The 67,120-nt window shown below is 58.9% G+C and overlaps 6 protein-coding genes across 7 annotated transcripts; 2 read left to right on the top strand and 4 right to left on the bottom strand.

The window, feature by feature from the left end:
* Positions 1-6,575: 6,575 nt before the first annotated feature.
* VENTX (VENT homeobox) lies at positions 6,576-9,432 on the top strand (the record flags this gene model as incomplete). Its single annotated transcript, XM_081104538.1, has 3 exons — positions 6,576-6,810; positions 8,803-8,963; positions 9,058-9,432. The coding sequence occupies 3 exons, from the start codon at positions 6,576-6,578 to the stop codon at positions 9,430-9,432; spliced, it is 771 nt and encodes a 256-aa protein (XP_080960664.1).
* Positions 9,433-21,923: 12,491 nt separating this feature from the next.
* On the bottom strand, positions 21,924-27,858 carry LOC308529359 (sperm flagellar protein 1-like; the record flags this gene model as incomplete). Its single annotated transcript, XM_081105425.1, has 7 exons — positions 21,924-22,270; positions 24,666-24,768; positions 24,860-24,944; positions 25,357-25,423; positions 25,688-25,856; positions 27,101-27,212; positions 27,720-27,858. 7 exons carry the CDS (start codon positions 27,856-27,858, stop codon positions 22,175-22,177), a joined length of 771 nt encoding a protein of 256 aa, XP_080961551.1. The 3' UTR covers positions 21,924-22,174.
* A 1,176-nt stretch (positions 27,859-29,034) lies between these two features.
* Positions 29,035-39,866, bottom strand: ADAM8 (ADAM metallopeptidase domain 8; the record flags this gene model as incomplete). Its single annotated transcript, XM_081104537.1, is given in 24 exon segments — positions 29,035-29,061; positions 29,063-29,167; positions 30,593-30,643; positions 30,838-30,903; positions 31,358-31,553; positions 32,057-32,171; positions 32,506-32,590; positions 32,941-33,018; positions 33,477-33,636; positions 33,941-34,022; positions 34,106-34,295; positions 34,431-34,520; positions 34,781-34,958; positions 35,065-35,213; positions 35,692-35,773; positions 35,886-36,055; positions 36,273-36,341; positions 36,415-36,477; positions 36,759-36,942; positions 37,256-37,332; positions 37,414-37,492; positions 37,591-37,667; positions 38,872-38,975; positions 39,821-39,866. Coding segments are annotated over 24 exon segments (2,523 nt in total).
* Positions 39,867-42,262: 2,396 nt separating this feature from the next.
* TUBGCP2 (tubulin gamma complex component 2) lies at positions 42,263-59,348 on the bottom strand. Its single transcript, XM_081104698.1, has 18 exons — positions 59,299-59,348; positions 55,788-55,970; positions 54,656-54,784; positions 53,768-53,944; positions 52,496-52,655; positions 51,425-51,632; positions 51,024-51,223; positions 50,484-50,673; positions 49,433-49,578; positions 47,828-48,008; positions 47,181-47,361; positions 46,454-46,626; positions 46,113-46,241; positions 45,570-45,690; positions 44,827-44,970; positions 44,092-44,220; positions 43,071-43,234; positions 42,263-42,556 (listed from the first exon to the last, which is right to left on the bottom strand). Exons 2-18 carry the CDS (start codon positions 55,935-55,937, stop codon positions 42,421-42,423), a joined length of 2,718 nt encoding a protein of 905 aa, XP_080960824.1. The 5' UTR covers positions 55,938-55,970; positions 59,299-59,348; the 3' UTR covers positions 42,263-42,420.
* On the top strand, positions 59,166-62,432 carry ZNF511 (zinc finger protein 511). 2 transcript variants are annotated; one of them, XM_081104699.1, is made up of 6 exons: positions 59,166-59,596; positions 59,812-59,885; positions 60,404-60,605; positions 60,752-60,876; positions 61,294-61,428; positions 62,172-62,432. In XM_081104699.1, exons 1-6 carry the CDS (start codon positions 59,444-59,446, stop codon positions 62,245-62,247), a joined length of 765 nt encoding a protein of 254 aa, XP_080960825.1. In that variant the 5' UTR covers positions 59,166-59,443; the 3' UTR covers positions 62,248-62,432. The 2 variants fall into 2 exon arrangements, with proteins under 2 accessions (XP_080960825.1, XP_080960826.1); XM_081104700.1 differs by having other exon boundaries at positions 59,419-59,563.
* A 2,121-nt stretch (positions 62,433-64,553) lies between these two features.
* Positions 64,554-66,458, bottom strand: LOC308529100 (homeobox protein MSX-3-like). Its single transcript, XM_081105129.1, has 2 exons — positions 66,149-66,458; positions 64,554-65,545 (listed from the first exon to the last, which is right to left on the bottom strand). The coding sequence occupies exons 1-2, from the start codon at positions 66,360-66,362 to the stop codon at positions 65,133-65,135; spliced, it is 627 nt and encodes a 208-aa protein (XP_080961255.1). The 5' UTR covers positions 66,363-66,458; the 3' UTR covers positions 64,554-65,132.
* Between the last annotated feature and the right edge of the window lie 662 nt (positions 66,459-67,120).

Here is a 67,120-nt window from a genome sequence, read left to right as displayed (position 1 = left end):
ATATTCCATCAATGAGTCTGGCTGGAAGGAGACTGGGTGGAGCCAGACCCAGGAGCCCCCTGCCCAGGCAGATAGGAAGTAGCCTGAGGCGCCTCACCAGCATAACAATACCGGCGCTGGAATAGAATGTGGGGTGGGGAGCTTTTCGCCAACTAGGGACTCATTCACAGAGACTAAAGCGATTTGCTTGGGCCCGAAAAGCTAGGGACTCCCGCTGGCCTTATGGCGGGGCGGGGTGTGGGGGGTTCCCAGTAGTGGGGTTGCAGCCCCTCCCCAGCCCCTTTCAGGAGACACTGCCAGAGAGGCCACAGTTGGACCCTCAGCCAGCAGGGTGCCCTGGTGAGCCAAGCTGAGCTGTGTGTTGATAGCAGGCCCTGGGGATTCTGCGAGCGACCAGACCCACAGGACTGACTGTGGGTCACCTCGTTTATAAGCTGCCTCAGCTCCAGGATGCCCCTGCTGCGGTCCCCAAGGATGGCCAAGTTGCTTGGAAGCCTGTTGGGTGAAGAGTCTGGCTTGCAAACATACCCCCAACCCCCACCTGGGGGACGACAGAATCCCAGCAAAACTGCCCACCCCCGTGGGTGGGGAACTTGTTGTTTGGTGTGTTCATCAGTCTAGTCACTAGGGACCCTCTGCCCTGGAGAAGAACTGTTCTGGGGCAGGAGAAAACCTCTGAGTTGGAGATAGTTGACACCAGGAAACCCATGGGCCTTAGTGCCACGTGGACTACGGGTCAGGTCTGCAGCCTCCTGGGCGCTATGCTGGAGTAATCTGCGCGCTCCTGCCTGGACAGCAGTATGTTCCTCCAACCTGGAGGGGAGAGATGCTGGCTGTGGGTGGTGCCCTTGGCTAGTTTCTCTACCATCTTTGCCCTGGTGATGCCCAAATGTCTTTCTTTTTTTTTTGAGAGAGAGAGAGAGAGAGGAAGGGAGAGGGAGAGTTAGAAACATCAAAGATGAGAATCATCAATTGGCTGCGCCTGCACGTCCCCTACTGGGGATTGAGCCCACACCCCTGGCATGTGCCCTTGACTGAATCAAACCCAGGACCCTTCAGTCGCAGGCTGATGCTCTATCCACTGAGCCAAACCGGCTAGGGCCCAAGTGTCTTCTTATCAGCAGGCCTGTGATCCCCTTCGGCCGGGGCTCCTGGGGGGCTGTGAGGTGAGGCAGGTACCCATGTTGCTTTGTGTCTTAGGCTGGGCATCCTGGGTTTGGCTCTGGGAATGTGAAGTGAGGTGGGACCAGCATCCCCAGCCCTTGGCACATCTCTCCCTATGCCTGACGCCCGGTGCTGGGCAGTGTCTCCAGCAGCCTCCCAGGGCCTCTCTTCAGATTAGTCCCCATTCCGTCTCACGAAGGGGCTTCTGGTCGCACTTTTTCTTTTATTGTAAATACACGTACAAGTCACATGACCTGTTTTCGAGTGGGCAGTTCAGTGGCAGCAAGGACATGACACTGTTGTGCAGCAGCACCATCCATCCCCAGAACTCTTCGTCTTCCCAAACGGAAACCATGTCCCCCTTAGACACACACACACTCCCCATCCCCTCGCCTGGCCCCTGGCCCCCAGCATTCCCCTCTGTGAACGCGGCTCCTCGTGGAAGCGGAATCTCACAGTACTTGTCCTTTGTGACTGGCTTATTGCACCGAGCATGATGTCCCCCGGGTCCATCTCCGTGGTGGCCTGTGTCAGAATGTCCTTTCTCTTTAAGGCTGAATAATACTCCAGTGTGTGGATGGACCACGTTTTCTCCATCCATGTGTGGACCGTCGGGTTGCTTCTGTCTCTTGGCAGTTGTGAATGAGGCTGCGATGGACATGGCGGCTGTCCCAGTGGGTGCGGTTGGCACCTTTCAGTGACGTGCAGGTACAGCAGCACCACACCTGAGGAGGACGCCCACTGTCCAGTGGCAGGGTGGGCCATCTAGCTAGTGTTTCTAGCAGATGGTGCCGATTCCTAGCGAGCACCCTGCATTCTCTGTGGTGTGCTGAGGCCCTTCAGTGTGCACATCACCTGTGTCCCTCGCCAGGTCGGATGACCTGCAGTGACCACGGGAGGGTACGGCTTCAGGGACCCGGGGCTGGCTTGGCTTTTCCCTGTATCCCTGTCCTCTTAGTGCCACCCACTGTGTGTTCGGACTGAGTCAGGCCCACGCCAGAACTCACCTGGATCCTCGTCACCATCCGTCCATCGTGCAGGACTGACAAGGGCGTACGTACGCTCAGAGGCCAGTCTGCTTCTGGGTGGGCAGCCAGTGGGCTTTGCAAACAGGCGAAGGTCCTGTGCCCAACCCAACGGCTTCGCTTCTGCAGCCTCCTGTGCTGGCAGCTCTGCCTTCCCACCGCCGGGGCCACCCAGGCCGTCAGAGCGCCATGTGATTCCGTCCTGTGCTCACTCCCACATGGGCCTGAGCCTGTCCCGCCTCCCGGTCACCACGGAGCTCTTCCCATGGCTGTTGCCATCTGCACTAGCTGTCATGTTTGTCACAAGAGTCTCGGAGGAGGGGGTCCCTTCCTGAAGACCCCGGGGTCACTGTCCCCACCTTATTTATCCAGACGCAACACTGCTCCTCCTATTGCAGTGATGGCGAACCTTTTGAGCTCGGCGTGTCAGCATTTTGAAAAACCCTAACTTAAGTCTGGTGCCGTGGCACATACAGAAATTTTTTGATATTTGCAACCATAGTAAAACAAAGACATATTTTTGATATTTATTTTATATATTTAAATGCTATTTAACAAAGAAAAATCAACCAAAAATATGAGTTTGCGTGTCACCTCTGACATGCGTGTCGTAGGTTCGCCATCACTGTCCTATTGTCAGAGTTGTCTGGTTCCACGGCTGTTCCCTGTGTGCCGAGAGCAACACTGTGTGGCTGGACTCCTGGGTGGGAAAGTTCTAGAACTGCACTGTCCATGACGACAACCACCAGCCACGTGTCACTGAGCCCTCGAAATGTGGCCGGTGAGACTGACACTAAATGTTTTCATCTAAATTAATTTAAATGCACACCTATGCCTCCGATTCCAGTCAGTCCTTACGTAAAATTCTGTTGTGTTTTAGTGTTACCTGTTCTTGGTTTAAGGTCATACCTTCAGAACGTTGCCTTTAAATTTACATTTAGTTCAATTCTCTTTCACCAAAGTCAAAGACCTAGAGCCTAAGGTTCTCTCCACGGCGACCGCTCCCGCACCGCGGCCGGCCACCATTGGACAGGACACGGGTCCTCATCCCTCTATCTCCTCACCCTGTTTTAAAAGCCCACATTCCACTATGGTGTCTTTAACCCGCGTCACGCAGACCACTACCTGGCCCTCAATGACGTGTGTTCACCGTCCACGCTTCTTACCTTTACAGCGGGGCATGCCCTCGGGTGCCCACTGTGCTGGCATGATGGGCCTGCATGGCTCCTGGGTCCCCGACTTCTCACAGCTTCACAGAACCTCTGGGAGGGGGCGGGAGGAGGGGGCAGGTTTGGCCTCCAGAGCCCTGTGATGCCTGTGGGAGCAGTGGGTCCCAGGACTTGTCCCTTCCTGTCACCCAGCTCCCAAGGGCAGGATGGAGGTGGGCAGAGGGAGGCAGGGCCCACTCACCACCTTTCCTGTGGCAGTGGCAGGGGAAGCTCTGCCTGGAGAGGGGCCCAGCCAAGGACACGGAGACCCAGACAGACAGAAATGAGCCGTCCTCCACTGTCAGCTTGAGGGGGGAGGATGGGGAGCTGACTCATCACACCCTCCACCTGGGAATCTGCCACCTCCCACCCATCCACCCACCAGGTGCTCTCTTCCCAGACTCTCGCCCAGCTGGGGTGGGGTCATGCCCACCTCGCCCCCACCCACCCCTTGGTTCTTTCCACAAACAAGCAATTGGGGGCCACGAGGAAGGGCCCAAGGGGACAAAGGGGCTAGGAGGGTAGGCTCGGGGGCTCAGGGAGGGGCAAGGCAGAGTGGAGGGGCAGGAATGCCCCTGTGAGTGATGGAGTGTGCGGTGGCAGGCCAGTGAAGGCATGAGCAAGAACAGGGCGGGGCCTCGGCAGCAGGACCCCGGGCCCAGTGTGGGGTGCAGGGCTGGGGCCATGGGAACGGCCGTGGGGGGCGGGGCTGCCAAGCCTCCGAGTGACAGACGGGGGTCTGAGTGTGGGGAGTGCATCTACCACTCACCTCCAGGCCCAGTCACCCTTGCAGAGACCGGCAGGAGGCGACTCTGAGTCGTGCAGGCGTGAGATTGGGGCCAAAGGTCCAGAGCCGAGGCCACGCCCACAATCACCAGGTCTCCGGAGAGGGGCAGACACCCCAGGGTGCGGCTCCCGGAACTGGGGGTGGGAGGCGGGGGAGGGGGTCCAGACTGCCCCAAATGCTCCACCAAAGCCAAGTGAGGAAGCTGCCGCCAGGCACGCGTGGCACAGAGTCGCTGGGGTTAGCGGGAGGGACCCCACTGGACAGGAGCCAGCCGCTGGGGGACAGCCTTCCGGAGACCAGGCAGCGCTGCAGGGAACAGCCAGGCAGCAGCCAGGAAGGAGGGGTCTCTGACCTGCTGAGGCTGGGTCACCTTCGGTCAATGGAACGGGGGGGGGGGGGGGGGGGGCGGTGTAGGCAAGGGAGCGGGAAAGGGAAAGCAGGAGGGTCTGGATTAGGGAGGAAGCCGCCTGGCAGAGATGGGGTGCTGGGAAAGGTGTGTGTATGGGGTCAGAGGCCAAAGTCCTGAAAGATCAGAAACGAGGAGGTGCTGACCGCAGCGTTGGAAAGCTTGGGGCAGGTTGATGGCGGACGTTTCCTAAATTAGCACCTTGGGCGCCCGGCACACAGCGCGGGATTCCCAACCAGCGGTGCTCCTCAGCCGGAGGCCTGTCTGCACGCGGAGCAGACCTGGGGGTGGGGAGTCTTCCCTTTGCCGGGTTTGTGAGGCACCCCCACCCCGTCAGTCCCAGAGGATCTCTGCGCAGGTCCCCACTCGGGACACAGGCCGGTGACCCAGATGCCCAGCCTCACCCCGCGGGGTCTGGTGACCGGACACAGCCGGTGCAGGGGTCGGAGGAAGACCTGGGTCAGCGCCGGCCGGTTCCCGCTGTGCCCGTGGGGGTCCGGCTCCCACACCTCTAGCCCCTTGTGGCCTGAGCGGCTGGGGAGGTGGGGCTGGGTGCTAATCCCGAGGCCGGGCCCGCGAGCCCTTTGATTCCACAGGCAGCGTTGGGGGACCCGGGGTGGCCGTCGGTGCCCGGCCCAGACTGGCGCCAGCGCCCCAGGACCCCAGGCTGCTGACCTAACAGCACGGAAAACAGCCATTGGCTCGGCGGCCGGACCCGTGCCCGCACCCGACTCGGAGCCCGAGCTCGAGGGCCCGTTGGTGGGTTTCCGCCGTGGACCTAACAAGCGTCTGCTGAGTGGCGTCCAGGAAACAGGCGCAGGCCCGCCTAGGTAGGAGAGGTCCCGGTGATGTGCGGTCTGGGGTGGAGCGGTTGTCAGAGGGGCTGTCACGCCGCTGGGCCCACCTGCCTGCGCCCTCTGCTTCCCCCAGAGCGCCGAACCCTGGAAGCCGACCTGGCCGGGTCAGGAGAGAAGCAGCATTGGACAAAGTGACCGTCCCTAGGGCACCCCCTGAAGCTCTTGCTGCATAACCACCACCCCCCCCACACACACACACACACCCCAACTACAAAGGGGGCAGCAGCTGAATCTCGACCCTCCGCAGAGGACGGTGGCTGTGTTGTCCTTCCTGCTCGGTTCCTCCCGGGAGGGAGCAGAGGAAGGAGGTGCCCATGACCTGAGCCAGCAGGCCCCTCCTCCTTTGAGTCACTGGAATTTGGCAGCAGCTCCTAGGGCACCCTAAAGGACCCCAGGCCAGGGGCTGGGTGGGGGCTGGGAACAGCCAGACAGAAGGGTCTACAGGAGCCGGACTGTCCCTCTCTGGACAGCCCCTCCCTGCCCTGTCTGGCCTGCTTTACATTCCTACCCAGCCAGGCGCCTGGAGGCAGCAGACTCCCTCCTTCTCACTGGCCGCCCACCCTGTCACAGAAGCAGGATGGATGCTGACTCCCCCAGCTTGAAGCAACCTGTCTCCGTTGCACACCTGTCGCCTCTGTCTGGCGCTGTAGACCTCCGGGACAGCTTGGAGAACGAAGAAGGTGGTCCCAGAAGCCCACAGGACAGGGTGGGAGCTGACATTGGCGGGGCCACCCTCACCTTCCCGCAGCCTCGGCCAGCGGGTGGGGGTGGGGAGATGAAAGGATCTGACAAATCCCCAGCCACACAGCCCCACCCCTCCCCGAGACATCTTGGAGCCGGGGGAGGTGTGAATGGCCTCCTTTGTGCCTCCGAATTGAAGGCAATTAGATGCTACTTATCTGGGGGGATTTGAGCTACCCATGCAAATGTGCTTCCCACCCCCTCCTCCTCCTGAGCTATAAATGCTGCCCAGCCCTGCTGAACCTGAGGCAGACCCTGTGCCCCCACCCCGCTTGGCCCTGCCCCGCCCACACGGCGCCAGCCCCCACCGCCTGTCCCGCCAAGACCCGGAGCCCGGCCTCCACCTTCTGTTCCGAGGCGGATCCAGCGCTGTCCCCGCGTCCAGGCATGCCGCCCTCCGACCTGCCCGGCGGCCAAAAGCCAACCTCCAGCTTTGGTTCTGTGGACTGGCTCTCCCAGAGCAGCCACGTGGGGCCGGCGCACACCTCCAGGCCCACTGCAGTCTCCTGGGGCAGCCTCTCTGCCCCGGCCAGGGTGTCCAGCGGTGGGGAACCCCCGCAGGCCGTGGGCATGGAGGAGGCCAAGTCCTCAGCAGTGTCTGCACCAGGGACATCCACGACTGGTAGGTCTGGGTGTGGGGAGAGGGATCCTTCCTTCCCAGACTGGGGAAGGTTCAGGCGAAGGGAGGCCCAAAACACAGGCATCCTGTGTGCTCAGGTGGGAAGAGGGGCTGGGGTTCCGCCCGATCCCCCTGGCAAGTGAAGGTTTTCCTTCGGAAGCAAAAGCCACACGGCCGGTCTTCCCTCCTCAAGCCCCTTGGGCTCCTCTTCTGCGCCCTCCTCCTAGAGGGACTGGCCTGGCCCTCTCGCTCAGGCCCGGCTGCCCACGGACTGTGCCCACGGATCCTCGCCCAGGTCTTCACTGTGGGCTATGACTGTGGTTTTCTAGTCGTAATAGTCCTGGACCCATTTTGACAAGAGGCGCGGGGTCGCGGATAAGTGCGTCTTAAAGCTTGTGACACCTGGCCAGGTCAGAAGGTGGTTGTGCCGTCCCCCCTCTCCCCGCCCCCAAAGCCGGGCGCCCAGTTTGGCATCTAGACTGTCACTCCAGTTCCCCTGGAATCCTGCAGGCTTGATCTGGGGGCAGCCACAACCCCGACTCCTGAGGACACAGCCTCTGCTTTTCCGTGCACGCGGACTGTACCTGTGAGTTCCCTGCCTTCGGCCCATTCAGGAGTCTCGGTGGCTCCTGAGCCTTGCCCAGCCCTTTGTTTACTGACGACACTTTCTCCGTCTGCCTTTTACTCGATGTGACTTGGTCATTGCCTTTAGGTTGAAAGTGGGGGTTTATATTATCTGTAAGCTTTTGTTTTTTAAAACGTTTAATTCTTATGGAGTAGTTTTATATTTTAATGAGGTAGAATTTTAAATGTATTCTCTGCAACCGGTATCCCCCCCCCCAAAACAAACAAACAAACAAACAAAAAAACCCAATGGCTGCGTCAGAATCCTTCGTGCTGGCCAGTCACCCCCTCCACCCCCACTGCCCCTCGAGTGAGTGTGTGCTCCTCTGGTGGACACCACGGGAAAATGTTAAAAACAATTTTGTAAAATCTGCTTCTCCCAAAGCAAATGATTGGTGTATTTTATCGGTCAGACTTCTGTTCAGTAAAGACCATGTGAAGGACCTACACCACACTGGTTGACCGTACCTCGTGCGTGGCGGGGGGGTTGGGGGGGTGCTGAGTGCCGTCCCCCACCTCCTAACTTAGAAATTAGAAGACTGGACTTCCGGACACACTGTTGGTGCCAACAGCCTGGTTCCTGGTGAGGAAGGCTGCTTTCCCTGTTGGTCCCTCTAGGCCAGTGATGGCGAAACTATGACACGCGTGTCAGAGGTGACACGCGCGCGAACTCATTTTTTTGGTTGATTTTTCTTTGTTAAATGGCATTTAAATATATAAAATAAATATCAAAAATATAAGTCTTTGTTTTACTATGGTTGCAAAGATCAAAAAATTTCTATATGTGACACGGCACCAGAGTTAAGTTAGGGTTTTTCAAAATGTTGACACGTGGAGCTCAAGAGGTTCGCCATCACTGCTCTAAGCCTTGCATAGAATGGACTCCACCCACCCCACCCCTACCAGCCCCTCTCACCTCCTCTCACTTGGTGAACAGGAGTTCCTTGTCTGCAGGCAAAAGAAACCTTTTCTGGAAGGAGGTGGGGTGGGTGGAAGTCATTCTTTCGGAAGGAGCGGAATGCCCTGCGGTGGCAGGGGAGGGTCTGTGTCGGAACCACTGACCTTTCTGCAGTGTCCACATCCCCGTGCTGTCCTGCGCCACAGCCTCTGGACCCTATTGCACACGTGGCTGGGCGGAGGAGCCGTCGCCAACCCTGAGGGGGACCACAGAACACTGGAGGGCTGCCACAAAAAGTGAGGCTAGGGAGGGCGGTCTGCCCTCCTTCAGGCCCCAGGCATATTGATCACTGTGTCTGTCATCTTCAGCCACAAAGCTTGTGGCACCCACTGAGCAAGGGGAGGGTGTCTCTTGTGAGCCAATGTCCCTGGTAGCCAAATGGATTCAGTGCCCGTCCTTCCTCCCTCCCCCAGAGTTGAGCAAGGAGGCAGACAGCCCTCGGCCTCCCCGCGTCCGCACAGCCTTCACGGAGGAGCAGGTCAGCACCTTGGAGAGCTCCTTCCAGCTCCACCGTTACTTGGACCCCCAGGAGCGCCGGAGGCTGGCCCAGACCATGGGGCTCTCGGAGGTGCAGGTGAGACCTCTGGGCTCAGTAAACCAAGTGGGGCTGGGGGCGGGGGCGGGGGGGGGTGGCCTGTTTGCCCGCTCTGACCTTGTTTTCCCCACAGATCAAAACCTGGTTTCAGAATCGCCGAATGAAGCATAAACGCCAGCTGCAGGACTCACAGCTGAACGTCTCCCTCTCTGGAGCAGTCTACTCGCCCCTGGCTTTCTGCCCACCTGCCCTGGGCAGCCCCGTGCAGTTGCTGCACCCGTGGGCATCCCTGTCTGGGCCCTCGGCTCTAGCACAGCCCCCTGGCTCCTTCTGGGACCCCTGCCAAGGGGAACAAGCCTCCCTGGCCTCGGCGTGGGCCTCGAGCAGCAGACAGCCTCTGATGTGCTGCCTGCAGGATCCTGGGAGCCAGGCGCACACGCTGGGCCCGGCCTTGTCCAGGGGAACCTGGCGCCTGTATGTTCTGCCCGAGACTCGAGATGCCTTTTGAGGAAGCAGGGCAGCCCAGTAGCCCGCAGTTGGGGTGCGTCAGAAGCCAAATCATCCCACACACACACACACTGGGTGTGTGCAGAGCATGCCTGGCATCTTCCTGGAGAGATCGTCGTCCGCATGTCAGTTTACGCCACCCTAACACCCTGGTGTGGGCCTTGTGCTGATGCATGGAGGGGACCTGGAACCCTGACCCGCCAGAAGATTCTGGAGGGTTTACAATCGAAGGCATTTTAGAGCTGCCCTTTTACTGAAAGCTATTAAAGGGTTTCTGATCGCTCAGTGAACAGAATGGAAAGCGAGTAGACTGGTTCTGTGCTGGGCTGTTAGCACCTAATAGAAGGTAATCTAGTCCATCTAAGGCGTCAGCAAAATGTTTTCTCAGTTGGAAAAAATAAAGGTGGACCCTTCCTCTACCAGGGCCAGGCACATGTCCCTATCCTGAGCCTCCTGGTCTTTGTGCTCAAGCTATGATCTGGGGGGTGGGCAGGGAAAGTTGCTCAGACCACCCCCCCCCCATAAACCCCATAAGGAAAGTGGGCATAGTGGGTTTCCTGAACAGATGCAGCCCCTTAGGGGTGACCCTGCACACCCCCTGCTACACTGACCTTTTACATTGGGCTCTCTGGGACACGAATGCTCTCCCTGCCCAGGAAGCTGTGGACAAGAGACCCCCACCCTGAGCTGGGGTGCAGCATGTGACCCACCCGCCAGTTAGGGACCCAGGAGAGTGCTGCTTCTCCCTGGGCCCAGGAGCCATGTTGCCGCCGCTGTCGGTAAAAGTGGAGAGCCAGGCAGAGCCTTTGGCATCCTGGATTCAGCCACGCCTACAGCCCACAGCTGTCCCCGCACAGGGAACAGTGAAGCTGATGCATTGGGGTACCCTCATACCTGCTTCCCTCTTACTCAAGAGTCTCACCAGCGCCTCGTGCGGCTCAGCAGCATAGCCGACCCCCAGTTCCATCGGGGAAGGATGGGATGGGAAGGGCCTATTCCCTGGCCTGGCGTCCCTGCGGCGCTGACCCCTCCCCGCCAGAGGCTGTGGTCTTTTGAGGGAGGAGCCAGTTCCTATCAGTGAGATTAGGGGAGAGGCGGTCTGGGCAGGCCCCTGGCTGATAGAGCTAATCGCTCCATTTGCTGCCTGTAATCGGACGATTGTTTAAGCCCTCAATCCCCAGGTCCCTGTCCTTTTCTCCACCTGGAAGTTAAGACACAGGGGCGAGGGGCCGGGGGCGCTGTGCCCTGGGGGTCTGGCCCCGGCATTCCTGGCCGGCCCATCCCCACCTTCTGCCAGCAGGCGCCCTGGGAGCGTCCGGCTTCCAGCGACCCTGGTTATCAGAAGGTCATCAGGAACCACCTTGCCTTGTGGGTGGGAGTCATTTCTTCCCCCTCATGTGTGTGTTTTATTCCCCCATAACACCGCTCTGTCCAGTGTGACACCCCCACCCCCCACCCACCCCCACAGAGACGACAGGAAGCCAGCACACAGCAGCCGCAACTTTGTTTTAAACTTATTGTCAAAACAACACCACACTTGCCGTGGAATTCGCTTTATTGACATTTCTGGTCAGAACATCAGCCCCTGCTGGTGGTTACAAAAGTATAATGAAGGTGCAAGAAGCACAGATCGCTTGTTGATGTTCACGCCGCTCTCACCTCCACGGGAGACCCAGTCAGTCCCCCTGTGTGGCCCCGGACCCAGCCCCTCACCCCCAGGGAGAGTCGTCAGGTCAGGGTCTGGGCTGCCCCACCCGGCTCCCGGGGGCAAAGATCAGGCAGGGTTGGGGCCTGCGCCATCCTCCCCACCCCTCAAGGGCACACACACACAAAAACAAATGTTTCCAGATTTCCCCTCCTGGGATCCTGACCACCCCCGCCCGCCCGAGGAGGAGGGCAAGGAAGCCCTCTGGGTCCCACAGCCGATTCCAGGGGAGTGCAGGCAGGTCAGGATGCGGATGCAGCGGAAGGAGAACCTCGTCGCCCCATTTTCCCATGCCTTACACCTCTTTAGGCCAGACCCTCAAAGAAGTATATGCATAGGAAAAAGGAACCGCGAGAGACTGTGGGTGGCTGCTGGGCGCCAGGGCGGCCGTCCTGGCGAGGGTCCTGCGGGGCCAGCCGGAGGAGCTGCAGCTCGGCGAGTCCCGTGGGTGTGAGCTGTGCCCGGCCAGGAGGCAGGGAGGCCCCGAGCCTCCACCTTACCTCGTCCGGCCTCCAATCTCAGGTCCTGGGCAGCCGCTGAGGAGAGCTGCCCGCTGAGCTGAGCGAGGCGCTCTGCAGCTGCCTGCCGGCTGCGCGCCCCATTTATGCGAGACGGAGACCTTGGCGGCTGGGCTCCCAGGGCAGCGGCTGTCACATGTGGTCGCAGGCTGTGCCGGCCAAGGACCTGGCCACCCCCGCACCTGCGGGATCCGGGCACAAAGGCCCGCTCTGAGCAAAGTGCTGAGTTGCGCCTTTCGGCCGGGCGAGCGGAAGGGCGGGTGGGGAGGCCCACGGATCCTGGGGGCTGCTAGCGGGGAGCTGGGACGGGGCCAGCCCTGGCCGGCCGCCCTCCTCCGGCACTTATCTCCCAACTTGCGACTGCTTGCGTCAGGGCCGGAAAATGCACACTGGCGACTCTCCCATCCCCTCCCCTCCCTGCTCCCAGCGTGGGCACAGCAGCGCCCCTGCCCAGGGCACTGAGCCCCAGGACCACCGCTCCCCCCCCCCAGTCTGCCCAGAGGATCAGGGGGGAGTTTATCCCCCATCGCCTGCCGTGTGTGCTCCGCTCTGCTCCCAGGGCCCCTGGGGGTGTCTGCAGGCTCGAGGGTGAGAATGCAGGCACAGGCTAGGGAGACAGCACAGCACCGAGGGGAGAGCGATCAAAAACCCAAGGCTGCCAACAGAGAGCCCATATAGACACACAACACCCCCTGCCAGGCAGGTGCCCCAGGCAGGCAGCCCAGCTCCTGCTGTGTGTGGAAGTATGTGTGTGTGTGTGTGTGTCCACGCGTCTCTCTGTGTACAGCAGCCCCTCAGGCTCTTATCCCACTTGTGGGGCTGGGGGCTCATTGGGCTGTTGCATCCATATCTCTGATGGAGCCTGTGTTCGGGCTTCTGGGTGGACAAAGACAGACCGCTCAGGTGGAGGGACAAGTGGACAGGTGGGGGAAGTCAGGCGAGGGTGTTACCATCCATGTCCCATGAACACACCCAGGCCCTCTTGACACAGACCCCACGGTGGTCTGGACCCGTTTGGGTGGGTGGAGGAGTGAGACTGAGAAACTGCAGACCCGGGCTGAGCGGGACAACAGGTGACTACCCTGCCCGTGCCAGGGGCTTGTGTGCAGACCGCCCTCTGGCAGGGACTGGCCTCCCCCAGACGCTGACTGGGACTTCAGGCCACTGCTCTGTGGGTGACGGGGGCAGAGACTAATGGGTCAGGGGGTCAGGAGCCTCCTGGGTCAGGCAGGACCTCTGGGCTGGGCACCCCCTGAGGCTTGGGGGTGGGAGACAAAGAGGGGTGTCCCACTGCACTGTGGGTATTGGGGGGAGAGCGGGGCCTCTCTCCGAGAGCTCAGACATGCTCACACTCGCTCACACACACACACACACGCTTGCACACTCACCTACTGACATTCACAGACACTCCCCACACTCATTGAGGCCTTTGAGGGGAACCTTCTACTGAGTCTTGGGCTGATAGTGAAACCCCGTGGGGAGAGGGGTAGGTGAGTGGTCCTCCCCCTCACAGCTGTCTCCAGGGCTCTTGGGAAAGCACTGCTGTTCTTGACCTTGGGGCTCTTGGGGCCCAGGGTCTGCAGGAGGGAAGGAGGCCAGAGGCAGACAAACAGGGAGACAGAGATATGGAGACAGAGAGACAGAGGGTGGGGGGAGGAGGCCCTGGATTGCCCTAAGACCTAGTTCTTCGCTGTGTTTTCCTGAATTATATTAATGTGGCTGGTTATAAAGCACGTGTAAAATCCAGAGAGGGGTAAAGACAAAGACAGGGGGCAATCAGCCAGCCCTCTGGGGTGTCGCTGCCACACTCATTGTCCCTGCCACTGCCTTTCCCTTTGAAACTGAGGAGCCAAGGACTGTCCTGGGGGGAGTGGACAACCCGCCACCCACTGGGAGGAGGGGACCGGACCCACTGTCTTGTGTTTCCCCACGGCCAGGCGATGACAGGTAGATTCTGTGTCCAGGTCCCTCCCTCTGCTGCCCTGCGGAGCTGGTCAGATGGAGGAGGTGGAGGTGGCTCGGGGACTCAGTGCAGGTTCCAATCCCAGCCGCCACTCCGGCTCTGAGGCCCTCACAGGTCTGTTCTGCCGACCTGGGAGGTGAAGGGTGGGCTCAGGGACCGCTGCAGCCCGAGAGCTGAGGTCAGGAGGCCCCCAGCGGGCGCCCCTGCACGCCTGCCCTACTCCAAGCTCAGTGCTTTGAGTGAAACCCAGCACTGGGCCACACAGCCTGGCGGCACCTGTCCAGGAGCCTAGGCCAGACTTCCCAGGGCGGTGTGGGCAGGAACACCGGGCAGAGCCCCCTCCCCGAGTAACGAGGATGGTCCCGCTGGGCAGGTGTGGAGGCCCGATTCCGGAGGCCAGATGAGGGACAGGGCTCCAGTTCACAGGGGGCCCTGCCCACCACTCATGGGGCCTCCAGACAGACCCCCCACCCACAGGAAGCCTGGCCTCTGTGTCCTGGTCCAGAGAGATATGGAGACAGGGACAGAGGGGTGGGGAGGAGGAGGCCCTGGATTGCCCCAAGGCCTAGTTCTTCACTTTGTTTTTTAAACTTCTTTTCCTGGTTATAAAATTAATGTGGCCGGGGCAGGGCTCCCTGCTGGGTCCAGCCAAATCCTGGCCCCGTGGACCCCAAGAGTGGCCCCTGCAACATCAAACATGCCAGTCCTGGCCCTCCCTCTGCCCATGAGACAGAGTATCCTTGTGGGCTCTGGGAAGACGTGCTTGGCACGGAGCTGCAGTGGACGGGCGATAAGGGGTGGCCTTCAGGACTCAGCACTCCCTCTCTGCTCCATTCCTGGCAGGGGGTGGGGGGGTGGGGGGGTTCCCACAACTGTCTGCTTAGCTCAGCCCTCAGCTGCCAGCCCCCTGAAGGTACCCTGCCATTAATCCTTGGCGGATTCTCCAGGCCCCTTCCCAGAGGGTGGCCCACCGATCTGTGAGACACGGAGACCTCGGTGTCTGCACTGGCTCCCAGGCTGCCCTGCACGCCCCCGGAGTTCACTACACCCCAGGTTACTGTCCACTGTGCTCTCCACCCGAGGGGCAGGCCAGGCAGGGTCCGCGGCCCCTCTCCAGAGCAGCAGCTGAGGCCTGGATCGGGACTCCCCCGGGCCATGCTGTGCAGGCCTCCTCTCCTGGCCTCAGTTTCCCCACCTGTCAAAGCAGGCGCTGAAAATGGCCAACCCCTTTGGAGCCGTAAGACTAAGCATGTGGCTCTGTGACTGTGACGTGGCCATTCCACGCCCACGCCTCCCCCAGAGACACACAAGTATTGGCCCCAAACGGACCAGACAAGAATGTCCTCCCACCAGACGGCCCCCAGGCCCACTCTCAGAGGGGTGATGCCCACCCACCTGACCCGCAGGTCCACAGTGGAGCACAGCTCAGCGATCAGAAGACATATCCATAATAAGTTATCGCTTATCTGGAACTGGAATTAACTGGCTATCCTGAATTTTCATTTGTTAAATCTGGAGAGGACTGTGCTCCAAGAGGTAAAGGGACAGGAAACAAGGTCTGGACCTCAGGCCTCAGCATGAGGAAGGGGACCTGTGGGCTGGGAGCAAGTCAGAGATCCCCGTGGCTCCTGGGCACCTGGGCACCTGGGCACCAGGCTTCCTGAGCAGCCTCCCGACTGGGGAGCAGGGGCCTGAGCTGGGGAAGCAGGAGCCTGAATTGGGGGAGCAGCAGGGGCCTGAGCTGGGGGAGCAGCAGGGGCCTGAGCTGGGGTGCAGGAGCCTGAGGTGGAGGGTGGCAGGGGCCTGAACTAGGGGAGGAGGTACAGGGGCCTGAGCTGGGGAGCAGGGGCCTGAGCTGGGGTGCAGGGGCCTGAGCTGGGAAGCAGGAGCCTGAGGTGGGGGGTGGCAGGGGCCTGAGCTGGGGGACAGGGGCCTGAGGTGGGGGGTGGCAGGGGCCTGAACTGGGGGAGGGGGTACAGGGGCCTGAGCTGGGGTGCAGGGGCCCGAGTTGGGGCTGTCTCCGGAAGGCAGTACAGCCAGAGTGACCAGGGTCAGAGGGTCCTGTGGCCCTGGGTACCCATGGGAAGCCCTCGTGGGCGCTGGGTCCCCGAGACCTGTGCTCCAGGTGGGCAGTTCGGGGTATTGGCCGGGAGGTGGGACAGGCGGGCCGTGGGAGGGGTGGGAGAGGAGGACAAAGAGTTAAGCCTGAGCCCTGGAAGGCCCTGCCTGTGCGTCAGGGCTTCAAGGCTGGTCTGCGTGACTCCCTCTGGGGAGATAATATTGGCTTCTTGATATTTTCTTTCTCTCTCCCTGGCCGTATCAGGAACACGCACCGGCCCTGGGAGCTTTCCTCTGCCCGCCAAGGCCATCGTGCAGGCGGCCCTTCCCAGGGCACCCTTGGCCTTTCCCGGAGCCCCCACCCTCTGGCAGAACCAGAGCCGCTTTGTCTGGACTGCTGACCTGGCAGCCCGGGCCTGGGCCTCCGGGGCCCATCTGAGCACCTGGCCAGAACCTGGGCCGCTGGCTTGCCACACAGGCATGCACACACACTTGCACACACCCCCATGCATACACCCTCACACACGTACATGCACCCTCACACACGTCCACGCACCCTCACACACGTCCACGCACACTCACACACGTCCACGCACCCTCACACACGTCCACGCACACTCACACACGTCCACGCACACTCACACATGTGTACGCATGCTGAGCCTGCCGCTCTCCTCCCCACTGCCTCTGGGGGCCAGCCACCAGGCTTAGCCCAGGTCCTCGGCTGGCTGCCCCCAGGGTGTCCACAGCTGCCGCAGGGCCCCTGCAGTGGCCTGGGGCGTCGGTTAGGACCTGAGAACACTGGAGTGGGGCTCAGCCGGAGACCAGCCAATCCCTGACCACACGGGCACTGGTTGGGCCTGTGGGGCCCTGGGCCCGGCTCCCCTACTTTGCTGAAGGGGACCCAGGTTAGCAGGCTGAGCTCGAGTCCCGGGGATAAGGGCCAGCCAGGGTCAGAACCAACATCCTCCAGGTTCAAGGTGCCTCCGAGGAGACCCTTTCCCCTGTCCTAGTGGATGGAGAAGCCACCGGGCCTGCCTGGGCTGGGGGGACCGTGGGGTGCCGTCTCCCCAGGAAACAAGCCCCAGCCTGTGGCCCACATGAGCTCACTCACTACCTCTGAGTTGGGTGGGGCTGGGAAGGCTCAGTGGACCCAGGATCTGGGGAAGGGGCTGAGCTTGGGCTGCCATCCCGGCTGCCAGGGCTGAGGACAGCGCTGGTCACAGAGGAGAGGAGAGGCAGGGCCACTGCGGGGCCAGTCTGGAGGGCAGAGCGGGGCCCGCAGGCAGTGGGAAGAGTGTGAGCACGCATGTGTGGGTGAGGACCCTGGGTGCGGAGTGGACTTGGAGCCGGGCCCAGAGTGGACTGGGTGGAAGAGAGCGGGCAGGGGCCGTGAGGACCGACGCTCAGAGGCCCTGGGCCTGTGCCCTGGGGGAGCGGAACCTCTCCCTGCCTCTCTCCCTCCCCACGGGAGGTTGAGTCAAATTGGCGGCAACGCTGACAGTTGTCAAATCTGGAGAGGGGGCTCAGGAGCAGACGGAGGGCCTGGCCTGGGTATATGGGGGCAGAGGGGCAGGGTGTGGAGAGAATCAAACCCTCCCTGAGGGCTGGGCGGGCAGGCTGGCAGGGCCACCCGGGGCCGGGGTTCTGAGGTGAGGTCAGCATGTCCAGGTGACTGCCACTGTGGTGTCCACGGGGGCCACAGCCCGTCCACCCCGCAGTCCTCAGCCTCACCGCCACCCCAGCCGTGCAGCCCCCACTCTGACCCGCAGTCCCCTGCCCTCCGTCCTTGGCCTCCAGCCCTGCCATCTGCCGGGGCGGCCACTTGACCGGAGTGAGGGATGGGGTGGGGTCACGGAGAGCAGGTATCACTTGAGCCACCATGTGGCCTGGGACACTGTGGGGTAGGGGCGGAGACAAAGACACCTGAGAACCTGGGGTGGGGGTGGGGGGCAGAGGGGCCTGGGCGGGGTCCTCAGTCTCCCCTGGGCCTGACCCAGGGCTGTTTGGTTCTGTGTGTCCGGGGGTGGAGGGGGGTGAAGACGCTCTGAGGGGGCCGTTCACTGGCCACTTGGCTCGATGGGACCTGAGGAGTGTGTTTTGACGCGAGTGCCCTCAGCTGAGCCGGATGCCAGAGACTGGCGGGAGGCAGCGGCTCTCCCAGACGCCTGAAGGAACACGGGGATTCCCCTTTCCCCCCATTACAGAGCACATGTCGCCTTTACAGAAGTGGCAAGGATACAGAGAAGAAATCACCATTTTTGCCACCAGGGGACCCTGTTCACCATTTGGGTTTCCGTCAGCCTGCGTTCTGGCATCCTCTTACTGACATCACACGGGTGTGCACCTGCCGTCCCTCCTGTGACCGTGGCCTCCTCTTCTGGGCGCCCACAGTGCAGGATGTGGGTCTGCGGCAGCGGTGGTTTCACAGAGGTGCTCCTTCCTGGGCCTTGTCGACCGGGTGTCTGAGTGTCTCCCCGCGTTCAGGCCACCTCCACACAGTGGCCACATGGCCCTGCCAAGCCTGCCGCTTGCCCAGCCTCATCCACGGCTCCCACCCCCCTCCAAGGCTCCCACCCTCCTCGGGGCAAAGATCCCCCCACCGTGACCGCAGCCCACACACCACCCCGTGAACCACTGGCTCCCTGCCCCAGGCCCTTTGCACCAGTTGCTCCTCTGTCTCGACCCCCAGTCCACTCATTCAGTCAGTCTTGGTGGGCACCCGGCCACCCACTCTAAGTGTCAGGCCCTATTTTATTTCCCTCCTCCACCCCCACGCCGCACCAGGCCGCGCTTTCCACGCCTCCATCCTGCCCTCTGCACGCTCTGCCACTGGAGGGCGGGTACCTACAGCTGACACTATCATTCCGGCTTCCTGAGCACAGAGCCCAGCAATCCGCAGGGAGAGGGTCCCGTTTCCACACCACGGGCCCCACATGGCCTGCTTGAAATCACTTTTCTGCCTGGCACGGTTAGACGGTTAGCTTCCCGGGCAGGCACATGCCCGGTCAGTAGGGGGCTTGCAGGACCAACGATTCTCTCTCATCATTGATGTTTCTTCCTCTCCCTCTCTTCCTTCCTCTCTCTGAAATCAATAAAAACATTTTAAAAACTGACTTTTCTGCCAGCACTGAAGCCATTAGGGAGTCCAGGGGCCCGCCCGGCCTGGAGCCCCGGCCCGACTGGCTTGGCGCTTCCCCAGCCCCTGCTCTCTCGAGGGCACACCTGGCCATGGAAACTCGGGTGCACGAGTATTAACAAGTTGAATCAGTTGTTTCAAAATTCAGGAGCTGGAGCATCGGTGGGGGCCCCACGGAGCAGAGCAGAGACCACCAGGGGTCCGTGTGTGTGCCCACACTGGGGCCACCGCCCACCCTCACGCAGGGTTTTGGGCTGAAGTGGGATTCTCAGTCCTTTGCTGCCCAGCTGGGGAGGAGGTGAGGCTGCTGGTCTTTAAAGCTCCAGGTGTTGCCAATTTTTAAAGGATCAAGAAGGCGAGATTTACACACCGGCCACGTGGGGTCACCCTTGGGCAGCCCGTCTGTTGGCCCCTAGGGCGGTATGGGTGTGGCCAGGCTCACCCCAGCCAGGCATTGCCCGTCACTCTTGGGCACTTTTGTTCCCCATTTCTCAAATGAGGAAGTGGGTTCCAGATGTCCAGGCTCCCCGGGCTGGGGGTTGGGGGGAGGCCGATGGCCTGCCAGCTGGGCTCGGGGCAGGGAGTGGGTTTGTCATCACCATCCACATTCACACCTGTGTGCATCCTCATGGCCCCTCATAACTGTTCAATTATGAAATGTCTAACACGTGCGAAAAGACCCGCCTCCCCGCTGAAGAAACACCTACACTCTCAGCTGTCCAGACCGGGGCGGGGCATCGGGAGGGACGGTGGGGAGCTGGCTCTGACTTCTCAGTTCCTCTCTGCGGGGTTACAGCAAGAGGAAGAGGGGGAGTGACCTGAATCTGTACACGCAAGGACTCAGCTGATTCCGAGGGCAGCAGCTTGTGGTCGGAGTGGAGGGGGAAGAGCGCTGGCCCTCGGCGGCGCTCCAGGGCCTGTCCACCTGACTCTTCCCGAGGAGCCGCCCCGGGGAAGCCTCGCGGCTCCTGCACTCAGCACCCAGGCCAGCTTTGTGCTGCCTTCCTCTTTGGAACAGGGACGAAGGTGTTTGTCACCGGGGGTCGCTTTAGCTGACAGTCACTGGGCTCTAGTGTTCTCCATGGTACCTATGTCACCCAGGGGGATGAGTGGAGCGGTCGGCCCTCACGGCCACTCCCTCCAAAGCCTGGGCACTTCTCTGAAGTAATCGCTGAACCAAAGTCCAAGTGCAGAGCGGGCGGCGCCTTCACCCTACAGGACGGGAAGGGAAGGGACTGGCTTCCGATTTTGTCCTAAATTGGCCCCCGAGGCTAGGTTATCTCTAGGGTGAAACGGGAGAGGCACTGGCCAGCGTGACTGTCAGCTGCTTCCTAACTCAGGAGTCAGCTTCTTGGACCTCCACTGAAGCAGGACATCTCCTTCTGGGGGGCTGGAGACCCAGGCCTGAGCCCCGCCTCCAGCCCAGGCCGCGCCCCCTTGAAGCTGGCCTGGAGCAGGCTGGGGCTCACCGAGGCCGCCTATGAGCTTGTCTGCAGCCAGCAAGCCGGGGCCTGCATTTGGGGTGTGTTTGGGGTGCAGTGCTTCTAGTCCCTGGCCTCCAGGCACCTCATGCTCAGCACCTGCTCCCAGGTCCCTGCCAGGGACTTTCATCACCCGAGGCCGATTCCCCAAACTCCATCTTCTGTCTCCACCCAAAGCCCAGCCCTTGGGGGATGACACGCAGGCCCTGGATGGAGGAGGGGGCCTGTGAGTCCTCCTCCGGCTGCCCACCCTCCCCACCTCCTTCCTGCAGCCTCTGGGCCCTCCCTGCCCTGCCTCAACGCACCCCGGGAGGCCTCCCCCCTGGAGAGCACACGCAGCCTCCGCTCAGCGTAAGGCCCGGGGTGGGCCCTCCTGCTTCCACATGTGCACGTGTGTCCGTGCCTGTCTGGCCCCGGAGCAGAGGGCAGCCCCTGGCAGTACCACAGAGGCTGCAGGGAGGGCACAAGCTGTCCCCATCACCTCCTGGCTCCTGGGCTTCTCTTGGAGGCAGCCTGGTCTGGGGTGTGAAGCTGCCTGGGCCTGTCCTGACTCAAGCTCTGGGCCAAGCCCTCCCCAGCAATTTCCTGCCCCTCCCCCAGCTGCCATGTCACTGGGAGCTGGGAGCTGGGGGAGCCCCTCCCCACCTCTGGGTGGATTTTCCCTCTCCCAACACAGGGCGCAATGGGTGCTGTTTGTAGCCCAGATCCCCACAACCAGAGGGTCTGGGCCCCCAACCAAGGCTTACACAGCCACCACCCACGCATGGAGGCCTGGTCCCCGCACCGAGGCCATTGGAGCCTTCCTGACCCTTGAGTCTCAAGGCTGGGCAAGCAGATCCTCTATCTCCAATCCTCTTAACAAGGCCCCGGGACCCAGTCCTGGGAGCCCTGCAGCTCTGACTGTGCTGTGGGGCCCCTGACAGCCGTCTGACTCAGTGTGTACGTGGGCTGTGTGACTCAGGCTGAAACGCTGCCGGAGGCTTGTGGTTCTGAGTCTGATGCTGCTTCTGTGCCATTGGGGGTGGGGGGTGGGCAATGAGACAGTGGAATCCAGGAACTGAACCAAGACTGGGGTGGCCCCCAGCCCGCCAACTCTGGGTGTGGAAGAAGCAGGGAAGCCTGGATGCCAGGACAGAGAAGCCCTTGCCCATCCCCCAGGCAAACTCAGGGCCTGGGAGCATCCTGGCCACACGGACGCACTGCCCTGGAGCCCCCATCTCAGGGCCAGACGCTGCTTGCCTGGCACCTCCCTACGCATCCTCCAGGCGAACTCCTTCCAGGGGCCACAGACTCCATGAGGACTGGTGGGGCCCCATCCTGCAGGCCCAGCTCCTCCTTGGTCCCCAGCACCCCGAGCAAAGCAGCGTGACCCATCCATCTCGAGGGATTGCAGCAAGGGACCTAGGACCACCCACTGAGGGTGGCCAGCACAGCCCCCTGACGGCTCCTACCCGTCCTCATGGCCCTCGGGCAAGAGTGGACCCCCTGGGGACACAAGTTCCTGTGAGCAGGGTCTCCTACAGGACTTCAGGTCGGTGGACACAGGACACCGCCAGCCAGCCGGGGAGAGGGGGAACCGGTCCACGTTCACAGACACAATGACGACAAAACCCCGCAAGGCTCAAGGCAACCAGATCTAAGTCTTCACTTCCAAACTAAGCTGGTGGCACAGCCAGGAGCCAACGTGCAGCCCCGAGTCCCTGGCCTCCCTGGCCTCCAGGCTCGTGAGTTCCGCACACTGCCGCCCACCCCCCGCTCTTTGTACAAGATGTCCCTCAGCCTGCTGGACAGTGTGCGGCCACATCTGGTCGGGGGAGGTCCGCGCGGGTTCAAGTTCCGGGTCTAGTGGACTTGGGAGCCTCTCCCTGAGGCCTCTTGCTCACTGGGGCTCAGTCCCACGCCTGGTCAGCTCACTGATCCGCTGGTCCTTCAGCTTCACCAGGTGCTCCAGCCGGATGACCTTCATCTGCAAAACCTTCAGGGAGACACACGTCTCTCGCCCCGCCCACCTGCCAGAGCCTGGCAGTTGCGGCCCGAGCTGAGCGTCCAGCCAGCCATGCTGCAAGGCCACACGGCCCCCAGTCAGACCCCAGGCCATTAAGGGGACCCCCGGAAAGGCCCTGCGGAAGTCACGGGAGGGGCGGCCTCCTCCCCGCTTGCCGCCGAGCGCTGGCCCGCCGTTAGGGGGGCAGTCACTGCGGATGGACGGTGTGCCAGGTGTCCTTCTAAGAGTTAACAGTCGAGAGCATGTCCATGTGCAGATGACGTGTGGTAGAACCGTCCACTTGAACCCTATATGATTTTATTGACCCCATGAAACCCAATGAAGTCAATTTTTTAAAAACCTGCCGACAAATCTTGCTTTAACAGAAAAAAAAGTTTCATGAAGAAGGGAAGCCACCCCAGCCTCCTGCATCAGGACGGCCACGTCACCAGGCTCCCCTGCTTGGAAGCGCGGACCCACCGCACGCACAGGCAAGTGGAAGAGGGGGATCTGAAAACGCTCATCTGCCCCCAACACCATGTGCAGAGTGAGGTCAGCAGCGGCCGGCCCACACTCCGGCCGAGGACAGCCTGCTCCCGCGGGCCCCGGTGGCGGGGGTCACCAAGTGCTGTCCACCTACCGTATCCTGGCCACACCCCTCCCCCAGGGCCCGCTCCCCACTGTGCAGACTTCCTCCTTGGGCCAACACAGAGGAGCCTGCCTGCCCCACGTGCCCAGGCCCTCAGCTGCTGCCCCCGTGGCCCTGGGCACCTGCCGCCCCACCTGCAATATCCACCGAAACAGCCAGCGACATTCTGAATGGCACGTAGAGCCACTTCCCCCTCTGGGTTGCATAAAGGGGGTTATAATCCCCTTTGTCAGCTCCTGCGTGGCCCAGAGCCCCGGGCTATGTCAGACCTCGCTGAGGTAGTTGCTTCACATCCCATCGCTTCCTCTCTGCTGTTCCTCAGCAAAGGCAGACCACACCGTGACATCACTTCCTGCATTCTCAAGAAAACAGCTCACCAATGGGGAAGCATCCCTCATTTTGGAAAATCCTAAAATTACTAGGCCTACAAATTAGGCAAAACTAGATTTGAATTATTTATCCAAATCTGCTTCTTAATTGCCGGCCCTAGACAAACTAGTTAAAATGTTTTCTCAGATTCCCAAGATGGGGGATATATGTTCTAAATTATTTTAGCAAGTTATTGCTCTACAGTCCATCACATAAATGTTCCTAAATTCCTGCGAATAAGTGAAAATGAGTTATTAGGCTTGGAGGAGGGGAGAAACTGGGCACAGGAACACTTGCTGAGGTAGGTTACAAATAAAATACTTTGGAGAGAGATCAACCAAAGGACTTGTATGCATGCCTATAAGCATAAGCGATAGATGTGGACAACAGGGGGTGAGGGCGAGGGCAGGATTGGGAGGATGAGAGGACATTGGGGGGATAAGGACACATTTGTAATATCTTAATCAATAAAGGGAAAATAAATTTAAAAAAAAAGGAAATTGTAAAAAAAAAATAAAATACTTAAAAAGAAAAAGAAAAAAGAAACAGCTCACCAAGCCCAGGACACCCACCAGGGAACCACCCTGTCATCACAATTCCTGCCGGCCCCTTGGACTCTGAGCAGACCGGTGTGGCCTGCACCCCTCCCCCACCCCCACTGTCTCAGGCCCCAAGCTGCGACCTATGCTCTCATAGGGTGGTCATTCTCTGGCAGCACGGGGCCTGAGCACTTCCCGAACTCAGGACCACTGTGGACCCTTGGTGCCCTCAGGACCAGGCCTGCACCTTGAGGACTATCTTCTGCTCCCTGACGTGGCCCCGGGCCTGCTGTCCATCACATCCGGGCGGTGACGCCTGTAACTGTCTGCAGCCCCCGGAATGTGGGCCCTGGGGCTTGGTATCTGGGGAGGCTCGATGGTGAGTTCTTGGGGAGGGGGCACTAGACTCTTCTCTATGCTTCTGGATGTGTTTTGAATATTCCATAGTAAAAAACAATCCAGCCCTGGCCAGGGTTGCTCAGTGGGTTGGAACCTCTCCCTGTACATCAAAAGGTGGTGAGTTTGATTCTTCGTCAAGACACATATCCTGGTCCGGGTGTGCAGGAGGCAACCACCAACGTTTCTCTCATAGCAATGTTTCTCTCTCTCTCCCATCCTCTAAAATCAGCTGAAAAAAATTTGTAATTAAAAAAAAACCCTAAATGTGGGTTCTCCCTGGTTAGAGACCCTGCTTGCCCCACCCATTGCCATACCCCCCACTATGGGTCTGAGCTGCATAGAAGGGAAAGCAGTGCCTCCCCATAACGCCCACAACCAATTCCTCTACTTCCTGGGGGGTGGGCATGGAGGGTCACCCCGGTCCCCATACCTGGACGGTCTCCTGCAGAATGGCCAGCGCCTGCTCCTTTTCCTCCAGCAGCTGCTGCACCCCAGTGGTCAGGTGCTCCCGGGGCCCACCGGCGGGGTCCCGCCTGAAAGGCAAACACCCGGCCTTTAACCCGGCAGCTGGCAGGAAAGGGTGGCCGGGGTGCAATGGCAGAGGGTTCAAGAGATGGAGCCCACCCTCTGCACGCATAGTGTCCCATCTTCTCTGCCCTCTGACTCTGAAGGGTCCTTACGCCGGAAGGCACTGGGGAGCTCGGCAGGCCTTCGAGACAAGTAGACATGACTCAGGTCCCCAGATCAGAGAGGCGCCTCGCCAGCAGCAGCACACGGGGTGAGGGCGAGCCCACACAGAGTGCGCCATGTGGGCCCGGCCCGGCCTAGGCCGTCCCGAGGTGCAGCCTGGATGCCTCCATTTGGAGATGTGCCCATTGAACAACAGCCGCCCTGCGTGGCCCCTGGACAGAAGCCGTGGGCCCCCACTCAGGATGGCGTCAGGGCCCCTCTCAGGCCCCTCAGGGCGAGCAGCTGCCCTCCTGGAGGCCACCAGCCCCACTGGGCCCTGTGTCACCTGAGGACACCTGCCCTCCCTTGCAGGTGTGTGAACTCGAGGGCACCACACGCCTGTCTGGATGGTGCTGCCCGCTTCCCACACACATCAGGGGTCTGGGTACTACCAGCGTGGGGGGTGGTCGCGAGCCCCAGCCACAGTCCATCAGCATCCGCACTGCAGACTCCTGGGTCCTGCAACGATTTCAGAGGTTGGGCTGTGAGAGGCAGCCCAGCAGGGCTCACACCCGACCTCGTAGCCAACTGGCCCCCCTGCATGTCCCAGCCACAGAGGGAGGGGCACGGGAGGGGGTATGGCCGGTGCGGGCCTGGGGACGAGCATTGTGAAAAGGGAGTTTCACCGTCCCAGATGGGCCAGGGGACCAGGGGCTTCATGACCACTCATTTCTTGCTTTCAGTTTCCCACTGGCAGACGGCAGGCTCAAAGGCGGTACGTACAAATGCACCGACGAGCACGCCTGCGCCGGGTGGGTCCTCGCGGACAGCGCCGTCCACCACCTTTTCCTTCAGCGCGCACAAGATGGGCTCGATGGCCCCGGGCGTGTTGGCCACCACCTTTCGGATATCCCCCTCTGAGACACAGAAACGCAGCTTGTAAAAGACTTTCCTGTGAAGGAAGGGGGTGTGGCCCTCAGAGCAGTGCGCCCCGGCTCTCCTCTCCGCGGAGGGGACGCTGGGGCTAGGGCTCCTCCTGGCCCTGCACCTGCAGAGGCCTGTGGCCATCTCGTTCCCAGCCGCCCCACGAATACTGGGTGCCCTGTGCGCTCAGGCCTGGCGTTTCCAGCCTGGGTCCCCATCTCCCTGATGGGCATCTCCGGGACACTGCACGGTAGAAGTCACCTTCCTGCTTGAGTCACCCTCGGCTCTGAGGAAGTCTGAGGTTCACCTCCAATGCCCAGGACCTGGCTTCTCACCACCGCTGCCGCACACACCTGCCTGCAGCTGCCACCTCCCCTCCCAGCCTCCGAAACAGGCCTCGACCCTGCAGTGCCTCTCAGCCCCAGGCTGGGCGCAGTGCCCTCGGCAAGTCTCCAGGGACTCTTGGTGGATCCGAATACGAGTACCCTCCCCATCCAGCTCCAACCCCTCGGGTCACCACAGGGCTCTGCCCCCTGCCCCCACGGCAACCCCCTCCGCACCCACAGGTCGCCTCCCATCGCTGTCTGTCACTTGCTCAGGGGCCCTGCCTCATCCTCCATTGCACTCATCACACCTGACACATCTCCTTTATGTGTCTTCCCTCCAGACCAGTGACGGCGAACCTTTTGAGCTCGGCGTGTCAGCATTTTGAAAAACCCTAACTTAACTCTGGTGCCGTGTGACATATAGACATTTTTTGATATCTGCAACCATAGTAACACAGAGACTTATATTTTTGATATTTATTTTACATATTTAAATGCCATTTAACAAAGAAAAATCAACCAAAAAAATGAGTTGGTTGACACACGTGTCATAGGTTCGCCATCACTGCTCTAGACTCAGCCCCATGGAGGCAGAGGTCATGTCTGCAGTGCCTGGAGCAAAGCCCTGAACCCTGAATTATTGTTGAGTGAGCGGTGTGGTCGGCATAGGCGGGACACACGGTCCGAGGGCAGGACCAATGCCCTAGTGAGTGAGTCTCAAGCTAACCAGTGCTGTCCTCTTGGTGGGGAACCCCCAGGAGCCCCAGGTTGATGGTGAAATTCTGATAGGAACACGGATACTGACATGGTGTCAGGGAAACCCATAGCAAGGAAACAGCCTGAGAACCTGTCCTGGAGACCAGGAAGGGTGGGGGAGAGGGAGTCCCCCGACTCCCAGCGCCGACTGGGGGCTCCAACAAGAACAGGCGGGGGGCGGAGAGCCTGCCTGTTGAGGGTGCTCCAGTTGCTGAGCTTCTGGTCCGTGTTGCAGGTGGGGACATAGTTGTGCAGGTCCACGAGCCGGGGGTGGTAATGCTTCACAATCTCCGCCAGCATCACTGCGGGTGGGGGGGTGGGGGGGGGCAAGGTGAGCCTGGCCCGCCCAGCTAGGAACCCCTATTTACTTCCAGCCTCAGTCTCCATGGCCCCGAGGTGGATGAGGACAGAGAGCGGAGTCCTGGGGGAGCGATCACTGGGACCAAGGTGTGGGTGCTCCAGGGGGAGGGGTGTGGAAACCGGGTTCAGAGGTGCTGGAGGGAACCCCGAGTTTGCACCACCCGCCCCAGGGAATGCCGGACGGAGGAGGGGAATTGCCGAGTAACGGGGCTGAATGCACAACGCGGCCCCTCTCCGCTGCCATCCTCCTCCTCCTCCCGGGGCGTCAGTGCCCCCACTTGCCCGCGTCCTGCGCATCCCTTTAGGGCGCCCCTCACACCCTGTTCTGGGGTCTTCAGCACTCTGCAGGGAGCCCGGGGAGCTGGGACACTTCGCGAGACACCGGCCCTAGCCGGGCCATCGCGTCTGGCCGGCCACATCCCGCTCCGCCGGGGCCCGTGCCCCCTCACCGCCGTCGCTGAAGTCCCGGGCCAGGTGGCGCCTGGGACGGCTGAGCGGCAGTCGGTCCAGCCAGGCGTACAGGCCGCGGAGCGCCAGGGGAGACGGCGGCGGCGGGGCCGGGGAGCTCGGTCTGGCGGCGCCCAGCATGGCTGCGGGACTGATTGTTGGCCGTTGCTAGGAGACGGCGCCGGAAGGGGCGGGTTGTTGGGCCGTTGCGGGGAGACAGGGGGCGGGGCCGGAAGGGCGGGAGCTTTGTAGGTGAGGGTGGACTTCAGTGGTTGGGCTGGGGCCAAGGGTCAGTGCGCCCAGACCGCTCAGTTTGAGGGGGCGGGGGTGTCTTATGATCACGTCAGAGAGCAAAGAAGGTGAAAAGCCGCCGTCCTTGAACAGTGCACATTTTATTTTAACACGCGTTGGAACCTTAACTATTACAAATTGAATTCCACCCAATAAAAATCTCCAGTCATTTAAAAGTTGATCAATAATTTAATCGTAAAACCATACCTTTTTTTTAAATAGCAGGGAAACAGGCTCTGAAAATTGAGGGGCTTGCAGTCTGGGGGTGCCGGAGCACACCAGCAGGACTGGGAAGCACAGCACACGGGCCTTCCACCTGGGGGGCCTGGAGGGCACAGCAGTGCCGTCCGGACACACCCATTCGCAGGCCACGCAGCCGGCGGCCCCAGCCTGGCGGAGCTGAGTGTGGCCAACGTGGGTGAGAGTCAGGAACCCCAGCAGAGTCCTGACCGAGCGGCCCTCCGCTGTGACCCTGGGGTGCTGAAGCAAGACCTTGGCCACAAGGAGGTAGCTCTTCTGCTGGGACTTTGCAGAGTGGGCCCAGCCCACTATGGGGGCACTGCAGGGGCTGGCACCGGGTTCTTTCAACATGAACAGCTTGCAGACAGGTGCGCGGGTGCCCCAAGGGGCATCATCTCCTTAGGACGGGGGGCTTCAGAGCAACCTTTGGGCCAACTCCCTTGGAGGAGGAAACAAGAAACAATAAAAACCACCTGCTATGAAGAATACAACTGAATCTTATTTCCTTTCACACTTATTAAAATTTAGATTCTTCGTTCAGCCAGCAATATGATGGCCCCCTGCATACAACAATAACAGTGACGGCCGCAGTGCTCACAGCTAACACTGGATAAAGGACAGACTTTCGTACTTAGGCTAGTAGGGGAAGACAAATGACCAGCCAGTAGGAGCAGCCATCCCTGAAAAGTCCTCTGGCAGAGTATACAGCAGAGGTTAGAATATACCTACAGCTAACATTTCTCCTTTTAGCCGACAGTGTAACCAACCCCCGGGGCAGTGCCCTGGTCAGCCTGCTCCACTGCCTCTGCAGGTGGACACTGCTCTGGCGGGGGAGGCTCACCTCAGTGGTTCCAGGGTTGGCCCCTCCAGCCTTGGGCTTGACTGGTGGCATTGGGGGCACGGAGGTTGGCTTGATCACCTGGGAGGAAGTAGACACAGTGACTGGATGACACCTACCTGTCCCGAACTGGGCACAGCACTGTCTTCCCAGGGGCTCGGCTCTGCTCCAGACCGGCCCGCAGGCTTCTCTGCTGAGCTCTCTACAGAGAAGTCCCACCCAACACCCTCCCTCCACCAAGGCCAGAATGAAACCCAAACCAGTGGGACATGGCTGCCCTCTCCCCAAGACTCCTAGACCACTCCAACTTTACCAATAAAAAGCTTTTAAAACTGCCGGAATGTGGGTCTTGGAAGTTCAAAACCAAGAATTAACAACTAAAATTGGCATTTTTTTTTTCATTTTAGCTTTCCCAGGGTGACAGGGGGTGGGACTCGGGATGGAGGTGGACAGCTGACCAGGCCTGGCCCAGCCATGCTCAGCCCTGGCCACACACCCTAGCACTTAGGAGGCCTGGGTGGGGCCCAGCATTTGTAGTTTTCTCTAACCCAGAAGGACCTTGGTGAGCAGCTGGTCCCTCACAGCCTCTGCTTGCCTATCTCCACTTTCTGGGCCAGAAATCTCTGCCTACCCTGGCCCCCATCTGGCTGGTCAAAACCCCTCCTTAGACCGTCTTTGTAACTTTCTGTAAGTCTAAAATTAGTTCTAAATAAGATGTTTAAAAAGAAAGCAATAGAGAATATCTATTAAGCAAGCACCATAGTGAAGGCTGTTATAGGGAGATCCATGTGTGTCAGTTAAAAAATTAATAGAACCCTGGCCAGTGTGCTAAGTGGTTAGAGCATTGCCCCCCCCCCCCCCACACACACACACACAAGGGTCACAGGTTCAAATCCTAGCCCCGGTCGGGGAGCATGGGGGAGGTAACCAATAGATGTGTCTCTCTCACATCGATGTTTCTCTCTCTCTCTCTCTCTCTCACCCTCCCTCCCTCCCTTCCACTCTCTCTAAAAATCCCTCTGGTGAAGGTTAACAACAACAAAAAGGTTATACGAATTGCATCTCTCAAAGTACCTCCAAGATATCAAGGCCACAGGGAGAAACCTGTGTGAGTCAGCATCCTGGGTAATAGACAGACAGGTGGACAACAGGACACCTGGTGGGTGGAGCCTGTCCCAGGAGCGGGTGGTGACTGGTGGAGAAAGCCTGGCTGTTCCTGCCACCCCCACTTTGTCAGAAGCCCAGGCTGGTATTGGCCCAGGGCCAAGGTGGGTGGTGAGCAGGCCCCAGCAATAAGGAGCCCACCATAGCCAGACCTCTGAGATCTGCCCGAGACTCGGGGGTAAGCCTAAAGGTGGTGAGGCCGGCAGGGGGCACTCCAGAGGAGAGCACCCCACACTCTCCTGTGGGGTTTGGGGTGTCGGGAGGCTGGGGGTCTGGCCAGAGGGGAAGGGAACAAGCATAGCAAGGGAGTCTACTAGGGGCCGAGTGGCCAGGTCCTCTCACCTGTCTGGGCTTCTGCTCCGGGAGGGGCTTGGTGGGAGGAGCAGGTCTGAGCTGGAGGGAGGAACCGTCAGGAGCCCAGGCCCCCAGGTTAATGTCCTCACTGGGCCCAGGTGATCAGCCTTCTGAAAGTGGGGTGGCTGCACCCTGGGGTCCCAGCCTCCCAAATCCAGCCCTTGGACCCCCACCTCCTGGGACCCCATTTTCGCCACCTACACTGCCTGGTTGGGGGCCCCACCACCACTCACCTGGGCTGGGGACTGCTGGGTGTACATGGGAACTGGGAAGGGTGGGCTGGACATGGTGGCCGGAGGCTGCAGGGAATAGGACCGTGAGCCTGGGTCTCCCCTCGCCGTCACCCAGCCCCCCAGCCCCCGAGCCCCCCAGCTCAGGACCTGAGGTTTCTGCCCCTCCCAGAGGGAGAATAAAGCTCCAGGTGTGTGTATGGCGGCTCTGCCCCACCACCAGCAGGGCCCACAGCCCGAATGTGACCTGCACGTTCCCTTTGCTCAACCGTGTGAACGCTCTGAGGTGCTGGGTTGCAGCAGAGGGAGACTGGCCCTCAAAACTGTCCTCAGGCCCTGCAGCAGCCTCGAACCTGATTCAAGGTCAATGGCCGATTCTGTCATCAGCCGTGTGGGTCCTCAGACCTCCCATCCTCAAGCCTCCTTCCTGCCTCCCAACAGGGTGACATGGCTGCTGCACTCAGGCCCTGGTGGAGCGCCCTGGCCCAGGGATTAGGTGGCCTGGGGAGCGGCTGGTGCTTACAGCAGGGGGTGGCCGTGTAGGGGTCACTGCAGAAGCTGTGGGCCCGGGGAGCGGGCCGGAGTGGTTGGCATACATGGGAGTAACCGGCTCTGGGGAGTGCGTGGTGGGGGCCGGAGCCATGCCCTTCTCTGGCCCGAAGCCCCTCTTTTGGAACAGGGGGTTGGAGAGCCCCATGGCGGTCTTGGGTGCCACGTTCCTGCCAAGAAAGTAAGATGAGTCGGTGCATCCTGGCCTCAGGGTCCAATCCAGGGATGTGGGGTCCCCTGAGCATGAGGTCCCCTGGCCTGGCCAGGGTACCTCGCAGCTGCCTCCGTACCTGCCACCCCCCACATGGTGCACCAGCCACAGCCACACGAAAAGGAGAGGCAGCCTCGTGTGCGTTTTCCTGCGACTGGCACGGGGTCCAGGTCCCGACAGGGTGGGCGGCTGTTGAGTGGGTGGTGTGGGCAGTTCTCTGAGCCCATGCTATCCCCAAAGTGCCAACACCTACCAGGGTCAGGTGTGCGTGGGGGTCCGGGACCATCTCTCTGGGCTTACCATATCCCCAACCTGTCACCAAAACTTGTCACCTGTTCCCACCCACGACAGGCCCTGGGGGACCCGCTGTGGGTTCTCTTCTTCCTCCAGCAGCAGCGGGGCTGTTTCCCAACAGCGAGGAGGGGATGTGCTTGTTGCGCAGGGACATTGTGCAACTCTCACCTCCCTCGGATGTGGCTCCCAGCCTTGCGGTAGACGACCACGCCCAACACGGTGAGTGCCAGGGTCACCAGGAGCACCACAGGCACCAGTACGCTCATCATGAGGCTCCCGGATGCTGTGGGGAACATGAGACCAGGTGTCCGTGGGGCAGTGGGGTTGAGAGGACAGACAGGGGCCCTTCTGGGGCCCCTTCTTGACCGGAGCCCTGGCCTCTCTCCTGCAGCCACATGCCCATCAGAAGACCCTTCTCCTGCGGGGCCGAGGTGGGGTTACTGGCTCTGGGCCCTACCCTAGACCCGTGAGGTCAGGATGCCCGGGCCTGCAAGTCGACTCTTTAACAATGCACCAATGGTGTGGGGGCACGCAGCTTCCTTCTCACTGCCCAAGTGGTCCCGCTGCCCCATCGGGCTGTGTGGGTGTGGAGGCCCAGGGGGCCGTCGGGCTCTTACCTACGCGCAACTCGGCCAGCAGCTCTGTGCAGTGGGGTGGGGCCCAGCCCGGTTGGCAGTGACACTGGCCCTTGTGGTTGCACACCTGGGGGACAGCCAGGCGTCAGGAATGGGCCCCGGACCCTGCCTGTGCTACATCGCCCAGTGCCCACCCAGGAGTCACCAGGCCCAGCTTAGGCCTGTGAGGGCTCTGCCATGACTGACGGGGACAGGCTGGGCTTGTCCATGGACCTGGCTCCTACGTCCAGGTGTCCTTGGCTGTCATACACGCTGACGGCAGCAGCCCCAGCCTATGTGTCCACAGGCGCCACCACCGCCAGGACTGAGGGTCACGGGGCCCACAGATCCTCGCCAGCTCCAGGCCTCTGCCCTCTGTCCACCCAGGCTCGCCCTGAGCGTGGCCTACAGTCTCCTTCACCCCAAAGGCCCACGCACCCCATGGCCATTGCACTGGGCGGAGCAGTTTCTGGACCGGTAAACGTGGAAGTCCTGGCACAGTCCTTTCCAACACACCTGGAAGGCGGCGGGGGGGGGGGGGGGGTGTCTCATTAGGCAGTCGGTCTCAACCCCTGACCCCACTCTCCCCCAGCGCGGAAGCCCACCCGGAACCTGCAGGTGAGCTTCAAGGGGCAGACCCCGGCCACCACAGACAGGCAGGCCTTGTCTGCAGCCCTTCTGCTGGCAGGCGGACCACAGGGCACAGAGGACTGCCCTCCCCCCCCTCAGGGCCTCTGGGGGGACTTGCAGATGGAAAGGTCTTCACACCGCGGCAGCCAGAACGGCTCTTCTGGCGCCACCCGTGCGCTAAGTTCCTACTGAGAACAGAGGGTCTGTCCATACGCACAGCCCCCCGTCGCCACCACCTCGCTTTGGACCACCTGAGCGTGCATGCGGGACACAGGTTGGGGACATGGAGTCCAGGGGCCTGACCGCCTCAGGGGGCACATCCAGGCTTGTGTCTGGTCACTCACCCTCTCGTCGCCACACTTGGTGCCTTCGAGCACCCGCTCAAACCCAGAGCCACCGTCCAGGTTAAGAGCCTGGCAAACGGCTGAGCTGTAGGTGAAGGTGCAGGAGGCCCGCTCTGGAGGCTTCTGCCCACCTTCACAGAACAGGGTCTCGCACCCGGCCCTGTGAACAGAGAGATTTGCGTGGTCTCCTGTTCCGTGCATGCTGACGTGCTCAGTGGGGACCTAGGGGGCTGCCAGGAAACGAGGCCCAGGACCCTTGGACGGGCTGTGGGGTTCACTGATGGGGCATCCACCCACCTCCCCCAGGGACAGGGTGGTCAGGCCTGATGGTCCTGGAAGGCAGGGTGGGCCACACAGACCCCTGACTCAGGCCCCTCCTCCTTTGCGTAGAGAACTTTCTTGGGAGACCCCACCTGTGGGGACATCCCTGGAGCCAGGGGTGTGGAGCTTGGCTGGATGCTCACCTCTCGGCACCAAGGCGGGCATTGCTCTGGCAGCCTGGTAGGACACTGAAGGAGTAGCATGTCTCCCGGGCAGTCTGTGTGCCTGCAGGCCAGGAGCAGGTGAGTCCCCCAGCATGGGGCCCGAAGCCACCCCCAGGACTGTGGGTCACCTGCCGCCCGCCTCACCTGGCCCCCACAAGTCCTGGCACCTCTGGGCCCGCGTGGGGCAGGCCCCGTTGTAGCAGTAGCCCCCTGGGCACGGCGTGCCATTCTCCTGGAAGGTATCCTCTGGGCAAGAGGGCCGCTGGCCATCACAGTACTCCTCCAGGTCACAGGCGTCCTTGCCGGGGCGGCACAGCTTGCCGGCCGGCTTCACCTGGCCCAGCAGAGTGAAGCTCACCATGGGAACGGCAGGCCCCAGGCTGCTCTCATCACCACCATCCCCGGGGCCCCTTCCCACCCGCTGACTTTGGGGCACAGCCGGGCGGGGTCAGGAAGGGCCTGTGCTCACCCTGCACTCATGGCAGCAGGCACCATGGGCACACTCGGCCCCCTCGACCAGCTGGCAGGTGGTGGTGTTGCAGCAGCGGTCCCGACAGTCCTGGGGGACGGACAGGGCAATGCCGAGGGTCTGAGTGCCAGGCTCCAGTGGCCCCAGGGCCCACCTCCCTCCAGGACCCACCATCAGGGTGGGGGCCTTCCCACGGATCCCCTGTAGGTGGATGTGGGCGTCAGAAGGCAGGCGTGTGTTCTGACTGTGGGCATGCAGGGCACCAGGCGGGTCAGGAAGGACGCCCTAAGCTGTGGGACTGAGACCCGGGGCTGGTGCAGGGCAGAGGGTGGCAGTGCCAGGCCCTGTACCTGGGGGTAGCCGCAGTCACATTGCTCCCCTTGCTCCACAAACCCGTTCCCGCACACGGGGTCGCCCACTAGGCGGTCGGGGTCCGGAGCGTTTGTGATGCAGGTTATACGGGGCTTCTCCACGAACGTCTCCAGGTCATCCTGGCTGCACTGGCTGAACAGGGTGGGGAACGTGGAGCTGCGGGGAGAGGTGTCTCTCAGGGGAGGGGGCGTGGGCAGGCCACCTGCACCTCAGGACAGCCTGCTCTGCAGGGACCCTCAGTCAGGACTGCGGTGGGCCTCACCCGATGCTGCCGGCCATGACGCAGCCGCCCCTGGTGCGTGACTCGGGGCAGTAGCAGCCCTGGACGTTCTCATCGTGGTCCATGCCCAGGTTGTGACCCATCTCGTGGGCCAGGGTGCACGCCACGCCGATGGGGTTCGGGCTGTGGTCCTGCAGCGAGAGGCTATGCTGGATGGGGCCCACTTGGCCCAGTCACCTTCCTGCCGGCCCTGCTGCCCCAAGCAAGGCTGGCATCACTTCCTGCCAACACTTCTTAAAACATAAAAGCAACGCCCAGTGGCTCCGCTGGCTGGAGCATTATCCCGTACACTGAAGGGCTGTGGGTTTGATTCCCAGTCAGGGCACACACCCCGGCTTTGGGTTCGATCCTCAGTCGGGGTGCTTGGGATCAATGTGTCTCGCGCTCCCTTCCTCCCTCTCTAACTATTAATAAAAACCATATCCTGGGTGAGGATTTAGAAAAACACAAGCCATCAATGCACCCTCCTGAAGAGGCAGCCGGTCAGGTGTTCACGGGGACAGACTGCCGTCCAGCAGGTGGACCTGAGCCCTGAGGTCTCCCCCGCGCGCATTCCAGCTCAAGTCCCAGGCCTGGCTCCCCATCCCACCCCGCTGGACCCCTCCGCACCTGGTTCACAGCCCCTGAGTTCTGGGAGCACATGGCAGACACCTTGGCCAGTCCCACAGTGGCCCCGGCGAAGTCGATATCGCTGCAAGCAAGAGAGGTATCTGCAGGTGGACTCCCCTGAGTGGCCCCCACGATCCCACAGCCCTTTGCTGGCGGTGGCTGTTCTCACTGCCCGTCGCCTGCTGCCCACTCACGTGATGAGCTGGACGTTGTCATGAGGGTGCCGCCCCACCAGGTTCTGTGCCCGCCAGGCCAGGAAGTTGTCCAGCGTGGCGCCGGCGTCGGAGCTGACCTGGATCTTGTCCCTGTGGTTCCAGATATCCAGGCCCACCAGGACCACGCGGAACTTGAGTTCCTGATAAAGCTGCAGGAAGACAGGATTCCGCGGGTCAGGGACCAGTTGCCTCCTCACCAGCTCTGCCACCCACACCTCCCTCCAGGTGCCTCCTCCTCTTTGACAACCAGGGTTCTGTCAGCCTGGGTGACGTCCAGAATGGCCTGTGTTGCTTGGGGTCCTGGAAGCCTCTGCTGGGGGAGGACCCCCTGGGAACCCCCCCCCCCAGGGTAGAAACAGACGGCACCTTGTCCACGTGGTTCACCACCTCCAGCACCCGCCTGCGCACAGCTTCTCTGCTCCCCAGCTTCTGGAACTGATGACACAGACCCTCAGTCAGCAGCCCATGGACGGCTCGCCCCCTCCTGCACACCCCCTGCCCATGGCACCTCTCTGCTGTCCGTGACCACGTACAGCTCCACAAAGCGGGTCTTTCGGGATAGTGGCCGGTTCTGCAAAACAGCAATGAGAAGCTGGTCAGCGGCCCCAGCCATAGGCCCCCTGACCTCGGCCCAGTCTTCACACAGACCACGTCCAGGGCCCCCTGCTCAGTGTTGGGGGACCTGTCTAGGAGGTGCCAGCGCAGACTAAGGAGCCGATTCCGCAGCTGATAGGCAGTCAGGCCCACTGGCCATCGGGATGGCAGGCAGCACCCTCATTCACTGAATACACGGGAGTCTGGGAGACTCGTAGGCCCAAGTGGCAGGGTTGAAGCTGGGCAGGGCCTCCTCACCCGGGGCCTGAAGGCTGCCAAGGTCCGGGGGCCCAGCATGCTCTCCAGGGTGGTGTTGCTGACCCCGCAGGTCCCCCCCTTCTGCTGCAGGTGCTGTGCCTTGTAGAGCGCGTGCTGCCCCTCTTCCCCGCTTCCATCCAGAGGCTCAATCAGGTGCACAGCCGAGCCTGCCTGAAAGAAGCCCCTGTGGGCAGAGGGGAGCAGGGGCTCGAGTCAGTGCCCCGCCCCCTGCGTGCTGCCCAGTGAGGGACAGAGGCCTGGAAGGACAGGAGGCCCCCACTCGGCCCTGGGACATGCAGACGGACAGTGTCCAGGGCCCAGTGGGAGCCTTGCAGGTGGGGAACCTGTCGTTGTAAATAGAGCCCAGACACCCAGTGCAGAAAGGTGTCCCCAAGTCTGGCCTGTCTGTTCTCAGCTTCAGTTCACTTCTCGGGAAGCGGGGAGTGTGCTGGGGCCCTGACATTCTGACCCACTTCGCCCAGGTCTGGAGCACCCACCTGAGGCCATCACAGGTGCTGAGGCTGGCAGCGGAGAGAGGGTGCCCTTCCACGTGGCCCTGGTAGAAGCAGTGGTCCTGCGGGAGGCGGGCATGAGGGCTCTGCAGGACTCACTCCCAGAGCCCCCAGCCACCTTGGGGAGGGCCACCAGGCCGTACCTGCCTCTGCAGCTGCTCGGTCACCTGGGAGCCATTGGCAGCCGTGTAGGTCTCCGTGTAGCCCGAGCCCACCAGGTCCCTAGAAGAGAACCACTGTAGCTCACTGGGCCCCAGCTGCCAGGGAGCTGGATGCCCAGGACACAGGTGTGCTGGGGGCAGGCCTGGGCCGCTGCTCACCTGTTCTTCCGAAGGTGCAGGGTGAAGGTGTTCCCTGGGGCACCAAGGACATAACTCACACTCTCTGGGTACAGGCCCTGAGCCAGGAAAACAAGAGGGTTCTAAGGTGAGGGGCCTTGCCTCAGGCGGTGCCCGTCTCAAACCTGGGGTGGAGCTCAGCTGACAGGGATGCAGCCCAAGGCCAGGGATGCAGCCCCAAACCAGTGGTTCTCAACCTGTGGGTCGCGACCATCGGAAAACACATATAGCATAGCAGATATTTACATTACGATCCATAACAGTAGCAACATTACAGTTATGAAGTAGCAACGAAAATAATTTTATGGTTGGGGGTCACCACAACATGAGGCACTGTATTAAAGGGTCGCGGCATTAGGAAGGTTGAGGACCCTAGGGGTCGCTCAGCATCAGGCTAGGCCAGGCTGGGCTGTAATGCAGGGGTCCTGGCAGGCCTTGGGCCTCGGTTTCCCCATCTGTCCACACAAAGTCAATGACAATAATGCCTCTTCCCCAGGGAGCAAGGGGAGGGGAGATTGTAGCCCTACAGGCAGCAAAGGAGCTGTGGGTGGGATAGCCCCTCCAGCCCCTCCCCCCCTCCCCCGTACCCTCCCCTCAGGAGATGCAGTCCCTCCACCCCTTGTCAGGGACAGCATGCACCTTGCCCTCAGGGTGGAGTGAGGGTCCAGGGGGCTTAGTGTCCTTCCCAGACACCAAAGACAGGACAGGGCTACCCCCAATACACAGGCAGGCACATCCAATTCACACACACACACAATGCACACCCCACATGGGTTCCAGGAATGACCCCAGGCAGCTCTGGGTATCTCAGACCAGGCCAAAGCCCCTAGGAAAGGGTGTCTCTGCAACCACACAATGCAACAGGCTCTTGGGGAGCCAGCCACCCCTCTAGTCTGAGGAGGAATTTGACTTGTCACTGCTGAGTGAAACCGGGGAGTGGCCGGGGCAGCCCCTGGCCCTGCCCACAGGGAGAGGCAGGGAGCAGGAAGGTGAGGCCTTGAGGAGGACAGCCAAGTCAAACACCAAGGACGTCACTCACACTTTCTGGGTACAGGTCCTGAACCAAGCAAACAGGAAGGGTCCAGGATGCGGAGCCCAGGTGGGTCTGCCCCAAAGCCCTCAGCCCACCTGGCCCTCAGCCCCAAGGCTGGCCCCTCACAACCGGCTGGGACACACAGGAGCTATCATCTTCTAATTGGGCGCTGTGGGGCCAGAGAGGGACCCCCCACACCACCACCAGGCCATTGTCCGGCCAAGACTCACCACGCCGGAGGGCAGGGCTCTGCGGGCACGAGGACCTGGCAGGCGCTGGGGCCTCACCACCTCGTACTGCTCCACGTGGGGCAAGGGGGGACTGGGGGCAGCCACTGTGGAAGAGAAGGGTATCAGCAGGTGTGCAGGACACCCATCCTCCTGCCCTGGGAGGCCCCTTCCTAGGTGAGACAGTGTTGGGACCAGACTCGGATCTGGCATTAGGAAGACAACAGGACCCCAGCTTGGGGCCAGGCAGACCCTGTCCCGAGGCAGCCCCTCCAGGAGCCCACAACTAACAGAGTAATTGCGTCTAACAGGGGAGCTGACCGGCCTCCCTGGCACTAGAAGCTCCCACATAGCCAACAACAGGCAGCAGGGCAGGCTGAGTTGGGTGCTGGAGATCAGCCACCCAAGACCCTGTCCTCTCCCTTTTAAGGTATTAACAGGTGTCTTGTGACCATTATCTTGCAAACCTCCAGGCTCAAGAGGCCCTGGGGCGCCCAACTCAGTCCTGTGGCCCCAGCCACTCGCTTGGTTGCCTCCACGGTGGGGATGGGACACCACAGAATCCAGATAGGAGGTTCCCAAGCCGGTTGGGGACCAGAGCCAGCAGCCTGCTTGGTCCTCCCCAAGCAGGAGGGGGAAGAAGGTCCCCAGGTGGCTAGACATCCCCCCTCTCAGCTCCAGGTACTGCTCCTCAGTCCTCCCTTCCTTCCTGGGGTGGGGATCCGGGTAGGGATGGGCGATCACTGCTCTATCCCAGCCCCAGTTCCCACTAGGAGCCCAGGAATGACCCAGGCACGGGGTTCCCTCACTTCCCTTTTGAAGGTCAGTCTGTCCCCTCTCAGGGCCTCCCAGTGGGACCAGCACAGAGCACAGTGCGGGTACAGGCCAGGTGACCAGCCTCTGGCGGGGAGCAGCTCCCTCCCCCTGGTCAGAGCCCACATCCAGCACTCACCCTGCAGCCACCACACGCTGAGCAGCCAGACCCCGAGGTGGAGCATGGCCGAGGTGTGTATCGGAACTCGGGGGTCTAGAGCGCGGGTGGAGGTCTGGGATCACAGATGAGGATTCCGAGGTCTGGGATCCAGATGAGGGGAGGGTGGTGGAGTGTGGATGGGGATCCGGTGGCCTGGAGATCCGGGGGTCTGGGATCCAACAGCACAGATGGGGGACTCAGGAGCCAGCAGGCGCAAACAGGACGTGGGGATCCAGGGTCCAAAGTCAGCGGTGTGTGCAGGGATGTGACTCTGCTATTTATGGAACACGTCTGGTCCCAACACTGGCCCTGAGGCTCTCCTAGGGGGCCCGGCCCAGACCCGCCCTTACCCACTAGGACCCGCCCTCCGGATGCTGGGAGGGGCGGGGTCTGGGGCACCTTGGTGAGGGTGCCCCGCCCCTCCCTTTTATCCTTCCTGCACCATGCTCTTTGGTGTTCTTATGGCTACTGCTGGTCCCCTGGGGGCTCCTGGATGGTGCCCGCTGTCCAGCACATGGAAAAACTTCATAAATGTGGACTGAATTAAGGGAGAGAGAGGCAAACAGACTACTCTGAGCCCCTCCCTGCAAGGCTGGGCCCTGGTGGGGAAAGTGGCGTGTGAAAGGCTGTCTCGGGTGGGTGAGTCTGAAGGTGGGGGATACCCTGACTTCCTGGGGAACAGAAAGCTTCTACGGCAGCATGAAATCCACCCAGGCCCTGGTCCTACTCGAACGGGCTGCAGAGGCCTCACTGGGGAGGGGAGCACCGGGGTGCCATTCACTTCACCTTCACAGACCCTGTTCTGTGCAGAGGCCACTTCCGGGTGGGCTTGTCCATGGGGGTCGCCCAGCCCTGCTCTGGGGGGCCCCAAATAGCAGTGAAGGCAGCCTGCCCATGGGGACCTCCCCCTCGTTTCTGCCATCCCTGTCCTGCTGGATGGGGTCACCCCACTCTGGCCTGACACAGAGGCTGGGGGTCCAGGCCTCCTGCAGCTGAGCTAAGTGCATTTGTCCACAATCCCAGACATGCTCCCTGGGATGCTGGGGTGACAGCATGTCAGGGACTCGAGAGGTGGTGGTGTCCACAGGTGGTTCCAGACCAGAGGTTAAAGCTCAGGGGGCCATTATTTCCCCCGAGGGAATGGCATAAAAGGAAAAGGCAGAGGGGCTGACACAGACTTTGGGGGCATCTTGAACAGAAGTAACAGGGAAGCCCTGGCCACAGCAGCAGTGTGGGCACAGCAACCAGGCCTGGACCGAGTGGGCCCTGTGGAGGCCCGTGGGGAGTGTCCCTGAGCTCACTCATGGCTGTTATAGATGCCACGTGAACCGCAAGCCCCCCGCAGGTTTACTTCTGTTCCTTCGTCACATTTTCCAAGTTGTTTCACAGAGAAAGTTTAAAAGCAGTGTGTCCGCCACGACCATGAGGCTTTACAGTGAGCTGACCCGATGCCCTGTGCGCAGCTCACCGGCAGGCAGGGACTTCACAGTAGCAGCCAGGACCCATGCGGGCCCAGAGGCTCCTACCACACAGGAACCGCCACCCACCCACAGGACACATCTAACTGGTCCCCTCAACCACCTGCAGCCTGGAGGTGCAGGACAGGGACAGGGACAGGGCACCTGGGCTTCAGGGCCAGGCAGTAGGTCCCTCACCGAGAGCCAGGGGTTCCTCTGCTCAGTCCCCCAGTTGCGTGACACCACGACTGGCAACGGGGTTGGCAGATACGCTTGTTTACTCAGATCGCATCTGCACAACCTGCAGAAGAGGGAAACTTTCTGTGGCTTGCCCAGCCCTGCAGGGCAGCAGCCCAGGCCAAGAGCCACTCCTACCTGCACCCCAGGGGATCTTGTCTGTGTGCCCAGGCTGCTTCTAGTCTCATTCCTCCTCAGTTGCCAAGGAGGCCACCTGGAGCAGGTGGTTCAGACTGAATTTCGAAAATGACTACATGAGTCAGCAAGTGGCCCAGAGGTGTTCGTGGCAGCATCATCCTCAGGGCTGGTGTGCCATCTACTGCCAGATGGGGAGCCCACAGGTTGTGGAATGGGTTGGGCGGGCATGTCCCCACCTCAGGGCAGTCCTAAGGACACAGGCCTCAGCCACAGCCCCAGGCTGCACATTCGTGGATGCAGGTCACAACTCACCTACAGCACAAGGAGCTGCTGCCCCCTAGTGCCAGGAGCAAACCCCAGCCCATGGGTTTGAGGGTTCTGGCAGACTCCAGGGAGCCCAGCCCATCTCGCCCCCACAAGGCACCTTGGCAATTATTCTAATGTTGCTCAAATGCCTTTTTCTTTGAGGCCAAAAAGCAAAATCCCCTAAAGTGCCCCTGCTCTACTTAAGCGGCTCACAGGTCAGCACACCATGGAGACACCACTCTGGTCTGGGAGGCTGCTCTGCCCTGAGAAAGACAGACTGAGCACAGGTAACATTCAGATTTTATACTTACATGGCAACAGCGCACGCAGCACATGTACATCAGATACTTTATTAGAAACCCTGACCTCATCTGTCCGCAACAGCACCCCCCAGCCCATCCGTCCCTCCTTCAGCTGTGGTGGGTGCAGGGTCCAAGGGCCTCACTGGGCGGTGACGGCGACCCTGGGCGCTGGTGCTGGGGGCCCCCGTGGAATGGGCACTTGGGGGGCTGCCTTCTGGCTCCTCTCTGCAGACAAGCGCTCCAGGCGCTCTGTGTAGAAGCCGTTGAAGTCGAGCCTGAGGGGTGAGGACGGGGCTGGAGTGTCTGGGCACCCACCCTGCGGTGGCTACAGGACCCTGCATTAGGTGGCAGGGACACCCTTCCATCGCTATCCACCCGCGGCCCCCATCTCACTGCTCATCTGACTTGGGGTGACACTGTTGCTGGGGGAAGGTAGAGGGCTGAAGGGGGTCCTCCTTGGGTCCTGGCTCCGGGAGCACTGCGGAGAGTGAGGCTAACCGAGGTCCATGGACACGGACCGATGGTGGGGGCATTGCCAGACGGCTTGCCTGTTACTGGGGAATGCACACCAGGGAACTGATGCGTATTGTCACTTCAGGGAGTGACGGGGGACAGGCAGCAGCATAAGGAGGCCAAGGACAGACACCCTCAGGCCTGAGCAGAACTGGCCTCACATTGTCTGTGCAGACCCGAGTGGGGGAAGGTGAGAGACGACAGCAGGGAACCTGGGCCTCGCAGTCATGCAGGGGCAGGCACAGGGCTCACACCAGGAAAGCTGCCCACACCCACCTGGAGATGACGCTGGCCATGCCATGCTCGCAGTCGCTGGTACTGTAGATGCTCAGCCGGGCCAGGAGGTCAAGTAGATGGGCTGAAAAATTCTTATCAAACTTATTGATGGTGGCCTCGAAGCTGGAGGCCAGCTGAGGCGTGTCCACATGCTCGGCCAGGTGCTGGAAGACAGGAGCCCAGCTTGCCTTGACCTTCCTTTTAAGTTCTTCCAATAGAAGAATGGACTTCAGGAAGGTTCCAAGTGATAAAAGGTATAGGTAGGGCATCATAAAAGTTCCTGAGACCACCCTAGCCGATTTGGTTCAGTGGACAGAGTGTCGGCCTCCAGACTGAAGGGTCCCAGGTTCAATCCCAGTCAAGGGCACATGCCAAGGTTGTGGGCTTGATCCCCACTAGGGGGCGTGCCGGAAGCAGCCTATCAATGATTCTCTCTCATCAATGATGTTTCTATCTCTCTCTCCCTCTCTCAAATCAGTAAAAATATATTTAAAAATAAAATAAAAAGTTCCTGAGATCACAGGACGGAGCCGCTCTGGGTAGCTGGGCCTCTTCTCCTGGCCACAGGGCACCAGGGTTTTCTTTGTGCAGCTCAGACTTCAGCACAGTCCGTGTTCTCTTCTGCCCGTGAGGGGATGCAACAGGGACCATGGGAGCTGGCGCCTGAACCCATGAGCCCTCCACCCATGGACCTGCACGCTGGCATCTGAGAGCGGCCTGACCTTCAGGTAAGGAAAGACTCTAACCTATACTTGCTGAGCGCCAGGTTCTGCTGGGCAGCCCGACAGCTCAGCCCTCAACCACCGCCTGTTGTGCAGATAAGCTGGCCTCACCCTGGCACTCAGGGGATTTCTGTGGCTTGTGTTTGGAACCTAATTTTAAGATGGCTGTCTTTTAATCAAACTCAAGCCAGAAATGAAAGGGTGGTAGAGGGTTTAGTTTTTAAGTATTAGAATCCTAACACTGTCCAATCTCTCAGGAAGATGAAGGACCTACTGGACTAACCCCCGAGGCCACGCACCTTCCTGGCGAGCTCCTTCCGGGCACGCTCCTCCGCCCGCTCAGCCTCGGTGGGCGGCCCCTGCATCGTGCCGTGCTCCAGAGTCAGGCGGCCCAGCTCATCGTCCAATTTCATGCTCTGTGTAAACCTCTTGGGGGCCCAAAGAAAACTTTCATTACAACCTATTTGCTCCCATGAAACACCCCCTGCACCCGGACATCTGCAGACTCGAGGACAGAGGGCGGGCCTTCTGGGAGGCTGCAGACAGGTCAACACCATTCCCGTTTGCCCCACGGGCTTATGGACCTATTTTTCTGAAAACACTTGCTTTTCATGGTGTTCTCCAGGTTGCAACCCCATATATGGCTCCTAAGTGTCTGAGGAACCGAGTTCACATGCTCCTGACCCCTTTGTCATCAGCTGACACATCCCAGGCTTAGTCCGCCTTCACACTGGTTCAGATGTCCCAGTAGCCTTCAGCCCTGGCGAACCCCCACATCACCCCATCTGCCTCCTGACACTGTTTTCTGTACCACTGCTTTTGAGCCACTGCTTATGACAGGTGCCCAATAAAAATGAAATCAAGTAAGTTCTGACAAGAAGAAAGCAAGGTGTTCAGCAACAGGCCAGGACAGAGACCCTGCAGCCGGGGTTCCTGCCCACGGGCCCGGCGGGCTCAGGAAGGACACTCAGGAGCACCTGCTGGCTGACGGACAGAGAGGGAGGGAGCAGGGTGGGCAGGGCTGCGGCACGCACCTGCATGCAGTTAGTGAACATGACGCACACGGACATGAGCTTGGAGAAAACCTTGAGCAGCTCCGGGTTGGTGAGCATGCAGTCCTTCAGGCAGTTGTCCAGGAAGCTTGTGTGGTGCCCCAGCACATCGTCGATGTTGGAGGCCTGCAGGGAGCACACCAGGTTGACGTGTGCCCCCGGGGCTTCAGCCCTGGCTTTGCACACGTTCGTGTTATTTCCATTTAAAAACTGACCCTGTGGTCTTTGGGGGAAACTCCTATACCACTAACAGGAAGTAATACTGAACATGCCCCCAAAGTCCAAGTTTCTGATCCCAAAAGACAGGAAGCAAGAAGGAAATGCTGCCACCTGCCACTTCCTGCTTCTGGAATTTGGTGGCAATTGGTTCTTCTGGCTGAGAAGCCCCAGAGGGCCCAGAACGTGCTGGTGGGAGCGCAGGGCCCCCAGTTCTGAGGCTCTCAGAGCTTCCAGAGGACAAGGCATCCACGATGTTCAACAGCTTGGTCCTGGGGCTACGGGGTGTGTGGGAGCAGATCCCCCACGCCACACAAACCACACTGCCACGTGAGGAAGGACAGCGTGTGTACAGAGGTGCGGCTTCTCCCAACGAGGCTCTGAGTGAGGCCTCGCTGGTGGCATCACCCTGACACCCACCCTAGCACCTTCCTCTCTGAGGACCTTGCAATGTGAGGGCCCGGGTTGCTGCAGAGTCTCAGTGTTACAGCAGTTACGTCAGAACTCACGGACTTCAGGTTTTTCTCGAGGATGTGCCAGGTGGGCTCCATGACCTCGAACATCATGTAGTACTGAATGTTCTGAACAAAGTTCAGCATCCGCTGGCGCAGCGTGAAGGCGCCGGCAAACCTGGGTGAACAGAGACATCCCAGAGACGCTGTGGAGCTGGCACCTGTACAAGACTCTCCTGCTCCCCGCCCTTCCCCAGCCCCAGCGTGTGCAGGTGGTCGGCAGGTACACCTGCTCTGAGCACAACCCACGATGCAGCTCCTGAGGCTCAGACACAGGCACAGCAACACCTGGGGCCACAGACCAGCAAGCAGAGTGCCTCAGGCTTAAAGAGGTGGAGTGCTGACACCACAAGGTCCCCACCCTGGGAGGAGGCTCAAGGTCCTCCGAGGGCTCCCGCCCAGACGACGGGGCAGGCCCACAGGTCTGTGCAGGCGGCTGGGGGACAGGGCGGTGACCTGGGCACCTGGTGGTCAGCAACAGCCCTGCACCACATGGGTGTGCATCCTAGGACCGCTACCCCGTGTGGACAGAGAACGCACCACTTGGCGGAGTGCAATGCGTGCTGCTTGGCAGCCTTGTTGCTGATCCAGACGCTGCAGAGCTGCCGCTCCACATGCTTGCAGTAGAACATGTGCCGGAACAGCATCTGGTAACGCGTCAGGGCCTTCCTGCGGAGGAGAGGGCGCGGGATCCCACTGACACCTGACATCATAAACGCGGCTCCGGCTGTCACTGACACACAGTTCTGCATCTGGGCCACCAGGCTACCCGGTAACCCCCACAGGACACAAATGGCTACAAAACAGTGCAGTGGGCAGGCACATCTGATTCTTCTCCCTGAAAACTGTTCACTGAAGCTGGTGCCCGGGGACCCACTCACCTGTTAATGATCAGCGACAGGGGCCACTTGACCACGTAGTCGAAAGAGAAGGCCTCCAGGCCGCTCAGAGAGAGCTCCGTGGGGTCGGCCTGCACCATGGCCTTCTCCTGCTTGGTCTCAATGGCCAGAACCCGCAGAAGCTGAGTGATGAGGTCATGAGGCATCAGGTCAATCTTGGGGGAGAGAAACAGAAGAACATGGAGTATGAGCCCTTCGGAAAGTGTGCAGATGTCTAATCGCTGTGCCCTCACCTGAAGGCAGTGCAATAACGTACGGTAACTGTAACTGAAAAAAGTGTTCTTTTTTATTTTGTTAAATATGGAACACTTCACAAATTTGGGTGTCAACCTTGCGCAGGGGCCATGCTAATCTTCACAAAAACCAGTTTAATACACAATGAAGGGGGAAAAAAACAGGATCATCTCAACTGAAGCAGAAAGAAAACCTGTCAGGCACTGGACCTTGTTTTTTTTAAAATGTTTTTATTGATTTTAGGGAGAGGAAAAGAGAGGGAGAGAGGGATAGAAACATCTATGGTGAGAGAGAATCATCAATCAGCTTTCTCCTGCAAGCCCCCTACCAGGGATCAAGCCCACAACCTGAGCATATGCTCTGACCGGGAATGGAACCATGACCTCCTGGCTCATGGGTCGACACTCAACCACTGAGCCACACTGGCCAGGCTCCTGGGCTTTATTTCAACCATCTTTCTCAGGTAAAGGCCCACCTTGAGGTCGTCCTTGAAGGGGTCTGTGTTGGCGGTGCTCATGCGCAGGGCCAGCTCCAGCAGCGCCTCCAGGCGTGTGGGCGTAATGTCGTCCACTGGCTTCTTTAGCTCTTCTTCTGTGAGGTCCATGAAATGCACAAAGAAGTCCCCCTGGTCCATCAGGAAGTAGCGCTTGATGGACCTTGGAGAGGTGACAGGCAGACATCAGTGAGACCACTGGGGATGCCGACCAGCCCAAACTCTGGAGAAATGGTGGCAGGTGACTGACAAGAAAAAGCCACATGCACACAAAGGGCTCCGGCTACATGCATGCAAAGCAACATGACTGTGGTCAGTTTATGAGCTGCAATAAGCAGCTCTCTCGGGCAGGGGCACAAGACCATTGTGCCAGGACCTGCAGGGCAGCTGCCAGAAAGGGGTCACTGCAGGCCAACGAGGGGGGTGAAGAGGGGTCACTATGGGAGCCAAGGAGGGGCCTGGGGACCCTGGGCAGGGAACAGGCTGTGTCCACAGGTGTCAGGCAGTAAGACTGGAGATGACCTGGCCGTGTGCCCATTTGTAAAACGACAGATGGAACTGGTGGGAGCTCCGTGTCTTAGGCAAACCTTCTGCACGTTTGCCCACACTAACACGGCAGAAGCGCACACCTCAGGTGCGCCACGAGGTCCTGCTCCTCCATCAGGAAGTCCAGCAGCACTTTGCTGGCGTAGTTAAATGCTTTCTCAATCTGCTCCACATATGCTCGCTCCTTCAATGTATAGATGACCTCTTTGGCCACTGGGCAGGTGACATCATGACCACACTCTCTGACCACATTTAGGTACTTTCCTGAAGAGATGGAAGTAAGATTAAACATTCTGTTGTACATACAAGTCGTGGCCCACACACAAGCTAGAGGACTGGACACAGAACAGACTGTGAGAACAACTCAGGAACCTGCTCTAGCCATAGAGCAGGTCACCAACCGAGGTCAGAAGCAGTGCTTTGTTGTCACTGTTTACATCTGATTTCTCTAATCGAGAGCACGGAAACAAAAGCCCTGAGAACCACCTTCTAAATTATCTTCCAACCCCATCCCAGACAGCCCTGCTCTCACCAAATGCCCAGATCCTGCTGACTCCCCATTCACGTCTCTACATCAGGTTCCTGCCCCAGAGGGGTGACTAAGAACCCAGTGGGCCTGTGTCGTTGATAGTTTTCCCTATAATGTGTGCAATATTGTGATATAACAACAAATATTTGGTTTTCGTCCCAGTTTCCAGCACTGAGTTCCTAAAACCCTTGGAATCTTGTTACTCAGAAGCCCCTCCACCCATACCTGAGTTTATGCTAATGAGGTGACCCTTGGCAGGCCCCAGAGAGCTGAAGGTGAGGCTGGTGGCCAGAGGAACCAACCAGGTGATGAGAAGGCTGGAACTTTCAGCCTCACCCTTATGTCTGGGGAGGGGCTAGGGGCTGGGATTGAGCTAATCACCAGTGGCCACTGATTTACCCAATTGTGCCCATAGGATGGAACCTTCATAACCCTAAACAAAGGGGTTTGAAGAGTTTGGGTTGGTGAACATGTCCACCTGCCAGGAGGTGGTGCGCCCCAGCTCTCTGGGAACAGATGCTCCTGTACTGGGATCCTTCTAGATTTCACCCCACAAACCTCTTCACCTGGCTGTTCATCCAAATCCTTTATCAAATCCTTTATAATAAGCCAGAAACTTAGTTGCTAAATTGTTTCCCTGAGTTCTGTAAGCCACTCTAGCAAATTATCAAACGTGAGGAGTCTTGGGAACCCCCAATTTGTAGTCACCTTGGTGGCCTGGGACTCATGGCTGGCATCTGAAGTGGGACAGTCTTGAGGGACTGAGCCCTGAACCTATGGGGCCTGCATTGCATCCAGGTAGTGTCAGGACGGAGTCAGACTGCAGGACACCCAGCTGGTGCCCACAGAGAACTGGGGACCTGGGTGTTGGTGTGTAAATCTGGTGTCAGTGTTGTGAGAAAGTTTTCCTCTAAGTAGCAACCAAGTTCTGAAAATGCAATAGTTATGAGGAAGGAGAGGTACCTACTGAGACAACCTCTTAGGCTCAGGGAACAAATGCAGCCAATCAGACCACAGGAACCAGACACAAAGCCTGCACAGCCTGGCAACTGCCTGCCCACCCCACTCCCAGGACACAATCACAGGACACTCAGCACGTCCGGGAGGATGGGGCCCCTCCTGAGGCCTGCTGTTCCCCCTCCCCCACCCCGGGCATCACCTGTGCTGAGCACCTTGCCCGCCATCTTCTGCAGGAAGGATGGGATCTGTCGCTGCACCACAGTGTACCGCTGGTCCCAGTACCTGTCGTTGTAGTCCTCCTGGATCTTCTCTTTCCGCAGCTCGTGCTCCTCGACCATGAACTCGCTGAAAGCAGGAAGGCATCTTGGGTCACAACCATGAAGGCCAAGCACAGTCTCACTACCGTTAATTCTCAACTGCGAATTAATCAAACCTGCCAACCTCACTTGGGGCTGCGAGGTGACCTGGGGCAGAGAGCTGGGGTCACAGAACAGGATGGGAGGCTGGTTGACCTCTCAACGGAACCAGCCCTTCCTTTCACCACGCATGTGGGTAACAGGACATGTTGGGGACGCTTTCCTGCCCATCAGAGCCCAGACACCTCACATCCCATCTCAAATATCACCTACGCACCAGGACCTCAAAATCGCATTCCTTACTCAGCCCATCGCACCAGCTTTTATTTGGGTCATTAGTAGAGAAACTATTCCTAGATCACAAGTCTATTAGTAAGATATTTTGACAAGCCCTGGACCATCTGGCTCAGTGCTCAGAGCATCGGTCCATGGACCGAAGGCTCTTGGATTCGATTCCAGGCCAAAGGCATGTACCTCGGTTGCAGGTTTGTCCCAGGCCCCTGTTCAGACACATGTAGGAGGCAACCAACTGATGTTTTTTTCTCATGTCAATGTTTCTCTCTCTCTCTCTCACTCCCCTCTCCTCTTTCTCTAAAAAAATCAATGGAAAAAATATCCTTGGGTGAGAATTTAAAAAAAAAAAAAAAAAGGGTATTTTGACAAACACACTGCTCAGCCTTTTGGCTAAAATCAAGAGTAAAATGTTCTGACAAATAAATCTCAACCCAACAGAACTCTTTGTGAGCTGACGTATTTCGTCGTATGCATTTATATCCGTCACACTGAGGAGCCCACACAAAGGCAGCTAAGAGGCCAATCTGGGTCCTACACGTCCGCCACGCAATAGAATAAGCTGAAGAGCCGCCTGCCCGCCCTCCACATCCCCAGCCCCACCTGTACGGGTCATTGATGATCCCCCTGTAGATCCACTTCTCCAGAATCTCAAAGTAGGGCACGCTGGCGGCCTTGGTGAGGTACAGGCACAGCTCCTGCGCCTGGCTGTCACCTGTGTAGTTGAAGCTCCGGTCGTGGAGGAGGCTCAGGGTGGACCCCCCAACACACTCACCTTTATCCACCGAGGTGGCTGCAAGGGGAAGAGGTACTCAGTGCTGAGAACGGGGAGGCCACGCGGAGCCTCACCTCCAACCTCCTCACGGGACAGGTGCTCTTTATGGGATACACCCAAAGCTGTAGTTGCAAATAAAGTTTACCAGAGCTTCCAGTTTCCGCCCGCGAATTAGGAAAACATGAAGCTCCACAGCTTTGGCCTCACAACCACAGTGACAAAAGCAAGACACGAATGACTAGCAAGCTGGCCCAGGGGTCCCTCCTGCGACACTACCCGTCCCATCTTCACATCTCAGTGCTCCATCACAGGATCTGCCTGCATGCGCCCTGCCCCCTACAGGCTCTCCTGGCCTGGGGGAGACGTACCCAGGGAGGCCAGGATGTCCACGGTGCGCATGGCCGGCTGCACGTAGAACCAGAGCTTCTGCAGCGACAAGAGGCCTTGCCTCTGCAGCTGCTCCAGCTGCGTCACCAGGATCAGGTACTCCTTCACCAAGGTCCTCATGGCAGCCGCCAATGCATGGTTCACCTGCCCGTATTCGAAGGAAGACTTCTCCTCGATGAACCTACAAGGAAAGGAAGCATCCAGCACCTTGAGAAGCTGCGAGCTACCTTTTCAGATGAGGTTAGACATTCTGTTTGCTCTCAGGCCCAGACTAGATTCCCTGCACCTGTCCCCAGGCCCTTCACATCGTGCCAGGAGTGAAGCTGGTTGGCACACGCTCCGGGGCCAAGTGTGCCTGAGAAGGCCAGTGTCCAGCACCTACCTGGTCACGGTGGAGTAGCTGGCAGCCACTGGGAGGATCCTGTTCACCAGCTCCCTGACGGACAGGTCCAGGTTGGGGTCCACGAGGAAGGTCCGGCTCTGTCGCCCGGTGAGGGGCTGGGCGGTGATGTATCTGCCATCCACACCTACCAGCACGGAGAGCAGGTCCTCCACAACGGCCGACTCCTGGGCGGCCAGGGGCAGGGAGCCTGTGGGTTGCAGACACCAGCTGGGGTCACGCGCCTTGACTCGGAGCTCCCCTTTCCCACGGGCCTCTCTCCTGACCTAATCTACCTGCTGAAAGTCACACTCTCACTCATTCTCCTCTGTGTAATTTCCTCAAATAACTACAGATATAAGAACTAGCTGTTCATTTGGCTTCAACTGAGCCCATCGAGGCACAAAAGGCTGAGATTCCAAACCACCAGGAGGAACAGCGCTGACCGTCCGGCAGGCTGGGAGCCCATCGGAGCCTGAAAGCACTAGGCAGGCAGAAACCTCTACACGCGGGAACCTGCCTGCACTTAAAAGACACAATCAGGAATCTGAAAAGCACGTCCAATGGGGTCTGCGTGCAGTGCTTATTACAGCTTGGTAAGTCTGGTTGCTCTGGGATAAAAGGGAGGTCTTCCTTAAAGACCTGAAAACACTTACAATTTCTATCATAAACAAACAATGAGATACCACCCAACGGACTTGAGGACAGTCCCAGGCCACTGAGTAGGGCTGCCACCAAATGCCTCAGGGCCCAGGCGGCTCCCAGCTCTAGAGCGACCCTCAGTGTCTCCCCTGACACCTGCTGGGACAGATGGGGACCTGGAGGCAGCACCAGGAGAAAGGTGTCTCTGAGAATCACCCCTGTTGCCCATACACAAGCTGCCCTGGGGTTCCTGAGACCAGGACCCGGCAGCACGATCACACGGCACCACATCTGCAGGTTACAAACCTGCTGGCAGCACACACACACACCACACCCCCTGTCTACCTGTGGGCACAGGATGGGCTCTGAGCACAGTGGCCACCTGTCCATGGAGTCACCACACAGGCAGTTAGAAGTAAGTGCTTCACATACCTATAGGCACAGCTGTGTCTGTGCTCAGGCCTGAGCCAGTCAGAAAATCCCCGACCAGCGTGGGCCTCTCGTACACCCATGCAGGGAAGATGGGGAGGCGCTGGCCTGAATTTTTTTTGTTCTGCTTGTCTCGAAGCATCTTTCTTGTAAGCTCCAGAGACTGGTGAGAATTTTTTTAAAAGCAAAAAACAAAGATATACTTTTAGTACAAACAGTTAAAACTAACATCCTTGAGCACAAGCGTTCAATAAGTACGTGTATAAATGAAATGACTCTGAGCCCGTCACCATGCAAGGGGCTGGGGGCAAAAGAGATGGAGACCCAGGCCCTTGACAGGGTGTCGGTCTGTGCAGGGCTCCCATACTAAGGGGGACTGGCAGTGAGGGCACCTCACCAGGGCAGGCTGACCCTTGGGAACACCTGTGCTTCCTCCTGGCAGTTCAAAGTCTAGACATGAGCTGCTGGGTGAAGACATGGCCCCAGCAACAGATGGTTGGAGAAGGGGTGCCCCATCTGAGCCCCCTGGGTACAAGGGGCAGATGGAGAGGGCCACACTAGGAAAGGCTGGCTCCAGGCACATGCATGGAGCAGTGTCCTCCTGAGGAACTAGCCGCCAGAAGCTGACCAGGGTTGTGGGGGTGGCTTTCAGAAGCACTGGCTTAGGAGTAGTGAGAAAGGCAGGTGCAAACTGAGTTTCCTCATCTGCCACACGGGGTGCCAGTTTGAGGGCTTTGTGAGGTGCTGGACCCAGCACATGCCCACCAGTGCTGGCCACTGTCCCTTTCACAGCTGCTGTGCTCAACAAGCACATACTAAGCTCAGACCCTCATGGGGACACAGCTCTGTGGGGCTTGAAGGCCGAGGCAATGCTGTGAGCAGATGACGTACATCAAAAGAAGAGGGCAGTACATAAACTCAGAAGCAAGACAGAGCAGTAAGTATAGGAGAAAATGATCTAGAGAAAATGTCTATCAAGTATAATTTTAAAAAGACAAATGGCTAAAAATTAACAGAGGGAAATGGAAATTGCAGTTTGCATTGGCTGAACCCACACAACTGCCTTGCAGCAGGCGAGTCACCTGCCTGGGTGGGACAGAACCTTCCTGCCCCAGTTCACCGTGCCCAGGGTCCTGCCCACACACAGCTAGTCCCGATCAGCGTCTCCACGTTCAGACTCATCTTCAACAGATGACAGTGAGATGTGCACCCCCTGCTGGCACTCCCTGCCCTGGCTGCAGTGAATGTGGGCCTGTGGGCGGTGGGTCACAGTACCTGCTGCAACGTGGAGCCCGTGGCCACGCTGCCAAGCTGCTTCCTCAGCTCCTCGAGCTCCTGCATGGAGATCCTGGAGGCCGCGGCAGGGGCGCTGAAGCTGGTGGTGCCGCTGGCCGTCACCGTGGCTGCCAGTTCGGCTCTTTCTCTCGCATTCTGCTGTAAATACTGCAGAGTCTGCACACACAGAACCCTGAATGGCAAGGGGCCGCACACGTCTGCACTCTGCCTGGCACCGACACCCCACCCCTTTTTCCCCACCCCCAGTGACCACATGAAGGGTGAGAGCAGACGCTCCCATCAATCCTCAAGCTGCAGTCTGGTCTCCCAATGCTTCCTGCCACCAGGTTCGAGTCTTCCACTCACAAGGAAGGTCCCTCCAGCTGCTTTAACAGCCAATTCCCAAACTCCATTCCCAGGGGCACTGCCTTTTCGCTACACCTGACTGGCCCCCGCCCTGTCCTTGGCACTGGAGGGTGCGCCTCCACCCCTGAATAGACCCTGAGCTTGGGAAGCAGGAGGAAGGTCCTAATGCATTCCTGGGTGCTCCATGTGCCATGGCTCCCCCAGCTCGATATGTGCTTTTCTTAGCATCAAGTACACAGCTTTAAACTAACAAAAAACATGGCACGAAACAACAACACCCCTCCGACCCCCCGCCCCGCGAGGTAACTACTGTCAGTACTTCCCGTGTTTCTGGCTACCACTCTGAGCTATTTTCAGTCCGACAGGCGGGCAGAACAGGAGGGGCACCCGCCACAGCAGGGTCATGAGGCGTTATCTCTACCATGCAAACCTGTGTGCTGGCAACACTCGCCAGAACTGCCCCACAAGGCAGGCTCCCCACGCGCCTTCCCTGACAAGCCTGACCCTGAGCCTGACAGTTACCTCTTTGTCCTCCGTGAGCTTTGACAACAGGTACACCAGTGGGTCAAGGTTCCTTGTGTTTTTCGATTTCAGTTCATCATATTTCTTCAGAAAGTCTTCTGGAGTACGAGAAAATTCTGCTATTTTAACCTCAAAAGAACAAACACAAGTGATTTAGTGACAATAACTAAGAACTTTAAAAAACATCTTCCAGAAAATTAAACACAAAGACCCACGTGGAGTAAAATTCGGTGGGCTGAGCAGTAACCATACGTCGCTGACATAAAACTAAGATGACGCCTCAGTTTGTGAGACCATTCTCCTCCAAGGCGTCTCTTCCCGAGCCCAGTCACAGAATAACCTGTATTTCTCCCCTGGTGGCTATGCCTTCTTTTCACTCTGTTCCCTCTGGAATTTATTACCATGTACTGGTTCAGGGGTTACGTTTTCTCACTGGTTTTTAATGCTTCCCCTGTGATAGATTAAAAGTAATGTGTGTTCCTAAGTTAATGTGCTCAGTGAATCTTTCTTTTCTTTTCTTTGTTAATCCTCACTGAGGATATTTTTTCCACTGATTTTTAGAGAGTAGAAAGGAGGGGTGGAGGGAGGGGGAGGAGGAGAGGGAAAGAGAGAAACATCAATGTGAGAGACACATCGACTGGTTGCCTCCTGCACATTCCCCAACCGGGGCCGGGGATCAAACCTGCAACCCAGGTATGTCCCGTCCCCTTGACCAGGAATCAAACCGAGCACCGGCCAACATTCTAACTATTGAGCCAGACTGGCCAAGGCTCAGTGAATTTTTCTAATTATCTTTGTGCCAGTATTAAGCTGGTTCAATACCTAACGCTTCTTAATGTGTTTTTTAAAAGATTGCAAAGTTACCTTTTACTGCAGATCTATAATTTTGAATCACATATTTTTTGAATAAAGAAAAACAGTACACTTTAAAGAGATTTCAGTGTGGCCACGGAGTCAGCAGAGGCACTGAGCTGAGCAGACACTTGGTCCATGGAAAGCACCTGCCAAGTTGTCTGACATCATCACTGGCACGGCTAGGGCACCCTGTCAGGAGCCAGGGAGGTGCGCTCTGTGCACAGCACAGAGACGGGCTGTCTTCACCAGTGACAGCAGCGCAGGGATGGGCACTCACCTTGGCACTGTGTGCAGACACAGTGGTTGTGACATATGGGGTCCTGTTCTTCTGCAGGAGATCAATGTAAACCTCGGCCCCATCTCCTCCATGTACACGCAGCAAGCTGAGCAGCTCATTGACATCGTGGTGAATCCGAAATTCACTCATAGTTTTGGCCCTGAGACATCACAATATGTTCTCCTAAAGATAAGAGGAAAGCTACTTACAAAAACAAAACCCTATTAGTAAGAAATTTTTAAAGCAACCAATTTTGGCCAATGTCAGGTCTAGGAGAAACGAAATCAGCATGTGGGCCACACGATGCCCCTCGAAGACCACAACCACCTACTGCCGGAGGTCTACTCCCAGGAGGGCTTGTTTCTAGGGTGAGTTCTCCTCTCCCTGCAGGTGGCGCTCTTGGTAGGGTTTGTCGTTTCTTACAGGCACGGTCTCCAGTGGACATGCTCCCTTTGGCAATCCACACTCCAGCCAGTTTCTAGGCCCACTCCTCAGCTCGGGAGCCTGCAGGTGCAGTGTTGACTCCAAGGCCTGGGCCCTCCTCACCCTGGGTGACACCACCACGCAGGGCTCTGGGCGAGTGGCTGGCAGACAATTTTCTTGTCTTGGCTGGGCAGATCCAGTGAACCTGGATCTACACAGGCCTAAGCTACTGCCCCGTCCCAGCTCGGGTATTCAAACTGTTCCAGTCCACGAGGCCCACACCTGGTTCTCAAATCCTGCGCTGTTTCAGGTTTGCGTGTTCTCTGCACTTTGGTACCTAGGGCATTTCCTTCTCTTGCCCAAGCTTGGCTATATATGCAGAAGCTTTGGGGAAAATAGCTACACATTTCCTGTGTATTTGAGTTGGGTGGGATTCCACTTCAGCTCAGTCTAACCTGTCAACCAGATGTCCCAGGGTCTCACCATTAGATACAGAACCCTCTGGCATCAAAGTCATAACTGAGATGTCCCCAAGGGGACAGTAGTGGCCTGCACTGCAGTTTGTTCTCCCACTGATGACTGGCCCAGTTAGCCATCACCATCAACAGTGCTGAAAAAAGGGAGTGAATAAACACAGAGGGGTAATTAACTATAGATTAAAAAAATAAAAATGAGCAAATTTTACATGCTTCACATAAACATTTCAGTCTACCTACGTAAGGTTCTTAACTTCAGATCCATGAACAGCAAAAGAACAGCTATCAAGGACAGTCATGTCTCTCTGTGAATTTCCTGAGAGGCTTTTTCAATAGATCCTCAAAGGCTCTGTGACCCAGAAAAGGTTCGGAGCCACTGTGCTGACAGCTGAAGTGAAGACACCCAAGTCCAACAAAACACCAACAGACGACCCAGCCCACACTCCACAGCTCATTACCAATGAATATTACTTGTAACTGTGATCTTGGGGGGTGGAAAATAAGTTCTCCGGATGTAATTACAGTTCACAGTGTGTAAGCATCAAACACCGGCCAGGAGCAGATGTCTCCAAACTGGGGGCGGAAGAGTAAGTATGAGCTGGAACCCAGGCTGCCAGCGCAGGAACGGCTACAAGAGGCGCTGACAGTAACGACAGCTGCAGCGTGAAGGGAGCAAGCAGCAGCAGGGCGCAGGCTGCGGGGCCTGGCTGAGGGTGTCCGAAACCAGCTCCCTCCAAGGAGGGGTGAGCAGTATACCCTCCCTGAGCTGCTGCAGAGATGCAATGCAGCAGTTCCTGTAAAGCCGGCACACAGCAAGTTATTAAAAAAGCAGGTCAGACGTCACTGTTACTGCAAAGGCCAACCAACTGCAAATGTGCATTTTACCTGAGAAAGGGCTGGTTTTCCAGTAGGAAAACTGGATCTGACCCACTGACGCCCAAACCACTGCTACCTCATTACTCCCAAAGGGCCATGAGCGAGGCGCTGCAAACCCAGCAAACGGAGAAGACAACAGAACTTCCCCCTGGCGACCTCGAGTCCGAGGGAACCAGTTTCCCCACATCCCGTGTGGTTTCTGCGGGTTGTCCTTGTAAGCGCCGGACGCAGGATCCTTTGGCCATGTAAATGGCAAGGACACTGTTTACCGCGGCAAGCACACACACCTCCCCCAGACACAAGCGGGTTGAGAGAGCCCTTCTGAAGAAAGATCATGATTGAGTGTTTATTTAAAAACTATCTTCCTGTCCCCATGTTTGAGGTATCCACTGTTCTCTGTGGATTTGGGAACAATTCCTGCAAGAATGGGGGCTCTCACCTGCAGGCAGGGCCCCTGAGGGACCCCCGGTTGTCATGGTGACTGGGAGGCGCAAGAGGCCAGGATGCTAAACATCAGCAGCATCCACACTAAATGCAACTCTGAAGAACATTTAATTGCAACGGCTCACTTGACCTCTGTGACACTCGAGTTCTCTCCATCAGTCAGAGCAAACGGACAGACTTCTGTGTGGGTCATCCACGCGTGAGCCGCCGCCTCAGTGGGCTAAGACGCCTGCTTCACGCACACTGGTGAACAGAGGAAAGTGAGTCTCTGTTGAGAGTTCAAAGCCAATTTCTCAAACTGGCTTGAAAAGCATTTTTTAATATGTATTTATTTTTTTTTAGAGAGGGAGAGATAAACATCGATGACTGGCTCCTGCATGCCCCCTACTGGGTATCAAGCCAGAACCCAGGTATATGCCCTGACTGGCAATCAACCAATGACCTATGGGTGCATGGAACAACGCTCAACCGAGGCTCAACCACCTGAGCTGCAGGAGTAGGGCTTGAAAACTTGTGGAAAACGTCAACAAGCCTAATGCTTTCTCAGAGACAGAAAAAGTATAAAGTGATGAAAAGTCTGGGTCTGTCCAGTGCTCTTCCTGGGCATGTGAATGACCTGCTGGCGATGTAGCCACAACCTCCACTCCCAGAATGAAATGACCAAACTTTATTACATATTTTCAATTGCTTAAAGAAAAGCACCCGCACGTATACATGCGCACGTCGTGCTCGATGCTGAAACATTCTGAGCCAGAGTCTGTGCGCACCTGGTCCACCCTCCAGTAAGTCTCATGCATACCTGCGTCCCTCCTGTGTCTACCTATCACGTTTTAATCAGGTAACTGCTTGACCTCCTTGGATTTCTGCGCCGTGAGCTCCTGGCACCGCGCCCTGTGCAGCTCAGGAGCTGAGCGGCTGCAGGAGACGGAAAGGCAGGCGGAGCGCGCAGGACCAGACCGGCCGCGAGAAGGACACGGGACTAAGGTAACGGAAGCCAGAAGACCTTTAGACAAAGAAGACTCCCAATAAAACCTGAGTTTCCTGGAGACCTAGTTGGTGACTGGTTTGGAGACAATGACCCAAAGGCCGCCGCAGCCAGAGACAAAGCCGTGCGGGCGAGGGCGCCGGCAGCGGCCCGGGAGGGACCCTGCACCACTAGGACCTGGGAGGGACCTCGGCGTCCGCTTCGGGACTGAGCTGCCCCAAAGCACGGCTTCTGCTCCGCACGGGCTGGGGTTGGTTCGGAGGGCAGCCCCGCCGCGCCCGGCCCCTCGGCGCCCGTCCGCACTCACCGCCAGCGCCGCGCCACTGCCTACACCCGCTGAAATCCGCCGCGCAGCCCGTGCAGGAAGCGGAAGTGGCGCGTGACGTCACGTCCGGCCCCGGCAAGCTCGTGGACGGTGGCCGACAGGTTGTGGCTACGCGGCGAACCGGACGATGCAGTTGCCGCCCGCGGTGCACGCCCGCCTGGCGGCGGGGCCCGGGGCGGCTGAGCCGCTGCCCGTGGAGCGAGACCCCGCGGCCCGGGCCGCGCCTTTCCGCTTTGCGGCGCGTCTGGTACGCTTCCCGCGGGAGCATGAGTTTTTCGAGGTGCGTGAGTCGAGGGAAAGGGGAGTTGTCTAGGGGCAGGGCCTACAGCTGCGGGGGCGGGGCCTGGGCGGGGCCTATGGTTCCGCGGGGCGGGGCCTACAGCTGTGGGGCCGGGGTCTGGGCGGGGCCTACAGCTGTCGGGGGCGGGGCTAAGGCGGGCGGGTCCCAGCCCGGGTGGGCGGGACCTTCAGTTGTGTGCCCACCGTGTTCTGTAGGAAGGGGACGTGCAGCGGCACCTCTACCTCCAGGACGTGCTTACGGGGGTGGCCGGGGTTCCCGAGAGGCCCAGGTGAGCTGCTCTGCGCCCAGCGCTGCCTCTCCTCGCCCCCCACTTTGTCCCCTTCCCGGGCCCCCAGTCCTGCCCCTCCCTGGTGACCTGTCACAGCGCTCTCTGCCTGAACCACCGTCCTAGCCCCGCTTTGTTGATCTCTCCACTACCTGGCTGGTCTCTGAAACTTAACTTCTCAACAAAGAAAGATCTGGGCCCTGGTAGGGTAGCTCAGTTGGTTAGAGCATCGTCCCTATGGGCCAAGGTTTTAGGGAACCTGGTCAGGACACCTACAAGAATCAACCAATGAATGCATAAGTAAGTGTAACAACAAATTGATGTTTCTTTCTCCCTCTCCCTTTCACTCTCTCTAAAAATCAATAAATAATTTTTTAAAAAGAAAGTAAAAGAAAAGCTACAAAAAAGAAAGCAAGATTTGGAATTGGGAAAGAAACATTCGGAGCTTTATCAGACCACTTAAAGGGAAGCTGTCAACAGCCTAATGTTTTTTGTCAGCCAGCAGTGGTTTCCTTTGCCAGGGTGCCTGAGTTCACCTGTCAGGTGGCGGGTTGCTGCCAGGTATTCGACACCCTGGAGGATTATGAGCATCACTACCACACTCTGCACAGAAACGTGTGCTCCTTTTGCAAGCGGGCCTTCCCCTCGGGACATCTGCTGGACACCCACATCCTGGAGTGGCACGATTCCTTGTTCCAGGTCCTGTCTGAGCGGCAGGACATGGTGGGTGAAGCAGTCATGCTGGGGGCTTGGATGGGAGCTGTCTGCCTCAGGGTCAGAGCTCTCAGCTCTTGGGTGGGGCAAGACCAGGGCACCTTCCCTCTGCAGCCCCCATCCCTGTGGATGGCGGGACAGTATCTCTGTTTTAGTATCAGTGCTTGGTGGAAGGCTGCACAGAGAAGTTCAAGACCAGCAAAGACAGGAAGGATCACCTGGTGAGACATCACCTCTACCCTGGGGACTTCCGGTTTGATAAACCAAAGAAAAGCAAAGGGTATGTACAGCCACCCCTGGAATTCAGAGATGCCTTTTGAGTATATACACACATAATCGATATATGTCTCTCACATCGATGATTCTCTCTCTGTCTCTCCCCCTCCCTTCCACGCTCTCTAAAAACCAATGGAAAAATAGCCTCTGGTGAGGATTAACCAAAAAAAAAAAAAAAAATTTAAAGGCAAAGTGAAATTGTTATACCTAAATTTATAAAAAGTGGCATCATAAGGTTCACTTTTGGCCTTGCCATAATCCTTCTCCTTAATCTGGTAGCCTAAAAATTACACAATGCCAAAATAGTGATAAAATGTCTGCAGGAAAAGACATAGTCTCTTTCTGGTGAGTTCATTTCTGTGGTAGACGGGGCTGCACCCGTCACCATGGCGAGCCCTGCGAGCCCCTCTGCTTTCCACAGCCCAGCCACTTCCATGGCTGCCATGGAAGTGCCGACAGAAGCCATGGGGGATGATGGGGACACCATGGAAGTCTGCTCTGAACACGTGACACCACCCCCAGAGCCCGTGGGTGAGAAGCGGACCTACCGCCACAGGTCAGTAACTGGCCTGTCTGAGGTTGTGAACGTGCTGGGAGAAAAAGGTGCTGGCTCCATTGGGCTTCTGTGGGAGCTGGGAGCCTGGCTGTTCTGGTTCTCGAGGATGACTGCGTGCCTCTGGCTCACTGCTTTTGGAAGCCTGCAGCTCGGGATGCAGAGTGCTGCCCCCCTTTCCTGCTCTGCTTTGCAGCACGCTGTTAACTTCAGCGTTCAGAAGCCATGCAGGATAGAGAGAAGCTCAGTTGTAATTGCTTAGGTTACAACTGTGAGTCTGTCTTTCTAGTATTAACTGCACTTTTATTGGGTTAAACTTGAGTTCAAATCTAATCTGGGGGAAATGTTGGACAAATTAAAAAAATCGCCAAGGAATCCGAACTGACATGAAAAGGACTTGTGTCCCTTCGCTGCCTTCGCACAGCTGCCTGGACTTTGGCCATCGAGTGAGTCTAGATACCAGTGGGCAGTTAGGGTTTCAGTGCAGGGAGGGTGACAGGAAGTCAGCTCTGGAGAGCTTGGTGGGAGCCAGTCCCCATAGGAAGCAGGTCAGAGGCACCGGCCAGCTACAGTAAGGAGCTGCCCCAGGGCCCCAGAGCAGAGTCTGCAGGAAGGAAGAGCTGCCATTAGGAATGTTCCAGGAGTGAAAGAGCATTCTGGAAGAAGAGGAAAAGACTGCTCTAGGAATTGGGCTGTTTGTTGGTAGAAGGTATGATTCTTTAGTCTGAAGGTTTTTTCCATTTCAGAGTACCTTCCACCGTCTGTTTTGGTCAAGGTGCATCGCGAGGATTTAAAAGCACCAAGAACAGAAATAAGCACTAGTGACAGCTGAGCCAGAGCGCGGGCCTTTGCCACCCTCATGTCTCGGTCCTTGGGGGGGTGGCGAGATGACACCAGCTGCCAGTATCAGCGGAGAGTGACCACAGATTCGGCAGTGACTCTGCTCCCATCCCCTCCCTCTGTAGGGGCCATCCTACAGGTGTTCTTTATAAAGCATGTATTTTTTATTTATGGTCTCCAGTCATTTCTATATTGTTGAACTAAGCAGGGAAATGAGCAATAATTACGTTTGAGCACTTTGCTTTCAGCATTCAGCTTTCAGAAAGAATTATTATAATTATTTTTTATCCTCATCCGAGGATGTGTTTTTTTGTTTGTTTTTGTTTTTATTGATGAGAGAGAAACATTGACCAGAGATTGAATCTGCAACCTTTTGGTGTGCGGGATGACGCTCCAACCAACTGGGCCACCTGACTGGCCAGGGCAGTTCTCAGGAAGATTTATGAAGTCTTGGCACCTCTGGAGGGGTGAGTGGGCAGGGTGCCATCAGTGAGAGTTTGTGCCTGTTTGAGAGACCCTGGGTCATCCTCTACTGAGCTCTGAGCAAACCTGACTAGGGGGCAGTGACAGAGAAGACTGACAGGTGGCGCCTGGGCAGGTCAGTCGGTGCTGGGATGAAGAGTGCCAGCTGGGGCAGCCTCCCCAAGGAGGGACAGCCACAGGCAGAGGGAAGGGGCTGGCACCAGAGCTCGAGTGCCTGGCTGGTGTCTTCCTGGCAGGAACAGAGCAGGTGAGAGTGCAGTCCTCTCATCGATGGCCACCAGGTAGCTAAGGAGAGGGCACACCGCAGGGGCACGCGGAGTCACCGCAGGGAGGAGCAGGTTTGGGCAGGCATGTGGAACCCAGACCTATGCCGAAGGTAGCCCATGGACAGAAACAATGGATCGCTCTGTTTTGACAAATAAGGGCTGTGGGCCTAGGCCTGGCAGAATGGGGACCGCCTGCAGGGCCTCCCTCCAGAGGCCTCATCTCTAGTGGGGCTGGGGTGCTTTTAAGAATCTCCAATGTGCTCTAGCTGGTTTGGCTCAGTGGATAGAGCGTCAGCCTGCAGACTGAGGGTCCCGGGTTCGACTCCAGTCAAGGGCACATGCCCAGGTGGCTGGCTTGATCCCCAGTGTGCAGGAGGCAGCTGATCAATGATTCTCATCATTGATGTCTCTCTTTCCTCCCTCTCTGAAATCAATACAAATGTACTTTAAAAAAACAAACAAAACCTCAGATGTGAGAAGAGGATCAAGGTTCTGACTAGCCTTAAAAAGCAACCACTACGCTCTGTGAGGCATAAGTCACATGGGTCAGGTCATGGGTCATGGCTCTCAGGCCCTTGAGCCCATCTCAAGCTCCCTTTGTGCCACGGCCCCACCACCTTCTCTGGGGTGTTTACAGGCGGGTCTGTTCCCTGAAGACCCTGACTGGAGTTGGGCTGAGTTTAAACAGCTCAGCCCACGGGCACAGGCCTGGGGGGATGGCAGTGTGGAATATGAGGATGCCTCTCTCATTATCAGCCTTCATTTCCAGCAGCTTCTACTTCAAGAATTGGGTTAGTTTCCATTTAAAATCCATCGTGAATTGTCATTTTCCAGAAACACAGGGAGAGTAATGGCCAGTAATAGGCAGTTTAGGGCACTACCATCAATACTTCTGGGACTTCTCCACTTCTCCGAAGCTGTCTCCTGTGGGCAGCACCTCAGCAGCCCCCCGAGTGAATAAAACCGGGCGGGCAGGCCCAGGGAGAGCCAGCACCAGTGACCTAGGGGAAGGGGCTCGGCGTCCCCTCCCTATGGTCACCTCTGGATCCTGGCTACAGCTGGGAGGCAGGGTGAAGGCGGGGAAGGGGCTGCCCACAGCAAGGATCAGGATGAATGGTCGAGGGGGCTTCCATCCATCCAGGCACCTTGACAGTCCCAGTGCAGAGTCTAGAAGGAGCTGAGGCAGCTGGGAGAAGCCTCAGGAAGGGTCAGACCGGCACCTTCCTCCCTTGGGCCCTAGAGACCTGAATTGACAGCGTGTTGCAAAGAAGCAGAGCAGGATGCCAGCAGGTCCCTGGCCATCCTGGCCGAGTTAGCCGATGCCCTTTGTATGGACCCTGAGCCTTAGCAACTCCTCCTCCCCAGCCTAGCACCAGTCTAGGATCCCTGGGGAGCCCAGCGGACAGGGCCTGCGGTACACACCGTGCTCTCCATGCCCACCCGCGGCTCCGTGGCCATCCTGCCTCTCTGCGTGGACACATCCCTACACACACCCACATCCCCACACAGACACAGACACAGTCCACAGACAGCACCTTGCCTCAGGCTCTCTAATAAAAAATAAATACGGAAAAAATCCCCTAAAACACATGTGAAAGTTTCCATTCTGCCACGATGGTAACACACCTAGTTAGTAATCAATGCGATTCATTTCAGCAGTCCTGGCACCAAACTTTTCATTTCTTTTGCGGGAATCCCATTTCTTGCTGCCCCAAGACAGTCTGGTGAATCCTTCTGATGGGAGCCGGTTACTGAAGCAGGGGTGTGGGAGGGAGGTCTCACAGAGTGAACTTCAGAATACTTTATTGGCTGCCTTGTACAAATAGGAAGCTCCACCCGGCCACCGTATGAAACTGTGTTCGCTGTCTTTCAGGAAAGCGTTTAGAACAAATATTTTTTTTAAGTTCTTAAATATCTGTAAGATACCCACAAATAGGCTTGAGGCATCAATTATAACATTGTATCAACAACAACAAAAACCTGAAAAGCAAAACAAAAAATGACCGACAGGACGCAGGGGGTTTTCCTGGAAAACGGGTGCGCAGCTCGCCCTGTCCTGCGCCGCCCTCCCCTGCGGTCTCCCCAGGCCACCACCTGGCAAGGCGTGGGCCAAGTCCCCTAGGAGAGGTAATACACGCCGTAAGCGGTGATCGGCGCTGCGAAGAGTCCTGGCACCTGGGGCAGGGTGCCCGTAGCACCGCCATAAGCGCCCGGGGAGCCTTGAAGGTGGGTGCCCAGGGGGAAGGGCAGGGCGAACGCGGGCAGCAGCGGCTTGGCCTCCAGTTTCAGCTTCTCCAGCTCGGCCTCCTGCAGCCGCTTGGCCTTGGCCCGGCGGTTCTGAAACCAGATCTTCACCTGTGTCTCCGTGAGGCTCAGGCTGCTGGAGAACTCGGCCCGCTCGGCGATGGACAGGTACTGCTTCTGGCGGAACTTGCGCTCCAGCGCCAGCAGCTGGGCGGTGGTGAAGGGCGTCCGTGGCTTGCGGTTGTTTTTGTGTTTTCGGAGGGTGCAGGGCGGAGGACTGGGGGCGCCTGGGAGGAAAGAGAAGCACACATGGGGTACTCAGACGCCGGCAGTGCGCTCCCCTTTCCGACACTCTTGGATCCCCTTCCCGACTCCGTGATCGCGCCCACCGAGGAGACGAGACCCCAAATGCCACAGGGGTAAGATAAGCAAGGCACCGGGGAGACGGTGCGTGTAGGGGAGGGCCGCTGTGGACTCGGGCTCTGCTCCTCAAATCCACGGCCCCGCACCCAGGGAGGAGGGGAACTCTGCCCACTTGGAGAGGCGAGAAGCTGGTGCTGGAGGCCGCCTCAATAACAGATGAGGGCTTGGCAAAGCGGAAGTCCACCGTCCCGGGACGGCCCGGGGCTCCAAGAAGCCTCAGGGCTTTGGGGTGCCCACTCCGCTCTCAGGTAGAGCGAGAGCCTGGTTGCGTGGGGCGCGGAACGACTGCGGGGCGTGCGCGCGCCCGACGGCTCGGGTGGGCTGGCTTCTCTCTTGGTACTAAGGCAGGGCGGTTCGTGGCTGGTCACTTTCCGGAGTTAGAAGCGACAGCGCCCTCCCGCCCTGGTCCTTCGAGCTGCCCCAGGCCGGCTCTCTCGCAGTCTGGGACCGTGCGACAGGGCACTTACGTGGGGAGGACGAGCGGGCGGCCGGCGGGAACCTGGCCCGGGACTCCGCAGCGCCCCGCGGCCTCGCCTCCCGGGGCTCCGCGGGCTCCGGGCCCAGCCGGTGCTGCGCCTCCAGCAGCGACTCGACACTGAAGGGCAGCGGGCCGGGCCCCGCGCCGTCCCCGCCACAGGTCCTGAGCCCCGACGAGTTCATGACGAGCGACGCCGGGGCCATGCGCAAGCCAGCGGGCGCGGGGCTCGCGGGGCCCGGCAGGCGCGTGGCGGGGGCAGCACGTCGTGCGACTGCCTGGGACTCGGAGGCGACCCCGCCCTCCGTACCCTATAAAAAGGCGGTGTCCTTTTCATGAGCCGCTGGCCAATCGCCTTGGCCGCTGTCGCAAGGCCCAGGCGTCCATTGGCTTTGCTGACCCCGGGGGCGGAAAGGATAGGGAGGGGCGGGGCCGCCGCCTGGCACCCGCGCATCCATCCCGGCCGGAGCCCTCCCGGCGCGCCCCTGGCGCTCTCCCTGTGCCCGGCCCACGCTCCTCCTGTCCAGGAGGCTGCTGAGACGCCCCGGGAGCACCCGGAGCTGGCCCCAGCCTCCCTGTCCGAAGAGTGGACAGCGGGCGCGACGGGGCGAGGTCGTGGTCCCAGCACCCGCCCTTGACCGCGCGCAGATCCTGCGCAGCGAAGAGCTTGGCGCCAGGCGCCTCCCGCCTCGTCATCGCTCTGTCGCTCGCCGGCTGTTCTTCCCGCTGCACCCCAACCCCAAGCTGGAACCCTCGGCACGTGCCTGCTTCGGCCCAGGCGCTCTCTCCTCACCCTGGGGGCCCATGTGACGGACCCGCACGCAGGCTGGAAACTGGGCTTCCTCCATTCCACCGCCTTGAAGTAGGGCCGAGGTGCCCTTGCCTCCGAGTGCTTTCCATGCACCTGTAGCGGCAGAGCGTCCTCTGGGTCAGGGGCCGCCCCTCCCACTGCCTGGGCGTCCCG

Source organism: Myotis nattereri (assembly GCF_964212035.1).
Source record: "Myotis nattereri genome assembly, chromosome: 13".
In the NCBI taxonomy this organism is placed as follows: Eukaryota; Metazoa; Chordata; class Mammalia; order Chiroptera; family Vespertilionidae; genus Myotis; species Myotis nattereri.
This window is presented reverse-complemented; position numbering and strand designations above follow the sequence as displayed.

Excerpts from the sequence above, each read along its gene's own strand:
- LOC308529100 (XM_081105129.1), bottom strand. The coding sequence starts at position 66,362 with ATGGCCCCGGCGTCGCTCGTCATGAACTCGTCGGGGCTCAGGACCTGT. Across the intron at positions 65,546-66,148 it reads CGCCCGCTCGTCCTCCCCAC|GCGCCCCCAGTCCTCCGCCC; the intron begins GTAAGTGCCCTG and ends CTTTCCTCCCAG.
- ZNF511 (XM_081104699.1), top strand. The coding sequence starts at position 59,444 with ATGCAGTTGCCGCCCGCGGTGCACGCCCGCCTGGCGGCGGGGCCCGGG. Across the intron at positions 60,877-61,293 it reads AAACCAAAGAAAAGCAAAGG|CCCAGCCACTTCCATGGCTG; the intron begins GTATGTACAGCC and ends TGCTTTCCACAG. Across the intron at positions 61,429-62,171 it reads AAGCGGACCTACCGCCACAG|AGTACCTTCCACCGTCTGTT; the intron begins GTCAGTAACTGG and ends TTTCCATTTCAG.
- TUBGCP2 (XM_081104698.1), bottom strand. The coding sequence starts at position 55,937 with ATGAGTGAATTTCGGATTCACCACGATGTCAATGAGCTGCTCAGCTTG. Across the intron at positions 44,971-45,569 it reads TCGAGAAAAACCTGAAGTCC|GCCTCCAACATCGACGATGT; the intron begins GTGAGTTCTGAC and ends TGCTCCCTGCAG. Across the intron at positions 44,221-44,826 it reads TGTTCACTAACTGCATGCAG|AGGTTTACACAGAGCATGAA; the intron begins GTGCGTGCCGCA and ends TGGGCCCCCAAG.